A 60,948-nucleotide genomic window follows, 5' to 3' on the forward strand; every position below is an offset into this window, starting at 1 on the left:
TCTTCTCCAAATATTATGAACAGTACAATCAAAACCAAGTCTTTAATGTTTATATTAAGTAAAACCACGTCTGTCAACGCCTTACGGGTGCAAACGGCCTAAACGCATATCCTGCTAAACAGCACTGCATAATCCCTACGCGACTTGGGTGACGTCCCAGAGTTACCAATATAAACGCAAAGAAACAATAATGACATATTGCTTATGCACATAGTCTTATGTCAACAAGAATGAAATTAAGTGATCCTAACTTCATCTCTAATAAGATACTATTCATAATACTGGAAAGGAAGAGTCAACAGTATTTTAGGATCCAGGCGGACATTCTTGTGGTCGGAAAACCGAACCTTTTAGCAAGTAATCCTTAAGAGTAACCCTCACGCCTTTTTCCTTAATCATACTAATATCTTTTACTTACATCTTTTTAGGAAATAAAACAATTAAATATAATTGTAAGACATTTCCTCACCGTTATGCACTAACCTCAAATTAAGCCGCCATGGCTCTAATACCAAATAAAAAGAAAGAGATCAGGTAAAACACCTGATTAATGCGGAAGAAGATCAGTCAGCAACAAGAACACTTGATTAAACTGAACTTTTATTTATATTGATGGAAGTTTATATTACAGGGGGGAGAAAGATAGCACTCTTATCACACTTAAACAAAGAGAAAATTGAAAGGTAAAATGAAAGATTAAGTGTGATAAGAGTTCTCTCTTTCTCCCTCCTGTAATATAAACTTCCATCAATATAAATAAAAGTTCAGTTTAATCAAGTGTTCTTGTCACCGACCGATCTTCTTCCGCGATTAATCAGTGTTTTACCTAATCTTTCTTTATATTTGCATCGAGCCGTGTTCATGGATATCTGATTATGAAGTTTATATTACAGGGGGGAGAAAGAGAGTACTCTTATCACACTTAAACAAAAAGAAAATTGAAAGGTAAAATGAAAGATGTTCCTCAACAAGGGTGAGGTATCCCTTTTATACTAGTCGGATCTCAAAATATAATTTGGAGTCCGCACAGGAAGTGGCTATGTGTGCTAAAGGAGTCACAGTCGACTGGGCCACTTTGACAAGACATACTTGTCTTTTACTTCTGTCCTTCAAGGATAAGAATCCTTATAATGCTCAACTTTTGACTTTAAGAAAAGCAAAAAGGTAAAACGTCCCATTCAAAGGTCCCATTAAAGCATTGTGATTCCAGCTGTAAGGATAACAAATCAAAAATAATGCTAGTTCTGTTTTTGGTCCTTATCTTGGGCCATAATGTCTTCTCTTTATGGAGAATAATGTCATTTGATGCCTTCTTCAAAATCTTTTAACTCTCTAGAAGACCTGCTGTAGAAACTAAAACTTCTATTTAGAAGAAGTGGGCTTGGGCTCCTGTTTGGCCTTAAGAGCTTCTTTGAACTTGGCCCAAATGTCAATAGGTTCTACTAGAGATTTAGAACTCAGATATATATGAGTTAAAGTTTCTGTAAGATCAAAATTGTCCCCCAATTCCTCCTCTGGCTGACCTTCTCCTGCTAAGCAAGCAAATTGATTTGCTTCTTCTTGACTATTAATTGATGTCATAGAAACATCATCATGCTGAGAAGAGACCATTGCATTTTTTGAAGATGAAATCTCCTTAGTACCAGGGGATGCTATGGCTGGTAACTTGAAAGAATTCAAAAAATGACTTTTAAGCTTCTCCATGCATAAGTCATTGATTTGACTTCCTGAGAAACCAGGATTTTGAAATTTGATAAGATTCTTCATCATATCAAAAGGGTCCCCTGTATCCACCTCTTCGGCAGGATTAATTTTGGGAGTCTGTTCAATGAATGACTTCAAATCATTCTCAATGCTGATAATGGCTTCTTCTGTTGGAAAAGTAATCCACCATCTTGAATAAAACTTTCTTTTGAGGACTGGAATTTTAAGGTGATTATATTCGCATTTAAAATCCCACTTGAAAATCCATGGTATACTATATATGGTAAAAAAAGGTTAAAGATGATAACCTTTTTAGGCATTTTATCATCACCTTTCAATTGAGGATGATAGTCCGTCCATTTTAGAAAAATGTCTAAAATGTTCTCAGGAAGAATTTCCAATTCTGGACCAAAATATTTCCACCACTGGAAAATCCAATATGGATAATCAGTCTTGATAGACTTGGGACATAGTTTAATGAACCATGAATGTTTCCTGTAGGAATTCTGATAGAAAAACACATTAGTAAAAGCTGAGATATAGTCCAAGTAATTATAAGGGATATTTGTCGAACTCAATTTTCGACACTTGTTGGGATCCAAACCCCACTCATTGTAAGAGATAATTCTCTTAAATATTGCCTTGCTGTAAGAGATCGGACTATATTCCGAATCAGGCTTCTATAATGTATGGTTAATATCCATACTGGAAGTAGCCGAAGCTAAAAGTTCTTCATAGATATATCTATGTTTGCCATCAACAACAGAATACTGTTGTGTGTCAAAATATCTTCTTTGAATTTCCCAAGGATCAGGCATCCACTGCTCATCACCTAGTTGAAGATAAATGACTGTCTGATCAGCCCTTTTATTAGGGACATAAGGAGTCAGAGGAGTAAGAATTGCCTCTTTCATTGACTTTCCTTTCTGCTGTGATAATGGAGGAAATTGCTCCGTATTGTCAAGGAAATTATATTTTCCTTTGTCTTTTCCTCGGCCTTTAGTGGTATAATCCTCGGCCTCTGCCTCTTTGAGAGGTGCTCATAATCCCTACAAGAATTCTCTAGTTAGAAAATCAGGCAAAGAATTGGAATCACCTTTGATATACTCAATATCAAAATCAAAGGTAGAAAGATCCGCTTGCCATCCTGCAAAAATCTGTTTAGAAGCAATATTCTTGATATCTTTCTGTAATACCTGTTTAGCAGCACTACAATCAATTCTTACCAAGAACTTCTGATTTAATAAATCATCCTGGAATTTATGAATACATTTTACCAGGGAAAGAATCTCCTGTTTTATAGTAGAATAATTAATCTGTGCTTTCTTCCAAGTTCCAAAGTAAAGCGAATTAATTCTTCTTTACTAGAAATAGGATTCTTCTGTTTTAAGATACCACCATAACCAATATTGGAAGCATCTGTTTCAACAATTTTAAACCATTCAAAATTAGGCAAAGATAAGCAAGGTAATTGCTTTGCTTTAAGTTTAATTTTTTGTACTACAAGAGTATGAGCTGTACTCCAAGCTGTTGGGACCTTAGCTAGTCTGGAGTATAGAATTGAGGTATCCTGTGAAAGATTCTTATAATAGTTTGCCAAATAATTAAGACTACCAAGAAATCTCTGTAATTGAGTTTTATCTAAAATTTCATCAGGAAATTTAGATGCAAACTTAATACTTCTGTCAATAGGAATTATTTTTCCTTCAGTAATATTATGACCAAGAAAATGAATAGTTGTTTGAAACAACTTCATCTTAGGTGTAGACACTACTAAACCATTCCGTTTAATAAGCTCTTTAAAAATATTTAAATGCTTAATATGTTGTTCTAGAGATTTAGAATAAATTAGAATATCATCAATATAAACAATAGAAAAATCCGAATAAGGATTACAAATATCGTTCATAATATTCTGAAACTCAGAAGGAGTATTTTTCAATCCAAAGGGCATTACAGTCCATTCATAATGTCCAAAGTGGTACAAAGAAAAGCGGGTTTATATACTGCTTTCAGGGCAATTTGGACTTGCCAATATCCTGACTTTAGGTCAAACTTCGAGAAGATGATTGTTGTAGATAAGCGATCTAATAAATCCTTTTTATTAGGAATAGGATATCTAATCCATTGTAAGGCATCATTAAGAGGTTTGAAATTAATAACCAGTCTGGGAACACCTCTTTCTTTCTCAGCTGCTTTGTTAACATAAAAAGATGTACAACTCCAAAGAGATTTACTTGGAGTAATCAACTTCTTATCCAGAAGACTCTGGATCTCTTTTTGACACAAAGCCAAATAATCTAATTTCATTTGACTAGGTCTAGCTTTAGTAGGAATAAACTTTTCATTAAAGCTTGATTCATAGGGTAAAGAAACAATATGTTTCTTTCTTTCCCAAAAAGCATTGGGAATATCACTGCAGACTTCAGAGATAAACTGGTTTTTTATCTTATCAATTATATCCTGAAATTCCTTACTGTTAAGCCGTTGCTGTAACTTCAAAGAAGTTATTTCTTCCTTGAGAAAGTTTAATTGACGTTCTTTTGCTACCAAATTATTATTAATCATAGCAATCTGCTTTTGCACAGGAGGAGTTATGAATTCAAAAATAACTCTTCTATTATTAATTGTTGCATGAATACCTATTTCAGTAATACTGGTAATAGGCATGATGGAATTAAGGAAAGGATTCCCTAGAATAGTATGATGGGACATATCTTTAACTAGAAGGAAAGTTGAAGATAAACAATGTCCCTCTTTGCAGATGAATACATCTGTTAATTTATATGCTACCTGCATAGGTGCACCACTGGCAGTAGAAAGGTTTTGAGTAGATTTCTCAAAATATTTAGTAGGAACTAATCCTTCCTGAATGCAATTCAGATTTGCTCCACTATCAATGAGAGCAATATGATTAGTAAGAGTATATTCTCCTTTAATCACCAAAGTGACATAAACATTCCATCTTTGGAATATAGTATTATCCAGCTTATTATAGTTCTGAGAGACAGAACTATCCAAAAGATTCTTATTAATCTTTAAGGTTTTTATTTCTGTTTTAAGGTTATTAACCTCATATTGTAAATCAGGAATATTAGTAATACAAGAATTACCCTTAAAATAAAGATTACTAGGAAGTCTCATATTATTATAAGAACCAAGATTCTGTAAAGTCATAAAGTTCTGAAGATAATTAAGATTATATATCTTATCTTGTGGATTAATCTTAAATTTTCTTATCTTCAAAAGATTACTATAGTCTTGTGGTCTAGTAGAACACTGACTAGACTTATGACCATAATGATCACATTTATGACAAAATCGGAGAGCTTTAGCTTTAGGCCTGAGTCTCTTCCAATGATGTTTCTCTTTAAGACTTTTTGGTTTCTTATAAGTCTTAACTTTATCATTAGTCTTTTTGACTAATACTTTCTACTTTTTAGGTGGTTTCACCTTTTCAATATTATCCTTTATATTTAAAGGTACTATAGGCGTTATTGGAGGATGAACAAAAGAATGCTTTTGATCACATTCTAAAACTCCAATATACTTATCTACAGGTTCATAATTCTTTTTAACCTGAGCTTTTCCTGCAGTATTAGGTAAATCTTGTCTACCCTTAGAATGAGCGGGTAAGGAATTATTATCCTGAGAAATAGATTTTACCCTCTTATTGCTACAGGAGTACATTTCTCAATAGTGATAGTCTGCTTTTCTACAGAAATTACTAGTTGAGGAATCCTTTTTTCCTGTAACTGATTATTGCTTACCTCCTTATTAGGTAAGATATTATTATCACTATTATTAGATAACTCACTATTTACATTGGCCCTAAGCCTAGCCTCTTGTTTGGCTATTAAATAGTCAATCATCTCTTTTCTCAGAGCTGCATGTTCAACTCTGCCATTCAGGATTTTATGATCATGATACTCAAGACAAAACCATTTTGCAAGAGTAGTTCGATTCCTTTGATGATAATCATAATAATCATTATAAGGTCGAATCATAGGTTTCAATTATGTAGGAGTAAAATATTTACTCAACTCTTCATATTTTAATTTATAAAATTGATATGTTTCATAAAATGTATAATCCATAATAAAACAAAATCCATTTATGATGCTGTGGGAGATTCCCTAGCTTTCTATGTATAAATACCATGTGGTATTTGTTGATTAGAGATACGAATCTCTTCTACAGATTGATTATACTGAGATATGGATTCAGTCTCTGAAACTGAATGCCTAGAAGATTGTGGTATGGAGATCTTATAAGAGGATCTCGAAGACAAACTTCTACTAACAAAAGGTTTCTTAAAGTTCAATATAACTTCACCTTCTGTTGATTGAATTATTTGATCTAAATAATTATTAATGATTGGCTGTGGTTGAACAGCGTTTCTACATATCCATGAATCTGGAAATTGGATTTCACTCCAAGGAATCATCCCGGTGTTGCTACACTAGAAGTTAAAAAGATTTGTGTCAATTAACACAGCCTTTACCTCGTGTAGTTTTATACCGCATTTGGTGTTAGAGTTTGTAACACCTTATAGTGAATTCTGTAAGTGATTCCAATCACCTCAGATCCAGGTAAAAAGTTATAATCTTTAGCCTGAATTTGTAATGATAAAGAATCATAAAGATTTCTATTCGATAAAGATAAACTTAAATTATGATAGACATCAAAATAGACTAGTCCATGACAAAGACTAGTCTCTACAGCTCTCATGAGGGACGGTAAATAGTCGAGACATCTAGCATCTATGAGAGTTGCTTGAATACAAGCATTCATACCCAAAAGGGTCAAAGGTCTGAAAGCAACCTGTATTAATCATGTATGAATAAATTTATAATTTTTCACATAAGGATATAAATCCCGAGGACATAAAAGATGCAAATTATTACTCATGGAATGTAAACTAATAGTTTGTTCCATAGTTTTTCTTTGGAATTTTGTTTGGTCAATTTTTCCATCCAAATTTACCATATTTATATATGGTCTTGGGATCCATATTAGGAATTGTCCATTTATTCATTTTGTCCCGTGTGTCGAGATCATACTCGATTAATTACGTGTTCTTAATTGAACTCGGATCATCATTATTTGATGACGTGCCATGGGTGTTGAGGTGTTAGTGCAAAACAGTGAGAGTATAATGAATTATAACTATACCAAACAATTATTAAAACTATTCATGATGCAATTGTTAATACATCGCCTTCTTTCTCCAAATATTATAAACAAGATAATCAAAATTAAGTCTTTAATGTTTATATTAAGTAAAACCATCGTCATCAACTTTACGGTGCAAAAAGCGGCCTAAACACATATCCCCGCTAAACGGCACTTTGATAATCCCTACGCGACTTGGGTGACGTCCCAGAGTTACCAATATAAACGCAAAGAAACAATAATGACCTATTGCTTATGCAAATAGTCTTATATCAACAAAAATGAAATTAAGTGATCCTAACTTCATCTCTAATAAGATATTATTCATAATACTGGAAAGGAAGAGTCAACAGTATTTTAGGATCTAGGCGGACATTCTTGTGGTCGGAAAACCGAACCTTTTAGCAAGTAGTCCTTAAGAGTAACTCTCACGCCTTTTTTCTTAATCATACTAATATCTCTTACTTACATCTTTTTAGGAAATAAAACAATTAAATATAATTGTAAGACATTTCCTCACCGTTATGCACTAACCTCAAATTAAGTTGTCATAGCTCTGATACCAAATAACTACTTAAGTTAACTTTAAAATAAGTACATAATTAAAACTTTACCTACAAAATGAATTTAAACCTATTTTTTGTGTGGATATGATATACTCAATATTAAGATTATCTCTACAAAATTTCAATTTATTTGGAAACCTCTAACATTGGCAAAAAACAATTACAAAAATTCAACATTTATAGACCGTTAGATTTTTTTTTAAAGATGACAACAATTTTTATCTATGTTAGAGGTTTCCAAATGAGCTGAAATTTTGGGAAAATAATCACTATGGTGAGTGATTCATAACCACAAAAAATTTAGGTTTGAATTCATTTTGTATGTCTTTTACGTTCATACTTATTTTAAGTTAACTTAAGTAACTACTTTTTAGAGAATTACTGATATATATATATATATAACGCTATCAATGAAACCAAGGCCAAAAATTTCGGTTGACAAATCGATATCTCGCCGAAATATTTCAGTTTTTAAGCAATCCGAAATCGAAATATTCGATATTTCACAGTCGATTATTTAAGCCTTTTTAGCCCGATATATATTGGCAAAACTAAAATATATCTTTATTTCAACGATATAATCGATATTTTCGACTTATTCGACATATATTTTTTGATTTTTTGGTCAATATTATCTATTAAAATCGCGATATAAACGATAAATTCCGATATATATCGGTGATTTTAACCGATATATATAAGATATTGACAAACTGTGAATAAAAATGAGACGAATGTGAGTGATGTGACGAGGTCAGAGCTTTCAACTTCCTCTCTTTGCTAAAGAAATGATATGATGTGAAGTGACAAGGGCATGGCTAACAAAATTATGTGCACAATGTAATGAGATGCATATGATGAGAACTTACACATTAGTCATTACAATTTACAACCAACTTTTTTTTTTTTTTTTTTTTTTTTTTCCAATAGAACATTACAACCAAGTGAACCAACTTTGTTTTAGTGTTTGAGAATTGAGATTGAAGTCCTTACTCCTTAGCGCACGGTGGAATAAAACTTGGGGAATAGTCCAAAGTCCAAAGTCCGAAGTGAAGTCCAGGCGCAAATCGATACATCTCTTTCTTTGAATCTCACGGCATAGTAATAGTTTTTATTCACCACTTTGTTTTGATATTAATTGACATCTTGTAGGTTAAATTTTATAATTAAATTCTAGTTGATTTTTGTTTCTAAGTTCCTTTTTAATTAATTTTTAACTTTTTTGTTAAAAAGAAATCTAGTACGTTATTTATTGATTCACTTCATACGTATAATAAATTAATGACAACTTAAATATTTGATTTATTTGGAGCAGACTATTATCAACAAAACCGATAGAACATAATTTGTGCGCATCTCGAATAATTAACGATGTATGTAAATTGATTATTATATATGAAATTATGAACTATACTCAACAATAATATCACTTGCATTAAAATATAACACTTATAATAATCTACAAATGAAACATAGACTAATGAAGAAATATGTTGAATGGTAAACACTTACCTGTACATTGACCAATTAGTCACACCATGCCAATTGAATAGAAGGAACACATCTTGAGTAGAATTATTGACCGTTTTGTTCAAGTAGGATTTGACTTAAGTGTCCAAGGGTCATTGGTGGATTAGAGCTTCTTCTTTCCTTTTGTTGTGCTTAGCTAGCTACCTAGTGATTAGTGTTGATTGCTTTTACCGGAATAGATTTGATTAGTGTTTTTTATGGGTATTGTTCGTCTTGGTTATCTTCCTACCTTTTGGACAAGTGTTTTGTAGTGGTTTTGATTGAGATTCGATTGAGGTTACAAGGGTTAATCTGGCAGTGAAGATGACATCAGCAGTGAAATAGTGAAGAGGTCTAGGCAATTGTTTAGATAAATATTTGCCGACTGAGGGCAGGTTGGGTTCAGTAGTGATAAATATAGAATCTTTCTCTACCTTTTCTATTTCCAATCCTTTTTGTTATCAGTTTGATGGCGGTGCCTACCTAAGGTGGTAGTATATGCTCAAAGTTATGGCAGATCAAAACAATTTCTTTCATCGATTGTTGGTATTGGTATTTTGTGCTGAGTTGAGGAGTCTATATTCCAATGTTGCTGGCAATAAACTGTCGTGGTATGGGTACTGACTCGACATTTAAGGTAGTACTAAACCTCATAAGGGATCATTTTGATGGGGCATATGATAGGATCACAAAGAAAATTTAATTAGTTTCCTACAAGACCTTGTAGACTGACCATGTTCTACTTTTATGTCATGCATATTTTTTTAAATGCATGTCTTACATTTTGATTAATTAGTTATATTTGTCTACCTACAGATTTTAGGTTATATATTTGTCTAAGATCAAAATGGTTAGGAAACCATATATTGGTTGGTTACATGGTACGCCATTGGATAGCACCAAGCAAAAGTTTAGATGTAATTATTGTCAACTTGAATTTCAAAGTGGTGGGGTCAATCGACTTAAACAACACTTATCTGGGGTTGGTAACAACATAGCAAGGTGTCTTGAAGTCCCTGGAGATATCAGAATTGCAATGCAAGATCTACTACAAGAAGGCACACACAGAAAAGTTAAAAGACAACAGTTGGAAACTCGAGTCCAGGACAGAATGTGTGCAAATTTCGACGATGATTTCAACGATTCGTTCGCAGAAGAAAAAGAAGCAAGAGCATACTCAAGTAGGGGTTAGGAGTTTCAGGGTATGCAACGTGCACGAAGAAACTATGTAGTTGACCAATGGGAAGAGGGTCAGCTAGGAAGGGAAGGTAGTGAAGCTAGAAATTTTCGGCATTGACCTACTTTTGAGTCAAGAGGTGGTTCTGGAGGTGGTTCTAGGGTTGCAGGTTCTGGATCAAACAAAAAAGGAAAGAGTTTCCTGGGCTTTTGGAGGTCCAAATCCATGAGACAACAAACAATTGATCCATACACTGTTAGACAGTCGGGACACGACCAGCCTAGTGTCAAGAACATTCGTAAAATGAAGACATGGAGGGAGAAGTTGGGTAGACGCCTAAGTCATGGTTCAACTTTGCTGGAGTACCTCCACATGCATTAACGACAAACAATCCGTATTACCAACCAACGATTGATTTCATCACGACGTGTCCTACTGGAGTGAAAGGAGCAACTGCTCAAGAGATAATGGGAAAATATTTAAAGATGGAAAGTGATGATATCGACCAATTCGCAAGTGAGGTGGCAGAGAAGTATCCAACTTATGGATGCACCATCATGTGTGATGGTTGGTCTGGGACAAGAAAGATGTCTCTCGTTAACTTTATGGTTTATTGTAATGGAGAAACAATTTTTCGGAAGTCTTTTGATGTCACCATTGATCCGAAAGATCACAAAACCATATTTAATTTAATGAAGGAGGTTGTAGATGAGATAGGTGCACCAAATGTGGTGCATATAAACTAATCAAGGTTCTGCTTACAAAAAGGCTGGAAAATTGTTAATGAGGACACCAGGATACAATTTATTTTGGGCACCGTGTGTTTGTCATTATATAGACTTGATGTTAAAAGATATTTCCAAACAAGAAAGGGTGGCTGGGTGTATCAGTAAGGCTCATGCGGTTACAAAGTTCATTTATCATTAATGAGGTTGTCATATGGTGGCGATATAGTTAGACCTGCAATAACTAGATTTGCCACAAACTACTTGGCTCTCAAAAGTCTCCAACAGAAAAAAAAAATATTACTCAGGCAAATGTTCGTGTGTCAAAGATATCTCGACACCCCATCGGCTAATACTGTAAAAGCTATGATGATTGTGGAGCAAGTCACTCAAGAACACTTTTGGAATGATGTTAACTATGTTTTAGAAATTCTTAAGCCCCTATACAAATGCCTAAGTTGTTAGATGGTGACAAAAAAGGCAATAATGCCATATGTTCATAAAGCTTTTGATGTAGTGAGGGAGAAGATCTCTGAAATCCCTGGATGTGGTTGGGCCCTTGATATTGTAAACAAAAGATAGACAAAACAATTATTGCATGTGCTACACACAATCGGTGAGTATAATTGATTCAATTTAAATTAATTAAATTATTACTATTTCAAATATTCCTAAAAGAGAGTTTTTTTTTTTTTTTTTTATTTTTTATAGCAATGTATCTGAACCTAGAGTACCAGTACAAATTAAAGCTCGGATTCTCTGATCCCCACATTGATCTTTCGAAAGCAAAGAGCAAAAGTATTGTTTAAATGATGATGGTCAAAAGCAGGCCAAAGCATTGCATCAGGTAAAAATAAGAATATTGATATTCTTAAGTTATAATTTAAATTTTACATTCACTAACACTTTGGTCTATTAGATGATTTCGTTCCGGGATTACACTGGAGAATTTGGCACACCTATAGCAGAGGCTGGAATAATAATTTCAGAACCTGGTAATTAATTAAGATTTGCTTGGCATACTCTCAAATCTCAATCACACTAATGTTTGGACCATAAGTAATTAAAATTTGCTTTTTCGATTTAAATAATATAGCTGAATGGTGGGAGTTGTATGGTGGTGACATAGAAGAGCTAAAGGAGTTGGCGATAAAAGTCTTTTCTCAAACCGCTTCATCATCTAAGTGTGAGCACAACTGGAGCACATTCGACCTAATTCACACGAAGCTTAGGAATCATATTGGCATGCCAAAATTGATGATGTTGGTGAAAGTTCACTATAATTTACGTTTGAAGCAAAGGTATGCACAAAATGCAGAGAATGAGCAAATTATTGACCTCACTCAAATATTTATGGATAGTGAACAAGTTGATCCCTTGGCTGACTGGGTTATTGATAAAAATCTTTTAGCGCCAGTGTTGGATATGGAATCAGGTAGGCCTGACCTATATGTTGAAGATCTCATCAACACAGTAATTGAAGAAGGTGGTGATGAACCTACTTTTAGTTTGGGTCCCGAATTCGACACACCTCTCCAAATATAAAATAATTTACCCGAGAATATCTCCGATGATGAGACACAAGAACCTGATTTGTTGATGATGACGACGACGATGATGATAGTGGTGGTGATGGTGACAATAGTGGTGGTGGTGGTGGTGGAGGTGGTGGAGGTAGAGTTAATTTAAACGTTGAATTGCATGACTCAACTGATTCCGAAACTCCACTTGAGCCACATGTATATGAGGTTGCATCTAGAAACAACCGTGATAGAGAAATTCTTAATGACAATTCCCAAAGAAGGTACGAGCCAGGGCGTGGAAGTGTTGGTCAAAGAAGACAAGGAGGACACATTAGACGAGCTGATGTTGATATTGATTCAATTTCATCTAATTTTGAAGCAATGAGTATGAGCTCAGGGACACATGACCATGACAATGAGAGGGTGTATGGTGGTGGTTGGGGATACAACCAATCAAGAAAGAATGATTCTTCTAGTGGCATGTTTAGTCACCCTGTGAGTAGTGGGTCATATAGTCCGATTTCGGACAAGCGCCAGAACTTCAAACTATTAGTGGTCCTCCTTCATATGGACAACCTTATGGCCCATGATAAGCACCCAAAACTGTATTATAAAACCCCGTAGAGACGTAACATTTCGGTTAATTTTGTGCTTAATAATCATGAAATAATTGCATTTTCATGCTTTTGCAGGTTGGAGCAACTAACGTAAAAATGATGATAAAGCCAGCATTTAAGCACGGAATAGGGAGTATAGATAAGCTTTCCGATCAAGCCCATGTGAAGTCCAACAAATCCGGACTAAAGCCTAAAGACTCAAACAGTACAGAATCCAGTAAAAAACGGAATTACGTGCACAGAAGCATCAAACTACCGAAGCTCGTATCTCTTGAACTAGGACTCCGAATGCGACAAATGAACTGCTTAGATAATCAGTGCGACGAACTCTACGTATAGGCAAGAAGTTGCAAAAAATGCCAAAAGACCGGACCACCACTAGACACTATACATGGACCCACTATGTGGGCCCGCAAGAGTTGATAAGTCATCATGCAAGTCAAGACAAATGTGCAAATAATTGGTGCAAAAGTGACACCTTGCATGTAATTAATAAGGTTAGATAAGATTATGTGCTAATAGTGAAAACAAAGCAAGGTGTCACTTTGTTTTGATTTTGTGGATAAGATGGAAATAATGGGTGTGTGCGTTTCACGTGGGATGGAGGGAGAATGCTTTAATATGAGAGGAAGAAAACAAAACAAGGCATTCACTCCATTTACTTCCTTGATTACTTTTCCTTTTTCCATTTCTTGTTTAGTAGTTAGTTTTGAGTTTTTTAGTAAAAAGCTTGTAACATTTTAATGGTGAAAACTAACTTCTAGTTCTTGAATAAACTTCTTTCTTCCTTAGATAAAACAGGTTGTTACATCTTGTTTTCTTCTTTCTCTCTCTCATTTACATATCTTTCTTGTAGCCTTAAAACAATCCTAGGATCATGAGCTAAAATCCTCCAAAGTGGAGGATTAATGAAGCTCATGTGAGGATTCGTATAAATTTCTTAGAAGTAGGATTCACTGCCTTAAACTTAAGAACACATGTAACACACTACCACAAAATGGTAGTGTCCGGCCAAACTTGAGGCCTGAAAGTGAAGAAAGACTTGCATGCGCCTCCCTTTTTATGCCTGGGATAGCCGCACGCGCGGGTCTTATTTTACTCCTTGTTTCCATACTTGATAGGAATATGTTGTGTGAGTCCAGGAGTTGAGATAGAGTTTCAGAGATGAAATTCCAGTTCAACTTCTTATGCTAGGGAAATGGACTTTAGAGATGAGTTCATTTTGCTAAGGATCGACGCTCAAGCTGGTGCGGGTTTGATAATGAACCCAAAATAGCTTAGAGATGGTAGTAATCCGATACTAAGACAAGATAATAAGACCTTTCATGAGTAGCATGATCTTCCACCCTTTTTTTTTTGAATATCTTAGGAAAAATCTTAGATTTTTACCATTTTTTTTGTATTTCGCATGTTAAACGTCTATTAGGATTAAACAAAGCAAACTAAGCTAGCAAACCAATATGAAACTTACTCACTAGTTTCCCTACTTAGAGTAAAAGAAAGTTGTATGCTCTCCTAGAAATTAGGTTGATTCGACTCCCTACTCGAGCTAAACGCACGAAGACGTGAGTAAGGGTTTGAGTCTACACCGAACGGAGTACAGAATCTAAATCTTTATACCACAAAGTATGGATATCAGCCCACCACAACCTGAAGCAACATTTGGACAAGTCTATCCAAGTTATGTACCTGTTGGAACTGCACCTGAATATGTTGCGTGGCGCCCAACGTATATTTGCACCAATACTCCTCGAATTGGAATCATGTTACAATTTCCAACAAAAAATATGAGGGGCACGTTCGACAATTTCTTGACGGTGGGTTTAACTTTGTATATACTTGGGTACAATATTGTGAAGCAGTTAGGATTCAAAAAGAGGGCATGCGAGCTGAGCAGCCATGTCACTCATTTATGTATTGATGCAATCTATTTCTCATATGTTTTGTAATTTAGGGCTTTGAGTATATTGTATTATGGTTAATTCTTTGCCAATAATTTGATAGTTTTCATGAAAAATTAATGTAGCTATTATGTTAAAATAAAAGAAATCTCATAAATTCTTAAAAACTAAATTGATCTACATTGAGAAAATGAATGAACCTACGTCGAGAAAATGAATGATATTTTTACCCTCCGAAATTTCGGCAGACATGGAAATATTGGGCCTTGAATGAAACTAAGGGTGTGTTTGTTAAATTTTAACTCATGGAAAGGAAAGGAAATAAAATGGGTGGTCCACTATGGAATGGAATGGAAAGGAAATAATTTTAAATGGTATGTGTTTGGTAAACTGGGGAAAGGAAAGTAAAAACTGGAGAAAGAAATAATCATGTTTGTTTGCAAAAGCTATGGAAAGGAATAATTGTATTGTTGGGTCATGGGTGTATTAGTAGTAAGTCCCTATCTATCTATTTCCTTTCCTTTCCTTTCCACAAAAATTTCAGGGGTTAGCTAAGGACACAAAACCTTTTCCATTTGTTTCCATATGGAAAAGCCCATTTCCTTTCCATGGGTAAACAAACGCCTTAAAAACTATGGAAAAGGTGGACCACTCTTATTTTCCTTTCCTTTCCATAGTGTTTCCATCATAACAAACACCCTAACTATTGGGTTTGTTGAGAAAAAAAATTGGAGGTGTAAATGACAATCAAGGACAAGTTCTTATCCATAATCCACATATTAACTGTAAAAAGTAATATATATTATTGGGGTGGGATAGAGGCACGCCATCAGAGCCACATTATGGGCACAAAGAATCCAAACCATTGATCAGAAGCAAATCCTATGGACATAGTCTACTCTATATTACCAAATCGAAATAAACGAAATTTCAAAAACAAAAATTTTTGCTTGAACAAAAAATCGTGTTTTTTCTTTCTCCAAAATTAGATCGAAAATTTTTCTACCCTCTTCTCTCCAGAATTCCAAGATTGAGGAGGTTGATTAAGTCTTTTCAATTTAGCCGTTACATCCGATTTCTGATTTCTTGTTGGTTGTGGTATATATTCCTCGGGTTGTAAACAATTAATCTTATTTAAAGAACCGATAGATCAAAGGAAATTGCTTGTGGGCTTTTCAATATAGGTTTTAAAGTACCCTTTTTCCTTTTGCTGATTGAGATGATGGTTAAATTATAATCGCACTTTAGTTGCCAAAGATGTTTGCATTGGATGTGTTTTAGACAACCTACTCTGCAAACCCCAATATATCTCTTTTCTTGCTTAGTTTCCTTTTGGCGGGGAGGTTTCTTAGCTTTTGTTTTGTTTTGTTTTGTTTTTTTTTGCCTTAATTCTAAGTTGCGTTGAATATATTGGAAGTGTTGAATTGTATTGTATGCTCATAAGAATGCTTAGTTTTTTCTCCTTTATTTAAATGATATTTGCTATCCGACATTGTTAGAAATTAAGTGGTGTTTCCCTCTTTCAATTGAGTGTGGATTTTGTATGATAAAGTTGACTTGCAATACAAGATATAATTTTTAGATTCCATATATAAGTGCTTTCAGGAGTTATAGTTTGATCCTAAATTAGTTTATTTTCCAATGTATTGCCAAGAAAAACGGTAATGGATGGTGTTCATCTTGTGCTAGGCCTATCAATGTTGTCTGGCGGAAGCGCGTGCTATTTGCTTGGAATTCATAGACAAGGTGTGTTGATAAATGAAGCTTACTAGATTCAGTTTGATTTGTAATAGAGCAAGGAGGCGACCACCTAGCAACCATAAGTGAAGCTAAAGGTCATTTCTCGAAGTTTTTTTTGCTTTGCTTGGTAATGGTTCTTGAGGTGGTCAAAGTCCAAGGTGACAATCTACTTCACTACACAATTGAGACAAATCTTGATCGAGTATTCACAATCCAGCTTGTTGTCATCTCACTCTCAAAACAACCGTTACCACCATTTTACTTTTACATGCTTAGGGACCCAACACAAAACCAAGGCTTTCCAACTTGAACTCCACTTCATCTCCTCCAATCACTATGCTTCTTTTCTTACTGTTGCAATGTTTTGACAAATGACAAACTCAAGTTTGAAATTTTCTGCCGATTTTCCTTCTTCATTTGTAATATATGGGGATTCAAGCAAGCTTGGTTTGTGTGTCGGGTGACGGGCTTTTAAAAGCCGAAAGGGCATGGATGGAGTAGGCTGGAGTGTATATATATGTGTTTTAAAACAAATGTATGAAAAATTCTATTAATAAAATTCGTTCGAGGCCATTTTAGCATGGGCGGCACTCTTCTCATGGTTCTAATTGTATACAATATACAGTCATGAAAAGCATCAATTACTTCATTCTTTTTGGGAACTTCATTGAAATTTCCACAAGTTCTCTTATAAAGAGTTGCTAACGACCTGCGCCACATAAGAATGAAGTTTGTGTCGGTTGTTCTTCTTTCTCTCTGGCGACCACGATCTTTGTCCTAGGCGAACAATTTATCAACCGCCGGTTTAAATAATGCCTTGATTTCCAAGATTCCTTCCAAGATCCGACCGGACCTTAATCTTCTCCAAGACCAATATTTAGCATTGGTTTGTTTGTCGATACACTACTCACTTCTGAAAGCCGACCTAAAAATGCAATCTTGTGATACGGATGCTTTTGGTCTAAAGATCTCAACAATTCATCACTTTTACTTCTACTTGTCTTTTGGTTTCACTCTTTTATTTTCACTTTTTGATTGGGTTCATGATCATATTACCTGCCAGTGATGTTTTAGAATATTACGATCGGTGAGTCCAGTGGTTCCTTCAATATTCCAAATTGTCTTGAGGGTATGTAAACTCACCCAAATGGTTCCTCCTACATTGTATGAAAAGTGCTCATGGGTTATAGGTCAATCTTATTTTGTTCTTCTATATTACTATATGTGTTATTACTTCCCGGCATCTATTTTATATTTTCTTAGTTATATGTTTACGGTGTTGCTTACCTTATTCCAATCAATTCAGTTTAACTTTGGAGTTCAATCTCTCCTACTTTCGGTACCAAATCTGCTACTGGGTTGTCAAGAGAAGAAGACTAAGACAACACCTCGGTCGAAAGAATATATTTTTCCCGGATGCTTTCATTTGTCGATAAATAAACCAATTAAGCATGTTAAATCTCTTGATAATTTAGTGAAATAATTGAATTGTAGATGGTGTAGGGTTTGATTGCAATCACTAGTGATAAAGGTTTCAAAATTTCATTTGATTGTGCTCTCTCTCACTATGATTACTTCTAAGTAAATCTGGATTGTCAATTTTAGGTTTAAAATTTAAACCGTAATCAGCCCGTTTTTTATTTTTTTTTTCATTTTTCTTTTGATATTGTTCCTCACGCGAGAGCCTGACCTTATGACCATGTTACTCGCCAATTTCACGTGGTGGAGAATGGGAATGGGAAAATCTGGTAAAACCTCATATGTTGCATTTTGAGTAAACTCTTTTGATGGTAGATTTCTAAATGAAAGTTCTTTGCCCCCCGTGGGTTTTCATGGCTTAGTTTCTGGCTGTTTCAACCTAAGTAAAACATCGGTAACTTTCCTACAGTTGAAACACTACTTTAATCTTCATTTGTGACTATGATTTCTAAATCACACAAGATGTATGTTGTAATGATGTAAACAAAGCAAGCATGTCAAGTAGATTTCTGTTTCATTACTTGTTCAAGAGTATGTGGGAGGAAGCATGCAAGTGCTTTTTAATGTCCACGCCAAGAGGGATTCTTCACACTCTTACTTTGTTTACATTTTTTTTTTACGTTCTTAACATTTTCCAAGAACCTTTCTTTCTATACATTTGTGTGTCCTTGTAGATCACAGCATGTGCAAAATGCAATTCAAGAAAAGGTCGAAAACTTTGGAGGAAGCAAATATGAAGCTAATTCAGGTTCAAGGTAGTTTCCATCTTGATCTTTGTTTACCCATATTGTCTAATGGGAATGGATTACGTTGTTGGTCCCGATAAGAACTAGGCTAATAGTTGTTAATCTTGCAGGCCCCAAAGGACTCGGAACATAGTTGCCGCATTACCGGCAAGCACTTTAAAGACCCGAGAAAAAGAAAAGGTTTGCCTAACGAGTGGGCCAATACCTAGGGATACCGCCCTCAAAAAAAGTCATAACATCAATGGCTATGTGATGATGCGTACATATCAATAGTATGCTGAAATTGTCTTGTCAACCCTTTCTCACTAAGGTCATGACCAAAAGAATACCTTGTAACCTAGTGTCACGATAAATCATTTATGTTTACAACAAGATTTCAATTTAATTGAAAAATCACCGCCTTTGTCAAAAGTTGTAATTGGATTTCTTGCACTTTCTTGATAATGAAATGTCTTGTATTTCTCGCAGAAGGTTATTATAGAGGTTAACAATTCAAAATACAACTTGAAAAATACTGAACACAATGATTCAAATATAGATGGGATTAAAGAATTCATTAGAATTACCAAAGTAGGGAGGTTTCCTGATCCTCTTAAAACGACACTCGATTCTAACATCACCGCGACAATCCCAGTTAGACCATGTAACAACAAAAAATTTGTGTGCTTAATTCCCTTGTCTTCCAACCACTTATCATGCATCGGAAAGCTTCACTAAGAGGAACGCTCTTTCTACTTGGCACCACACGCAAATTACATCTGATTATTATTAGCATTACTGGTGATGCATCAATAGTATGGTTCAATTATCGAATGAGCACGATAAGAACTACTGTATGGAATGGGTATTAATAGATCACTTTCGGACTCATTGTAATCAAAGAGGATTCAATAGGCCGATTAAGGGGACAAAACATCGATATATTGATGACTTGGTAGTCCATCATTTGTGGCCCAACTAAACAAAATAAGTCGAATATGTGTAAATTTCGCTTACATGTATTCAATGATTCTGCAACAATGTGAAATTGAAGTAAGATGGCAATTTGTAGAAACTCTATCCTACTCTTAAAAATCATATCATGTTTTATGTTCCACACTTCGCTTGAGACTCCACAATAAACAAGAGCTTCGAGTTCGAACACGAGTATCCTTCTATGAAGCGATTGAATACTCCATTGGCAAACCGGAAGTATGGCAATCAATGTAAAGTCCAAGGGGAACAAAATCAACAGGACCTAATAAATAGATATCTTGGTTTTAGAAAATCAGAAATGAAGGTCAAGGAACGTAACACTAAAAGCTGTAAGCAAAAACTCAACTATCGACAACATTAACAATGAGATCGGTCCTTAGCGCTTCCATAGATAAATGTAATGACGTTGATGATGGGAAAATGGCGAACATGAAGAACATTATCTTAGATTTCCAAGCAATAAACATCCTAATAAAACATTACCACTTTGCTTTTCCATAAACTATCAATTATTGCAAACACACTTGCTCACCCAGAAGAATGTTATCATATGTTAGAGAGCTTGGAACTTCTTGCAAAGGCAACAACACAACCTAACTCAAACCTCAAATCGGGCCATCTATTACGCCAAAGTAGCAACAAAGAACATCAAACATATATTACGCAACAGAGAACCCATTAAAAAAAATTACGGAGAGAAGAGGGTAGAAAAATTCTCGATCTAATTTTGGAGAGGAAGGTAAACACGCATTTTTGTTTATTTAAAATTTTTTGTTTATAAAAATTTTGTTTTTCTGAAATTTCGTTTATTTCGATTTGGTAATATAGAGTAGACTATGTCCATAGGATTTGCTACAGATCAATGGTTTGGATTCGCTGTGCCCATAACGTGGCTACAGTAACTGTGCCTCTATCCCAACCCTATATTATTATTAGTCAACTTAAGATAAACGTTAACGGTCTAATTTGGTAAGTATGGTGGGCCCGGGTCTCTGGGGAAGAGATAAATAAAAATAAAAATGAACCAACCAATCACAAATCATCATCGTCACAGTCTCTCTCTGGTTTCCAATTCATCTCTAAACATTTTACAATTATTATTATTACAATAAAGATCCAATCTTTTTACCCTTTGATTTATATGCAGGAGCAGTTGTAAATGTCGGCTTTCAAATCATTCTTGAACAGTCCTGTAGGTCCCAAAACAACTCATTTTTGGGGACCTATTGCCAATTGGGGATTTGTTGCTGCTGTATGTGTTTTTTTTAAAAAAAAAAAAAAAAAAAATCTAATTGTACATTTCTTGATCCTACTATAAAATATATATATTTATTAACTGTTGGTTTTTATAGGGGTTGATGGACATGCAAAAGCCTCCTGAAATGATCTCTGGCAATATGACTGCAGGTAAGAATTTTTAAATTTGACTTTGATATTGATATTGTGTATTTTGACTTTGATATTTGTGCTGCAGTCATGTGTGTTTACTCGGCGTTGTTTATGAGATTTTCATGGATGGTCCAGCCACGTAACTATCTGCTTCTTGTTTGTCATGCCTCAAATGAGACAGTGCAGCTTTATCAGCTCTCTCGTTGGGCAAGGGCTAAGGGGTAAGGAATGAATTATGTACTTGATACATTACCATTATTTCATTTTACTTATATATATTACCTGCAGATTGATATGAATTTTCTTGAGCCCATCTTGCTAATAATGTTAATGAAATATACTGCCAGTTGCTGTCTTTGAGAATTGGGATGGTGGAGTTGGGTCAGGTCTTGTGGTATCAAGTGTTTTCTCTCCTTGGTTTAATTATTATATTTTTATCCAGATCAGTTAATAAAAAAACCAAGTTTGGCCTTTAGTTTACGGAAATTTGTGCCGTGTATGAAATTGAATTTGATTCAATAGTACGGTGTTAAATTGGCAGGAAAAATAGGCCCGTCATTGTGATAATTTGGTCTTGCAAGTTATAATGAAGATCTGAGTAGTATACTTATCCAAGCAATCTCTGCTGCAGTCAATTACTTTTTTGCACAACAACTAACTAGGTTAGATGCAAAAAACAAGTTGTAGTTGATCTTCTGTCAATGGGGCATCCAGCCCAATCAGCATCTGAGAATGTTGTGATTTGACTTGAACTCTTTTTTGTATATATAAGACCTTCACCAACTGATCCTTTCAAATATATCAATACTCTTGTTGTAGTTCTAACTAAGGGACAGTTGGAACATTGCCCCTATGATGGAAACTCTACTATTTTCATATATAATGATGTGTGAGAGAAGACCGGAACTAATTAAAGATTGTACTCTCTTTTCTCTTCCGACTTTCTTTTTCATTTGCGATAATATGATCTTATAAACCTTTTGACTGCAGTTAGATGTTGAACTCTAGAAGCATGCTTGATCTACAGAAGAACAAATATCTGGCCCTATGTTAGGTATTGTAATAAAATATCCTACTTGCATGCAAAAAAAAAAGGGTATTGTAGAGCTCCCACAGTAGACCTATATTATACTGGGATTAGATAGAAGAGGGATAGATAAAGGATCAACACGGAGAATTGCATGGCTTAGCATCAAGCATGTTAACAAGTTTACAAGTCATTTGTGTACTTAGTTTGAGAGAGAAACATTGTGTTGTTATTTCTGTGAATCTCTAGTCCTAAGAAGCAACTGAGATTACCAAGATCTTTCATGGCAAAGGACTCTTTGAGTTGCTGTATGACAACATTACAAACAATAGATAGAATTCCCTGTAATGAGAATCTCTTCATCTAAGATGAGTGAACAGTTGTAGTGCAATGAGTGTGCCTAATGAAGGGTGAAAAATCAGCATTCGAGAAGGTGAATCCAAGAGAGAATAAGGCATGAGTGAGTTTGTCTGCTTAAGTCCATACACAGACTTGTGGAGTTCACAGACATGATGAGTTTTAGTTTGATCAACAAATCCTAGGGGTTGGACCATGAAGACTTCTTTTTTAAGGTGGTACACTGTTTGATAGGCCAATCAAAATGAAGAGCTATGGAGATAAGCTTGTTGCAGGCTTTGCAACACGACTGGAGGTATCAGAATAACCCTTGCTTTTGATGATAACGGTTAGCGACTAGTCTGGCTTTATATCTCTCAATTGTTCCATCTGGCTCGTGTTTAAATTTGAACTCCCACTTGCAACCAGCAATATTCTGTTTTGCATTGTGTGGTATTAGTGACTAGGTTCCTGTATGAATGAGAGCATTGTATTCTAAAGCCATGGCTTTCCTCCATTTTGTATCTTTTGAGGCTTGAGTATGGCATGTTGGTGTGGAAGGACTGTCCTTTAGGTGAGAGACTAGAGGTAGAGCTGTAGGTAATGGATGATTGGTGGTAGCTGAGAATGATTTTGGCTTGTAAATATCATTTTGTGATCTGGTGGTCATAGAATGAGTAGTTGTAACTGGTGCAGATCGCGTTGTTTGGTTTTGAGTACTCTGAGTTCTTGTTATCATAGTGTGAGTTGATGAGACAATGGTTGTTAAAAAGTTTGTGTGTTTGGAATGTTGTTAGAAGAATTTGTTGAAGGAATGCTCTCAGAGTTGTTGTGAGACAATGGTTGTTAAAGGGTTTGTGTGTTCAGAATGTTGTTAGAAGAATTTGTTGAAGAAATGCTCTCATAGTTGTTGTGACTGGTGTCAGAATGACTAGATGAGTGCCAATTGTGTATTCTTTGATTTAGGAGGTTGTTTAGTTGTTGGATGAGTTGGAGAATGAGTTTTTGTTTGAAAATGAGTTGGTGATGATTTTTGTATATAAGTTGGATTATAGAGCAGGTGAAGTAGGGTTTGTGAAATGAGTTAGGACAGTGTGTTGGATTAATACAGTTAGGGAAGGTAGTATTTATTGGAAATGGAACATTAGTAGAAGAAAGACAGACAATTTTCTATTTGAAGTACATGATTGGAGTTTTGAAAGAGAAATTTCTTCATTAAATATGACATGTCTGGATATATAAATTCTTCCAGTAGATACATCTAAACATTTATATCCTTTGAAAAGGTGTGTTGGTAACCTATACCACCTCCTCTTCTAAGTTCTAATGGGGCCCAAAAAGAAAATATCCGGAGAAGAGTAGGCAAGGTTCCTAGGCCCAGTCCAAAAAAAAACAGATCAGGCTAAAGAAACATCTAGACCAAGCCCAACAGATAATAACAGCTTGTTGGTATTGGGCCAGGAAGAGAATCCTGATGGAGCTTCAATGATAAAAGATTGGAGGCCCTTCTTCAAGAAGTTGAACCAGTGAAAATTGCGAAGGAGAAGGCCAAGTACCCAAGTTTTGATCCAACGATCAGGACTTATCAATGGAGGGGAAGAAAATGAAGGAGAATTGGCTGAAGGGTTGTCTGATTGAAGTGGTGGGGGCTCTTGCATGCAAGGAAACGAGTGAGGAGGAAGATAATACAGGATAGTATAACAAGGATGAGGAGAATCAGCTCGTGGAGTTTGGAAAGAGATGGGGTGTGAGGGTTGAAGGATGTAGAGGAAAGATTCAAGGCTTGCTGGACAGTAGGAGGGAGGAGGTAGCAAAGGAGAGTGCGGAAACTAATTTAGTGGGGGATTTTGGAAGGTTCGGAAGACTTTGATGACATCTATGATATGGAGGACGAGAAATTGGATCTTGAATTCTCTGATGAATGTTAAATGGATAGAGATTTGGAGGAAGAATCCTTTGAGGAGGAGGTGGAGAGCGACTCGGTGGTTCAGCAAGGGTTGAGGACAGTGGGATGGATTGTGGATGCAACTGTGGGGTTTTGCTATTTTGGGCGTCTAATCATTAGGACTTGGTGCATCTCTAGGTGGTGGTAGCAAATTGTCAAAATTTGACATACTTTGGTTGCAAAACAGTGCCAACTCTAGGTGGTCGCAAATTTTTGTTACAAATAAGGACCCACATATGTACAAAACTAGTAAAAATGAGTCCTATAATAATTATTAAATTATTAAAAAATTTCTTTTTTAAAAAAGTGGCATGTGTTTTGGTTAAAGTGGGTTCCATTTTAGTTTTTAAATATTTTTAAAACAAAATCCTTAAAAAGTGGTGATGAGTTTTGGTTGAAAAGTACAAAAAAAAATCAAGCGCCAGTTGAAGTAGCGCGTGTCAATTGAAGTGGTGCGCCGTATCCGTAAACAATTGTTTTGGTAAATTTGACAAAAAACACCAAAAAAACATCTCTAGGTGGTGGCGAACTTGGTAGCAAACAGTTGATTGTAAGTTTGGCCAATAATTTGCGTCCAAGTTCGCGGATATAGCGCACCACTTCAATTGGTGCGCGCGCCACTTTTGTTGTACTTTTCAACCAAAACTCATCGCCAATTTTTAAGGAAAAAGAAAATTCTAAATATTAGAAAACTACGCGCGCCACTTTTGTTGTACTTTTCAACCAAAACTCATCGCCAATTTTTAAGGAAAAAGGAAATTCTAAATATTAGAAACTAAAATGGGATCCACTTTAACCAAAACACATGCCACTTTTCTAGGAAAGAGAATTTTTAAATAGTTAACAATATTAATGGGACCTACTTTAACTAGATTTGTAGATAATTGGGTCTCTATTTGTAACAAAATTTTGCTACCACCTAGAGTTGGCATTGTTTTGCAACCAAATTTTGTCAAATTTGTTCACAAAATTTTGTCAATTTGCTATCTCCACGCAGAGATGCTCTTAGTTTCCATTGTTTTTAGTTTGTCTGTATCCCGTCTTCTTTTTGTTTTCATTGTTTTGCTGGCCTGCTGGGGTTGCAGGCTGTTTGAGGGTGATTAGGGTTTCTTTTGGTCTCGAGATATTAGTTTCTGGCTAATTATTCAAGTGTTGATGTGTTCATGGTTATTTTAATACATGAACTTTTATCGATAATATAAAAGGAGTACTATATCCAATGAATTACAAGGTTTAGTTCTAATCTCGAGTTTATGTTTTGAATAATGCTTAAGCCTTGGATAACTACTAAAGGATAGTTAGGTGGCTTTTTGAAAATTTTCTAATAGGGAGAGATGTCATGAAAGTTGAATATATCTTTATATGGTTGTTTATTTATAAAATCTACTGAGGTTTGGAAAGTTTCAACCCAGTATTTCATTAGGATACCTGAATGAGTCATGTAAGTTGTCTGAGTTTCAATTATGTGTCTAAGTTCTCTCCATTTTGTTGTGGAGTTTAAGGTTATGACAATTAACGAGTGATGCCACATCGTCTCAAGAGATTTTCAAACTTTGTTCTAATAAACTACCCACCAACATGAGTTCTTATAGACTTTATTTTTTTGTTGAGTAGATTTTCTACATTATTTTTGAAAACAGAGAAGACATTGAAGAATTCTGCCTTTTTACAGTGGATAAAACCAACAAAACCTTGAAAAGTCATCAACTAGACTAGTATCTAGAACCTGAACAAGAGATGATTGGTGCTGGACCCCATAAGTCTTGAACTAGCTGAAGAGGACTTGAAGACCTTATTTGCGGTGTAATAAATTGCAGTTTATGACTCTTGCCAGGCTGACAAGAAGAACATACATTTGAAAATTGAGAAGAGCCTTCAAGTGGGAGCTTGTTTTGAGCAAGTACTTCACTTAAGACTAACTGAGCTTGTCCAAGTCTCATATGCCAAGTTGAAGAAGTTTTATTGACAAGAAATGCTGTAGGAGATTGGTTAATTAGACTTGTGACAAGTTTTGAAGGAGATAGGATAAGAGTCCACCCTGTATGTCCTTGGGAAAGTACCAGTTGTCTGAAACAAATTTGTGCACAGATAATAAGTTGTGTGATATATGAGGGGCATGTAAGACATCTTTCAAATGAAATTTTAGGTAAAGTGTTTAATGTCAAGGCCTTGTCATTTCCTACCATCACTTTATCACCACCATTGTATTGAGAAACAGATAAGTTGGCCGAGTCTGAGGTAATGTGATTAGTAGGCACCTGAATCTGCTATCCAAGTGTCTTGTGGTGTTGAATGTGAGGTACTGGCCATGGCTGCAAGCTTTGGTTGTGGTATATTACCTGAGAATGCATAGTTCATTCTTTTGTAACAGTCAACTATCAAAATGTCCCTATTTGTTGCAAATCTGACAAGTAGACTTCAACTTCCATTGTTATTGTAGCTTGAATTCCCATTGCTGTTGTAGTTGGCATTATTGTTGCCTTTGTAGTTACTTCCAGTGTTCTAAAAAAACGCCCTAGGCGGCCGCCTAGGTGAGACAGCTAGGCACGGTTCAAAAAATGGCGGGCCAATTAGTAACGGCGGACTAATTGGCCTAGTAGGGTCCAATTTTTTTACTTTTATCATTGTTTTTTGAAAAATGATGACTTGTCCAAAACTAAGGGCCCAAGAAGGCTTAAGAATTGAATATGGGTTTAAAAGACTAACGCCCAGTAGGAATTAAAAGAAAAATGTTCCCTATGAGGGGTTAAAAGATCAAAACATAGTCTGTTCAGTCCTCTCTTTCGGTCTCTGTGTTCAACTCAAGCAGCTCACTTGCCATCATCTTCAACTCTTTTACTTTATTCTGTTTAGAAGTATTTTTGTTCATGTTTAACATTTAAATTTTGGTAAATGTGTGGTTTGATCCATCTGTAAGCATTTTTTTACAAGTATGTGAAGTTTGATTTCTTCATTTCTTGTAGTGTAGGTGTGTGTGAGTAACTGACTATATATGATATATGCATTAGCATAAAAAAAAACTGTCGCCCACCACCCCACCGCCTGACTACTGCCTAGTGTTTATTAGGCTGAGCCCACCCTTAAAAGTAGAGCTAAAGTCAACAGATTTTACTCTCTATCATTAATTTCCTCTGTATATATATGCAAAGGATTTTACTCTCTATCCTTATTTTACTCTCTATATTTTACTCTCTATATATATAGAGAGTAAAATAAGGATAGAGAGTAAAATCCTTTGCATATATATACAGAGGAAATTAATGATAGAGAGTAAAATCTGTTGACTTTAGCTCTACTTTTAATGGGATAGAGAGCCATTGGACTCAGCCTTAGAACATTGGTTACTTCTATTGCTTCCTCTATAGTTGCTTGTACTCCTTCCATTGTCGTTGAAAGGTGCTCTTGTAGCATTTGAAGCATTTAATTTACAGGAGTAGAAATTTTGTAATGAGGGGGATGCTTTAACTGTAGAGAAGGCTTGTGTAGTAGGTTCCATACCAGTTGTTTTAGCCTTTCCCTCAATATTGATTTCCACACTCAGTAGCGTATCATGTAAATTATCTGCAGATACTTGTTCTGATCCCATGAACAAAGTGTTAATGAGACAATGTAAAATTGTGATTCTATTTCATTGAGTTAATTTACAATTTTACATAACATGTGTTCTCCACTATTTATAGACCTTCTTACAAAAGTTACTACAGAAATAACACCAGAAGATTCTAACTGACTAGGCTTAGGTGGCTTAACTGGATATGAACCATTTTTCAAATGACAGGTTTTTCATGTGAATTTACAACATTAAGTTGGAATAACAGATAATTTGTATTATTGACAGGTATTTGGAGCAGAAGAAAGGCGAAGCTAACCCTCAGTAACTTTGGATGATGCTTATTTCGTTGGCACCATCATCTGTAGACTGATTATTACACCCCCACTCAATCGAATTCCATTTGTAAAAGTTCACAAATTTGCAGGGGAAACCAGCCCAGCCTATGACATAAAGGCTGAAACAGATATGAACGATTCTGAAATTTGTTTTCTATAGATTTTGTTGATTGGGGATTGCCTAAAATTATGCTCTAAAGAAACAGCAACTCAATTAAATACTACATATCAAAAGATTACCAAAAGTAAGAATAATGTAAAAGAGAAAATAAGAATTGATCCCTGGTCCGATTTCTGAGTGCATAATAGTGCCTTTTCACAACGAAAGGTTTATTGTTCCTTTTGAACTGAGCAATATAAGAAAAGCACGCCACCAGTCCACGGCGATGATTTGCCTTTGCCTCACTAATTATAAACACCACCATTTTTCACTCTTTCCACGATTCCAGCTATGAGCCTTTGTCTCACTAATTACAAACACCACCATTTTTCACTTTTTCCACGATTCCAGCTATGATCACACAGCTAAGAGTAAGGTAAAGCTTCTTGTAATTGCTATTTGGAGCTTTCAAAGACCCCCAAAGTCTAGTTGTTTTTCCTTCATCATTCCCTTAATTGTGACAAAATTGCACTTCTCCGATTCGGATTGGTCTTCCCTTATCTCATGTAAACCATACGCAGTTGGGAATCGAATCACTTGGTAGAACGTATTTGGCACTGCACGCATATCGTGAATCCACTTTCTACCAAGGATTGTATTATGATTAGAATGATACTTGATAACATCGGATTTTGTCATCACCGTTTGTGGTCCAGCTCGGACTGGTAACTTGATCTCCCCAGCTATCTTTGTGGATGTTCCATTAAACCCATACAAATTGAACTGTGGTGCTTTTAGATGAGTTTCATCTAACCCGATACCGGTAAACACCTTCCAAAACAAAATATTCACAGAACTTCCACAATCCACTAAGATCTTTTACACATCATACCTTGATATGCGCAAAGTGATTAATAAGGCATTATCATGAGGCAACATGACCTTTGATAAGTCCTCTGGTACAAACATTATCGCCCATGGAATGCTGGTCGACACCAGATTAGGATTCACCAGGATAGGCTCAATGCAAGGACCTCCTTTACTGTCGAAATTTTCCTTATTTTATCTCAGATGATCTTATTCTAAGGTATCACTCCTTTGTAAATCATGTTAATGACTCCCAAAGACTTATTATGTATTGTAGTCGTTACCTCTGGTCAAGCATCAGCTCTAAACTCTCGAAGCTTTCCATCCTTCATCAACTTGTCAATCTCCCTTAGTAATTGCAAACACTTGTTTGTTTCATGATTCTTGACCTTGTGAAACTGGCAATAAGGTTTGTCTTCCAATTCTTTGGGAGTAAACTGTGGATGTCGCACATAAGCTTTCTTACCCACTGTAATGGATGCTTTTGGTAATCCTTACAAATACAGGTTTAGTTAAGGGATTGGGATGATTAGATAAGGTTGATTGAGTTCGTATGGACGAACTGTCTACATATCAAGTTCTCTCTACTACCGAACTGCCTACGTATCAAGTTCTCTCTGCTAGGGGGAGACTTGAATCAGGTCAGATGTAGTTCCTCATCCTCTTTATATAGGCAAGGGGTTCGCGCCTCTGGCTCTATCACATCCGGTCAGATCTAGGTCTTTAGGCCATGATGACGAGTTAAGAACATTTATGGTGAAGCGTGCCTGAAGCTCCGGTCTTGATGATGGTATTTAAAACTTACATTATTGTCCATTGGTGTGAGCGAGAATCTGGGAGATCGCTGTTGGGGTAACGAGTCACTATGAAGCGAGCTCGTGTGACAAAGACTTTAGGTCGGTTGACTACTAATTAGTCAGATCAATTACCATAGTTGAGTCGCTATGAAGCGAGCTGAGAGGGGGAGGATCGAAGGTTAATCTACCTTCATGTCTGTGCTGGACACGTGCTTGATATTCATTGGATGTGAATATTACTCCCTCACACCCACTAGTCTCAATATATCTTATGGTATTGTATTGATGGTGACATAATTCTTTGGATCTAATTCTTCTTTTAATGATCTCTCATATCTCCTTTCCGTTAGAGGTTGAAACTCCATTCTTGTAAATGCCTCACTAGGCCTTTTCTTATATGGTCGTGCATATTCTTGACTATCACCTCGGTCTTGACACTCCGTTTCTTTTCGAGTCGATTTCGATACTTGTATTACATGTTGTATTGTGGCAGCCAAAATTCCTTCTTCCACGCGGATGTCTTTCTCTGCTTTATCATATAATTCTTGCAGACTTTTTACCTCTTTCCACAACAAGTATATATGCATATCCGATGCTGGTATCAAACCCGTTTGAAATGCCATGACAGTCGTCATCTCGGATTCGTCCAGATGTTCGACCTATACTGTGTTTCGGTTTTAAATCGAGCTAAGAAATCTTTTAATGATTTCATTTTCCCTTGTCTCAATTGAAACAAAACCGATACATGCTTTGGCTTAACCCTCTGATGCCCATAGTTTGTCAAAAAATTCTCCACTAGCTCTCTAAAGCAAGAAATTGTTCCTTCATGCAAAGAACATAATCACTTCAAAGCTTTACCCTTGAGACTAGAAGAAAAGTATTTACATAGCAAAGAATCGAGATACTCAGTGCCTTGGTAAATTGATTACTGATGTCGATATCCAAATAAATGATCCATTGGATCCGATGTGCCATCGTACTGATTGCATTTATGAGTTTTAAACTTTGGAGGAAGAGGCATCCTTTCTATCTCTTATTACTTAATGGATTCCTATCGACATCGTCAGCCAGTTTTCTTACCGATGTCGATGCCATGTAGCGCGCTGATCACCAAATTGTTTCAGCATCATTTCTTCAATCATTTCTTTTGTTATTTGGGGTGGTATTGTCACTCCCTGTGTTTCCTTTATAGACGTAGCTTCTTGTATACTCTTCTATACATGTGGGGACAAAGAGCTAGATTCTTCCTCAACTTTGTTGTTTTGTTCTTGCTGCATCTTTCTCATCTCTTTGTTTTCTCTTGCTAATAACTTGTTTTGTTTCTCTACTTCTTGTAATCGTCTAATCAATCATTGCAAAGAGATCTCTTCTTCTTCTTGAATATCTTCTACTCTTTCGTCATGTTTTTCCTCTATTCTGTTTCCAGATCCCCTTGTTACTCGTGTTTGTGAGTTGTTCTCTTCATTGATTATCTTCGTACTGCTGGTAATCTTCTTTGGAGGCATGTTGATGCTTTGAACTATATGCAAATCCTCAAAATGAATCACTCCAACTTGATCAATGAATCGTACAACACAAGGGAGAAAGATCAAACTCTTGAACTCTCAAGCTTCTGATGCACGGACGGCGCCAATGTGGTGATCGAAGATGATTCACTAAAGATTTGTGAAGAATTGAAGTATGAGATGAAAGCTTGAAGGAAAGTAACTTTATTTCATTAATGGTGGTTACAACTCTCTCTCTCTCTATGATTTCTCTCTCGTTTACAAACTTTTTGGTGGGAAGAAAATAATGATCTTCTCTCTCCTAAATCAATCCTTTTATATTCTTCCTTTTCCACTAATGTCTAATCATTTATTGCCACGTGTCCATCTTTCTCCTTTTTCTCCTTTCCGCTTTCTTCTGCAACATTTGAACTTAAGAGAGATATCTCGATTTAGTACTGAAAACACGGGTTGAAATGTTGGTTTGACGATATTTGCCCACAACAAATTGCTTTTTGAAGGCCTTGGCTTCGTTGTTTTTCCATTCAAATTTTTTACAAAGGCACATTGATCTCCCCATATATTGTACTTTTATACATGAAATTGTACTATTAATCATAGAGTTATTTTATGGGCCATTTTTAAGATCGTAATTACCATTCCGCTTAAATAGATTAGATGCAGTGGAATTGCTAATCTGCCATTTGTGTCGTGGAGTGTAATGCTGCACAATTTGAAGGCTCTTGAGTCTTTATTTTGAGAGATCCAACATGGTATTTGGTTGAGTAAGATTGTATTTGAATCGGAGAAGGTGGTGGTGGGGTTTCTAATGTGGATTTGCTGCCGGTGTTGGGTGTTCGGTTCAGGTGGAATTCGATTCAAGATTATCTGAATGTTTAGTATTGTTTTCATCTATTTTTTCTTGTTTATTTCCAGGTTGTTGTATGTAATCCATCTTTTGATTAATACAATCAGTTTGTTTATCGGGAAAAAAAAAACAAAAAAAATAGTGGAGATTAGTTTATATATAATATTATAATTAGACTTATAAATCTAAATCTATTATTGCACAGTGGGCGAAAATGTTCAATTCCTAAGTGATATTAGGAGGCCACATCAACACAATTTTTAAGTAAGGACAAAAAATTAATTGAATGGTAGAACAGTGTTTTGATTATTTGCGAGTCAGTGCCTACTTACTGCGAAATACATCAGATGTTGGATTTGCTCAAGATTGGTTAGATGTTTTCGAGATACATAAAATTATGAGAAAACAATTATGCACCACTTTTTTAAAGGATTCATGATATATCTACGAATCAAACAAACAAAACAATTTATTCTGAGGAAGAAAAAAAAAATCTTTCGACCCTTTCAAACTACGAAATCTAAAAACACAAAAAACCTTTGACAAGTTCCATATATTGAAACTCTTCTACCTATCTTATAATTGCTCACAAAAAAAAAAAAAAAAAAAAAAAAAAAAAAAAAAAAAAAAATCTTCATAATTAAACTCCTTGAAAACCTCGAACAAGTCTTCATCAACCATCTTCTAATACCCCTTCGAGTGCCTTGAATGCATCTTCTTACTTCATCACAACTTGAAGCCTCAACAAGTCTTCATCATCAACCATCTTTTAATCAAGGACCAAAATATCACCGATATTTATGAAATATCACTGATATATATAGGTTTTTGAGGTGCCCAATATGGATATATTGTGATATATCGATGGATATATTGACATATTTTGTATCCGATATATATATATGATATAGAACGTTGACTTTGACCAATTATTGACCGATTTTTATTAATATATCAATGATATTTCCGATAGAATCGATGATATTTCCGATATATCGTCATACAAAACAAAATTTTGACCAGTTAACAAAAGTGTATATATCCACCGATATATCAATATATCTAATATCGATATATCGGATATATATTGGTTTTGGGGGGTCCGATATATCGCCCGACATTGAAATATTTGGCCTTGCTTGTAATTACAAATCCCTTCAAAAAGCCTGGAACACCATCAATCATCTTCTTACTTCATGTCAACTTGAAGCCCATAAACAAGTATAAGGTTATGATCTTCTTTAACTTTATCTTCAAGTTTTTTTTTTAAAAACATATTCCTAAAACACATCAAGACATACTCACATTCTAGACTTGCTACTACAAGCAAACAGGTCTCACATCCTCCACAAACTTGCAACAAATCATTGTGGTTATGATCTAATGGGGAAAAAAAAAAAAAAATCACTATAATAAGTCATACTCACAGTTAAGGACTAGACTAAATAGATTATTTTACTAGCTCAAATCAACAATTCAGTTCCCAATAGACCAAATAGTAAGTTGTCGACACATCATTATGGAAGTATTCATACAACACGTAAAACTACAATAGAACAAGAAACTCTAGCCATTTAGATGTTGAAAGTACAAATTAAAGCATTATATACATGTTCCACTTCTGTTTTGATTAGTGTTGCATGCGCACATATATAGAAGTAGTTCTAACATCAACATCTAATTAAGTGCGCATGTCACATATACATAAAATCAATTTTTTTCAAACTTTTTATAAGAATATGGAATTATATATTAATAATCATCAAATTTTCAGGCAATGGATTGTGAAAAAAACCATCTAAAATATGTTGACTTTCCAATGAACTTTGTTTGGAACAAATACGAACATGTGAGTTACAAAATACGTCAAGAGATGATTATTATTCATAGATTCTAAACAATGTATATTTTTTATTTTTATTAGGATTAATGGACAAAGATAGAAAAATAAAAGTTCATTCCAAATATATATGCAACAAAGTATATATACATTCTACAATATAAACAAGGATAATCATAAACCGGTGCTAACAATCGGAGAAAATACAGAAAATTCGATAATAGATAGTGAGACGGAGCTCACTAAAGGAATTGAATGATACCTACGGTGACTTTATAATTAAATAATATGTTTTTTTTATATGTTTACTTTTTCTATTTGACGAACAAAAAATTTGTCACAGAATATGCAAGAATGAAAACTATCAGGGAGAAAAAGACAACAAGGAGAATAGATCGAAGAGAATAATTTTTTTATTTTTTTATTTTTCAAAATAATTTGCGTCCATTAGAATGTCTATTGTTCTTTGACTTAGAAAATTGAATATTCATTATCTCAATTACTTTTCATCATATATATGACTACTTATTGTCTTCATTTTGAATGAGATAACTGATAAAGTATAGCTTCTTTAGATAAGTTTAGTCATTATTTTTACGTAAATGCACTAGCTATCTAGGTTTCCTTTGTCACCTTAAAAGTCAAGGGAGGGATTTCTCTATTTGTATGTCTCCTAATAGTTGAGTCCATCTATCTTATCAATAAGATAGTGATACCTCAATTCGAGATAGGGGGAGAACAGTTACATGAAGACTAGCATATGCGCTCATGCGACTGCCAATTGATTTTTTTAGGAATGACTAACAATTTCGTAAATGCACATCCAAAAGTTCACAAAGAAATAAACAAATGACAATTTATGTGCACCCGTGTAATTAGTAAACTAAAATATTAAGTACAAAGATCATTTCAAATACACCACATACACACACAAATAATCAACAGATAGACAAAGTAAAAAAAACAATGATGCAACACTTAAAAGTCTTGGTTTCCTAGAGAAATAAACACTCTTATATTATGAAGAAGAGAGCTAACTCCACAAAATCGGTATTCAAATACAAAATTATATACCTCTCAAACTATCTTCTTCTCACCCATTCCAACTGACCGATCAATCATTGTTTAAGAATGGAAATATAACTTGTAGAGTAAAAAGACATGGAAGGAGCACTTTAGATACAAAATAGGCTATTAGGATTTCAGAACTTCATTATTACCTTATTTCCATTAATAAACCTAGGTCAAAAATAAAGTGAGCCATAGAAGAACGGAAAACGAATAAGAGAGTATAGAGTGAAAAACAAACCTTTACCCAAGTTTGAAGATCACACATTGTATTCACCAACTTAAACAATTAACACATGTAGTTCATAAGTAATATGTCATTTGCAAATTAAACATTCTCTTCATCCATAACAATGTCTATTAATTAACCTTTAAAGCATCAATAACTTACGAATAAGCAAATTAGTTACCTGCCATACAGATGTAGTCATGCTACTCTAGATTGTAATTGTGTCGATTATGCTCATTTGAAGTGGATATGTAGAAAATAAGTTCACCCAATGCAAACCATTGAAAACCTCCTAAACATCCCAACTGGGAAAACCATCTCCAATGATCAAACACACAGATTTTGAACAAATAAACATTAATAACATACCAAAGTACACCAAAAAAAACAATCTAAACAAAGTTTTCACCTTTTCAGCTAAAAAAACATTACATTCATTTCCAAATTCTCATCACTACTTTCAATGTTTGATAAACGATCGAATCATTTATACTGACAACCAGATCATCATCACGTACTGCTAATCAATAAATCAGAACCATACATCATTTAATTAATCATAGATAAAAAAGAGAAAATGAGAGTAGAGTAATAGTAGTTTATATTATACCATATTAGCTGTTTGCCTTCTATGGTTAAAGGGGATGGTTATATGAACTCCACCTTATAGTGGCTCCAAAGTTACTCCACCACTAAATACAATGAATTAGAAGTTGGTTTTTGGTGAAGATGTTCTCCACACAATAGAGATCATTCTCACAAAAAGTTAGTTCATTTGAAAGATGTACGTACAACCTCATCAAAATTCGTTTTCAATGTTATGAAAGTATTCAACGGCCTAGATTTTTTTAATTTCGTAACAACTTTTGACAAGGTTAAACATATTCAATTGAGCTGATTTTTTGTGGGGGTGTTATCTTTCATGTTTCATGTGATATATAACTCCACAAAAAATTATCCCTCAAAAAAGTGGAATAACATACTATAAAGTGGAGTTCATATAACCATCCCCATGGTTAAAATGTTAACACTTGAAAACATATTAAATAATTATGGGCTTATGTCCTAAGCCCAACTTTCTATGTAAGATCCAAAAAGATTTATCATAGAACAAGCCCAGAGAACATAACTGGGGATTAATTTAGCTTCTAGCACTACAACAGGGTTTTTGCAGCGCATCCTTTTGCAACGCCATAAAATTGTTGCTACAGGTCACCTTTTGCAACGCCTTTTGGGGCTGCTAAAGTTTGTCATGCTATTAGGTTTAAAGTACATGGATTTATCTGTTGCGATGCCTCTTACATGGCAAATGGTTGTAAATATATTTTTGAGAAAAATAAAAATAAATTATTTTGGAGGGGATTTATCATTTACAACAGTGTTGACGCGGCTAAAATTAAATTGATCATTGGCAACGCCGCTTTCGTTGCAGCAAGTTTTTTTTTTTTGAATGTCAATTTTTTTTAGGTCTAGTTTTGTTGCGAGGATGGTGGTGTTGCTAATGTGTTTTTATGGGTCGGCAGCGAAAGTTTCTATGGGCGGGCCAATTTTTTATTCTTGGTGCTCGAACACATAACTAAAAATCAAAAACCGTATACACCCTAACCCTAAATGAGTAAATGACTACAGTTACCTAAAAAGAAAAAAAAAGAGAGTAAATGACAACCCATTTTTCTCTCTTGCTTCTGTCTCTCTTTCTCAACTTTTTCATCAACTACCACCGCTACCTCCAATACCCAACGACTACGAATCTAACAACTCCCCACAACTATAACGATTTCTAGCTCTCCCTCTCTCACTTGATAACCCATTTCTACTTTGATTTTGGATTGGAAAAGTTAGTTTTACTTTTGGGTTAATCTTCCACTGTCGGCAAAATTTCGATTTTTCAAGTTGGTTTTCCTTGGCTTAATTGATTTTAGAATTCTAGTCATTTCCTGGTTGATTTCCTTACGGGTAGAGTTTCAGCCACTGTCTCTAAAACCGCTGCTGCTCCCATTGAATGAGTAAAGGTCTTAATCTAGAATCAGGATTAGATGCTCAAGGCTAGAAGGCTCTCAGAATCCTATAAGGGAATTGAAGATTACTTTGGTTGAACAATCAAGGATGAAGGATTTGTCGCAATGTGGAGAGGGAACATAACAAACGTAATTCGTTACTTCCCCACACAGGTCAGTCTCTATTCGTTTCTATCACTTCAAATTCATAAGTTAGACTAGGATGTCGATTGATGTACCAAACTGAAATGTTACATGTATCCTGTAACAGGCTATGAATTTTGCTTTTAAGGATTAATTTAAGCATATGTTTAAGTTCAAAAAGGAAAAAGATGGCTACTGGAAACAATTTGTTAGAAACTTGGGATCTGGAGGTGCAGCTGGTGCTTCTTCTCTTTAGTTTGTTTAATCTATAGACTATGCTCAGACTCGTCTAGTCAATGATGCGCAGGCAACAAAGAAAGGAGGAAAGAGACAATTTAATGGTTTGGTAGAAGTATACAAAAAAACTATGAAGATAGATGGTATTGCAGGATTGTACTGTGGATTCAATATCTAATGTGTTGGTATTATAGTCTATTAAGGTCTTTACTTTGTAATGTATGATTCTCTCAAGCCTGTACTTCTTATTGGAAAAATGCAGGTTAGTATACTGGTTTAATTCTTTCTAGAATTCTAGTCATGTCGTACTAATGATTTGAGTATTAGCAAGAATTGTGGTTCTCGAGTAGTTTCATGGTTGGTGAATGGGCATAATGTGTTTATGTATGCAAAAGAATAGAATGTGAAATCTTTACAAAAAAACACTAAACTCTTGTTCATGTCTGTACCTTTCTATAATTCCAGGATAGTTTCACTCTAGGTTGGGTGATCACAAATGGAGTTGGCCTTGCTTCTTATCCAATTGACACTATTTGTAGAAGAATGATGATGACCTTTGGTGAACCTATTAAGTACAAGAGCTCTATGAATGCATTTTCCCAGATCCTAAAGAACGAGAGAGCTAAATCTTTGTTTAAGAGTGCTGGTGCAAATATTCTTCGTGCTGTTGCAGGTGATGGTGTCCTTGTAGGGTACGACAAGTTACAGGTGATCATGTTTGGGAAGAAATATGGATATTAAATTGGGGTTTTCTTTTTTTCTTAGACACATTTCTCTGTTTTCATTGTGATCATTGAAGATTTTCCATATCTTGGATGATTTGAAGTAACCTTCCTATTCGAAACAAGTTATCAAAGTGAGATTCAAGCTAGTTTTCCTCACATTTTCCTTTTGTGTAGCCCCTTTAATAAAAAGGAATTTAAGTAATAATTTGCGGTCTGCCATATTGTATTCTTGTATAGGGAATTATTTGCCTCTACTTGCTATGCTTCATTTTCTTGCTTACACGTTGGAAATTAAATAAATATTCAAGGACAAGTAAGTAGTTACTGTAACTAATTTATTGTCATGATTGCTGCTCATTGTAGATTTGTTAGTAGTTTGAGAGTATTTGTTATAGTTAGGCACATTTGTAGTTCTTAAGTTTGTATAAGTTGTTCTAGTGGCTAACCTTTTCATTGAAGATTCCATGTTCCAAATGTTTTCTGGTTGTAGGGATTTACTTGGAATAGGGAGGGACTTGTTTTGAGAGGTGGATAGATTTTTCATATTGTCCGGTTTGATCTTTTTTTGTCATGGGTTTTCTCTTCCTCTGACATATACCTTGGATTCACATGGTACGGTGCACTTTTGTTTTGACTTCTCGTGATGTACTTCTAAATTTCTAAGTTGGTATTTGCTTGGTATTTTTGTGGCATCAATGCAGTTGAGAACAAGGGTAGGTCAATTGTCATGAGTTGTTGTAGTTGCGTTGCCGCTTCCTAAGTCCATAGGTTTGACTTAGCTTGTTGAAAATATTTTTGCATTGCATACTTTAGTGCTTTTTAGCTTTACTGTCTTTAATTAATTTCTAATGTCTCTCTTTAATTATTTTCTTTTTTTTTAGGTGCTAGATTGTCGATCGGATGCGCACCATATAATTAATGAAGAACACTAGCTTGGATAAAATTCGAAGAATATACATTTGTTGATTTTGCTAAGTTCTAGTTTTGAAGAAATTTGCCCAAATAAATTGATAGTTGTGGAAATTTTGTAAGACGGTGTATTGGTAAAGACCTGTGTGGTTGTGTGAAATACTTTTGCAATGGATAATCTTAGTTAATGAAATTAATATATTTTGTTATGATTATTGTGAATTGATATAGGGTTGTTGTATTTATCTACGTAAGTTGCATTTGGCATAATTTGCAAATAAAAAAGAATCAAAATTGTGCAAAAAACGAGAGATGTCTAATGCGCTAAAAACACTCTTTTGTAGCTATAAACATTTTTTTTGCAACGCTCTAGATGTAACTAATGACTTAAACCTTTTGCAACGCCTCAAAGTGTAGCTAAAGGTACACCTTTTGCCACGCTCTAGATGTGTTGTTACAAGTTATCTTTTGCAACGCCATTCGTTGCTAAAAAGTTGAAATATTTTCAAAATCAATTAAATTTGAAAAAAAAATAGCGAGGATAAAGTAGTAGCAACGACTAATGGCGTTGTAAAAAATTGAAAGCTTTTGCAACGCCCTATTTTGCGTCGCAATTTAGCTTTTGTGACCCACTTTTTAGCAGCACCTTTGCGACGCCTTGTTTGGCATTGCAATTGGTCTATTGCAATGCTTTTCATGACTTTCTGCAACGGTATATGGCGTTGCAAATGAGCCTTTCTGTTGTAGTGTATAGTTTGGGTCGGCAGATAATTATGGTTTAAGGACAAGCCGGATTGACTACTGCTAAAAGACGATATTGCCCTCATTTAAGTTTTTATCAGTTAAATCAAAATCTTACATGACTTTTCAATTTTGTTTTTGACCACCTCAGCACACTCACATTTTATGTTAGGACTAACATGAGAATTTTCATTTATTTCATATTGTACACATGCATAGTAGTGTTTGCATGTTTGTTGGACACATGCATACTGGTATGTGCATGTGTGGTAGTAGTGTTTGTATGTTTGTTGTGCACATGCATACTAGTGTTTGTATGTGTGTTATATATACACATGTATAGTAGTGTTTGCATGTGTATGTTATAATGGTGTGTGATATGATCGATATACACATGCAGTGTATATCATACATGCATAGTGGTGTTTGCATATTTGTTGTACACATGCATACTGGTGTGTGTATGTGTGGTAGTAGTATTTGCATATTTGTTGCACACATGCATAATGATGTGTGCATGTGTAGTATACACAAGCATAATAGTGTTTGCATGCATGTGTGTTATACACATGCATAATGGTGTGTGCATGTTGGTATACACATGCAGTGCATATCATACATGCATAGTGGTGTTTGCTTGTATATCAGAGAAGGTCATAATTGGTATTAATAAAAAATAATTTGCTGACGTCTGCCCGAAAATGTCTTTATTGTAAAATTATTAATGATGGATGATGATGTCAGCTCGTTTTTGTCATAAAATCGTAATTATTGGTCAACCAAGCCTAAAACCGAAATTATTGGTCAATTTATGTGTTTGGGCCTAAATCTATGAAAGATTTATATTAATAAGCCTGACAATATATGGGCCTGAAAATAAACCAAGGAAAAATCCCATCTAAATTACTAAGCCCAACCATAAGCCCAAAACACAATTATTAAAAACGTGATATAAAACTTCAGGCTAAAACACAAGCAAAGCCAAAACAAAAAATATACAATGGCAGCAATGCTAGTGTACAACACGTAATTGAGCTGACTGTGCTATGACACTTGTATTAAAACGTGAGGTCACCAACAGCTGAGCAAATCATTGAATCTCTCTCACACACACACACTCAATCTCCCTGCTTAGCTTCACTGGTTTCCAGCATCCAACCTCAGGTAAATTCACCATCTCGATCTCTTTCTTTACTTACGTTGTATCTTTCCATCTATGCTTTGCTAGCTAGTCAACGAAATTACCATACTGATGTAGAATAGCAGTTGAGATTTTGCTAGTTGATTATTTAGAAGCTTTTCTTCAAGAGATTCTGCAAGCTTGAAAAGTATTTTATATGAGGTCATGCATGTACCGGGGAAACAGCTTCATCAACTTTGCAGTAGTTAAAGATTGCAGAAAAGCTATATATATTATTGTTGAAGTGGTTGGTGAGTGTTTTTTCTAAGTGATCAAACTTTGGATTCATGTTTCAGAGACTAGCTTGTATCTAAGTTGGTTGTATCTTGGAGGAGTTCTATGGTGAATTTCGCAGTGAGGCTCTAAGACGAGCCTCAAGCCGAAAGCAATACGTATTCTGTTTAACATTAGGAAGATCTCCCAAAACACTATTAACCAAAGTACATTAACAAGCAAATGACCCCCATCTTCTTCCTTATTGCTGCATAAGACCACCCACTATGTAATTCCATGCCTCTCTTGTTTAAATTATCTAGTTAGTTTGGACCCTCTTAAGTTACACACACAAAGTTAACTTCTGGTAAGATCTATGATCACTACATTTTTCTTTATCCCTGAGTACTGATTTGTCTATGCAATATAGAGAATGAGTAAAGAATCTAACATTAAACACTTTTGTTCAATTTCTTTAAGTTTATTCTGTTTAGAATTGAATGTGTATCAGCCTGTCAGGATGTTAACTTTTGTGCTTAATCTGTCTGGTTTTTTTTCGCTAAACCTTAATCTGTCTGTTAATATAACTATATCAATAGTTGACAGAATTGTTGTTTCCTTTGTCTAACTAGTTAGATCATGCTGGAATCTGTCTGAGACTCTCAGCAACCTTCATTTTATTTTGTGTGGTAAACTTCATATACTACTTAATTTTCATGGTTTATCTTCTGCAATAATGGCCTTGGAACTAAACCGTAGGTCAGAAGCAGAAGCAGTTCTAAATGTCGCCAGTCTTCAAAGCATTCTTGAACAGCCCTGTAGGTCCGAAAACAACTCATTTTTGGGGCCCTCTGGCGAATTGGGCATTCGTTGCTGCTGTATGTTTCACTCCTATTCCTTGATTATTAGTTAGGGCATCTCTAATGGGAAGTGTAAACCGTATAGAGTGGAAATTTTACACCCCAAATGTCAAAACACTCTTTCCAATGGGAGTGTTATACTGTAGGTAATAGAGTATTAGTTGATAGAGAAGGTGGGGAATTCCCCCTTTCGCATTCAGCTAATAAAAAGCCCGGACGACACTCGAACAAACGTCAAAACAAATTTCAGGACGTCACTTTAAGTAACGTCCCTTTCTGATTCTAAAGTAATTTTTTAACTCGGACGTCACTTTGAGGGACGTAAGTGACGTCCGAGTTTAAAATCTAATTTTTTTTACATTTCTCCATTTGGGAGTATAAAGAGTGGATATTTATAGGCTATACAATAGTATACAATTAGAGGTGTAAAATCCTAATGGCACCTACGTGGAACCTAGGTGGAGGTGTAATTTTACACCCCCCATTAGAGATGCCCTTAGTGCATGCCACATTTTCTTTGATATTGCAAATAAAGCTATATATGGTACTTGTAAGTACCCTCCGTTCTCAAACTAATCACTACACCACACATGTCCACACCAGGTCATATATATCCGCACAGCTCGTATATCACTAGGTCGTACTACGCCACCAGGACATAATTACGACCCAAATTCAGGTCGTCCCAAATATCAAATACAACAATACATACAAACAAATGATCTATTGCAATCTTGAAGCTCAGTCAACGCACCAATGAAGGAGGTATTTACTTTGTAATAGCAGAAGTAATGACAAATCATCAAGAGAGCACAAAATATGGATCTACACTGGATAACGGCTAGCAAATAAGAAAAGTCAGATCAAACACCTATAAGTAGAGAGAGATGAACTACGTAAGGTTTGAATCAAGTTCATCCAAGAAACTTGATACGTAGGCAACTCTTATCCCAAGAAAGAGTGCAGCCATTACCAATCAACCTCAACATCAGGTTATAGGTAGAAACCTATGCATCTACATTGGCACCATCTACCAATTCGTTTCCTTGAAAAAAAAAACATTCATACCATTTTTCTCAAGTCCACAAAACTTGGTAAAAACCACCATGGAGAGACAACTCAAAGCTTTATTTAGCCAATCAAATGAAGACTCTCCAAGATTCTTTTACATCCTTTCAGCAAGAGAATCAAACTCTTTGCGAACAAACAACGTCCAACACTAACAACATGGATCTCGACGCCATTGATAACAACGGCGTCGCAACACTCACAACCACCACAAATTAGTGACTTTACGACTTCCCCGCACTTGGAGAAATCAAGTGAAAAGGCAGCCGCAGCCCAGATCGTCCAAAAGATGCTCCAATCTTACAAAGCGTCACCATTCACCGCTGAAATCCTGGACAAGCAGCCTCCTAATGATTTCATCCAACCAAAGTTTCCAATGTACGATGGCAGCTCGTGTCCAAGTCAGCACGTAGCTCGTTTCAGCCAAATCCTGGAGCTCTACAATGCTCCAAACTTCGACTACCTAAGATGCAGACTTTTCCCAGCCAGCCTAAAGGACGGAGCATTAGACTGGTTTTATATGCTAGTGCCTGATTCAATCCACAACTTCGACAAGCTGGTCAAGACATTTGTAGCAGACTTTGTCCACAACATGAAGAAGCAAGCCGACCTAGACTTGTTGTTCCAACTGAAGCAAGCACACGGCGAGACTATTCGTGCTTTCTTAAGACGTTTCAAAAAGGAATTGCTATCAATGGAGCTAGGCTTCAAGGACAATTTTGCAACTTCGGCATTCACCAACGCCATCCTAGACGATTCTGAACTAGCAAGGTCTTCCATGCGCAATAAGCCAGAACGCCTAGACGACCTGTATTACAGAGTCGACAAGTGCATGAAGTACGAAGAATGGATGGCCCACCGCAAAAGCAAAGAAGTCCTCGCAATAAGCGACAAACGGGGACCCAAAGAAAGCAAGCAGTACTCAGGCAACAATAAGGGCACCAACTCCCAAAAGCTATCTTACACCAAGAGAGAATCCTCCAACTTCTCCAGGACGCCAGGCCACATCCTGAAGAAGATAAAGACAACCCCTTACTTCAAGCCACACATCAGCAAGGTCATAGAAATCCCAAGACTCCCGTAGTGCCACTTCCACAAACTCCACCATCATGACACAAACGAATGTTGGTGCCCCAAACACTACCTACAAGACTTAGTCGAAGAGGGAAAACTCAAAAAAATTCTACCAGAAAACGACCTCAGGCATAAACTGAATGCCAACCATAACAGAAGCAAGAGTTGTAGTCATGAACGACCTGCACACAGAAAGAGCAGAAGTAGAACAACCCGACGATCTAAAACCCCAGGTCGGTCGAGGCACAACAGACGACAGCACTCTCCATCAGGAAAAGGAAAAGGTAATCCACATGATTACAGACACCTCCAGCAATGAGACCTCCAGTCGCGAAAAGCGCAGGCGCGTATGAGCACTACAAGAGATCTACCACCTCTCCTACAAAGCTGAAATGATCACTCCTATCAGTTCTCGATCTACAACCGAGATATCATTCATTGAGGAAGATCTCGACAACGTGTGCCTACCCCATAATGATGCTCTAGTAGTGCACGTCAATATCAACGGATGGACAGTCAAGCGGGTCCTAATCGATCCATGTAGCTCTTACGACATCCTCTTCTACCAAACATACAAGGACATGCACCTACCAGACTCAGTGATGAGAGATTTAAACGCACCACTCTACGGGTTCAATGGAGATCGCACAGATGCTATTGGAGACGTCATCCTACCAGTCTCCATTGGAGAAAAAGAGGACATGGTTAAGACCTCAACACGCTTCAGTGTGATAGATGTTAAGTCATCATACACTACCATCTTAGGACGCAGGTGGATTCACAAGATCCAAGTCGTTCCATCAACCTTACACCAAGTCCTATGGTTCTTCGGACCTCGAGGCATCATGGAGCAAAGAAGCAACCAACTAGAAGCTCACCGATGTAATCAAGTAAGCATAACAACCAAGGCCAAAACTCAGGTAGCCAAGTCAAATGACATCCCGAAGCCACAAGATCCTCAAGCTTCCCGCCTTCCAGCATCAGCAACAGACAAGCTCAAGGAAAAACAAGCATAAGTAGAACCAATAGAGAAAGTCAATTTGGGCACAGATGATAACCCAAAATTTGTTTATGTAGGGGCTGATTTAGACCCCAAACTCAAAGAACAACTTGTCAATTTTTTTCTCTCAATAAAGATGTGTTTGCTTGGTTGTATATCAATATGCCAGGAATCAACCCTCAGGTTGCTTGCCACAAATTAAATGTAGATCCAATTGTAAAGCATATCAAACAACTTAATGACCTCGAAAACTAACAATCAAATTTCAAAAAGCCATCAATGAAGAGATAGAAAAACTCAAAATGGTTGGATTCATCAGAGAGGTCGAATACCCGATCTGTTAGCTAACATTGTAGCCGTTCTTATGAAAAATGGCCATGTACGACTCTGCATCGATTTCAATAAGCGTCAACAAATATTGTCCAAAAGGCAACTTCTCCCTACCCAGGATTGACATACTCGTAGATCAAACTTGCGAACATGAACTTTTATCATTTATGGACGCATATAGCGGATACAATCAGATACCACTTGCAGAAGATGACTAGGAAAAGACGTCCTTCATAACCGAACAATGGACGTTCTGCTACAACGTCCTACCATTCGGCTTGAAGAACGTCGGCGCGACCTACCAGAGACTTGTCACGAAAATGTTCAAAGACATGCTGGGCGACACTATGGAAGTCTACATAGACGACATGGTAGTCAAAAGCGTTGAGGCTGGCACATTTCCTACCTACAAGAAGCCTTTGGAAGATTTAGCCAAAACAAGATGAAGCTCAACCTAACAAAGTGTGTATTTGAAGTAGCCTCAGGGAAATTCTTAGGATACCTCGTCTCATGGCGATACATTGAAGCAAATCCAAAATAAATACGAGCTCTCCTTGAAATTCCAGAACCAACTTCCAAACAACAAATACACAAGCTGTCACACCCCAAATTTTGACAAAATCGGAAAAACAATATTTGTTCTCGACTCTTCGATTTTCAAGGTGTGATGCCCTCTCAACTTCCAAAAACCCATTATCTGTTTAATTATTCCAATAATTTGAAACCGATAAAGATTTTTAAATAAACAAAAGTCCTCTACATTACAAAAAATTCACAATTATGATTAAGTTACAAATTTCTTTTCAACAATGCTTTAATTGTAATTACAACTTAAAATACAAAATATTGTCTCAACTAAAAATTTATTGTACCTTAAGGGAAAACAAAACATATTATGCACTGAGACGCTAACGCAAACCACAAGCCGTAATCAACCTTCTTCAACACTAATTCTGTCAGGACTTATCGACTATGTTCATTTTATGAACACACCCGATAAGCAAATATGCAAATCGGGTCAGCATTATAAACAATGCTGGTATGAGTAGCCATAAAATACAAATCATACTTATACATATATATACATAATCAATAAGGCAGTTAGTTTCTCTACCGAGGTGCCTTAACTTCCAACCAATAATACAACATTCTTAAATACAATAATTAAGGCAGGTAGTTCCTACACTGAGGCGCCTTAGCTTCTAATTCAATAATAATAAGGCATTTAGTTCCTCCACCGAGGCGCCTTAGCTTCAAACCATACTAGATCAACTGCATCTAATAATAAAATAACAAAACTAAAACTTATTCTATACTTAAACTGGTGTAGGCCTGATCACAGAGTGGGTCACACCTACATAAATAATCAATTCAACCCACCCTTCTGCAAAACCATTTTGAATGAAAAATAAATTACAATAAAACAAACATATCATATACATAATTCCAATCATCTCATTGAACCAACAAGAACAATCTTAATGACCAATTTCACAACCACAATAAATTATTTATTATAGATTTAAGATACACTTCGATATATCATCACAATTGTTGTTTAAAGTTTCTTCAAGTGTCTCTAGAATCACGTCGTCTCTATGTTTTACCTAGTTTCCTATCTACCACAATCGCTCCCCTCAATCAAGCCGAACATGTACATCCGCATGCCTCTCTCACATAATGGAACCACTCCGTATATAGTTACCCTAAGCGGGATGTCGCATACTAGGTAACCCCCAGACAGATGCCAAAACTATGTGAGTAAACCTTTACTAGGCATAATATATCGCGCATCTCATTCTGAATTGGCGACAAGATAATCAAAGCCATCATTTGGCTATAAGGGCTCCAAGTTTTCTTAAATTCACGTTATCTTAAAAAGACAACTTTCATATTTATCACAAGAGTTATGGTAGCTAGGGACTAGGATTTTGCATTATGTAACTTATTCAAATATCATTCATTTGTATCTCATAACCATTTCACTCTATCACATGCATGCCAAATAAATTATTGCACTAAGTCACAATCTTTAGAAATATCTCAATACATCTCATAACAATTTTCATTCTTTCACGTGCCAAATAAATCATTGCACTAAACGACAATATTTAGAAACATTGTTATATTATTGCATCTCATAACAATTTTCATTATTTCACGCGCGTGCTAAATAAATAATTACACTAAACCACAAGTCATTCAGAAATATTGCAAATCTCCATAATCGCTACATAACTTTTAGTAGCATCTCAAAAATATAACTGATCATTTATTTAATTATATCATTATCAAACAACAATATAACAGAGAATAATATTTAGTACATAAATTCCAACTTACAACGAAATGTCATATCACTCCATAAAATATTGCACAATAATTTTATAGCATTTCAACAATTAAGGTCTTAATATTACACCAAAAATATACGTACATTTTGATTCATGGCTAAATAATTTCTAATCCATTCTAATTAAACACTTTTTTAAACACCAAATACATGTCTTAACACTTAATACATTTCTACACATATCACATGCTAACAAAATAAATATCATTTCCCATACGAAAACAACACCTAATGCATATATTGTAATAAATCTGAAAATCTGTCATTTATTCATTTCATCGTTAAAACAAATCGATTACCTACTACGTACACATTTTTCTTCTCTTATCCTCTATTTTATATTATATAACGGTAGTAAGGACTATGGACTATTAATTAACTTCATGTAATTAAATGTAAAATGGGATCGATCTCCACCATTTCATGACAACTACAACTACACACAAACTAATATTTAGCATTCCACGTACCAATATAAAATTAAATCGTGCATCTTTGTTTCTCAATTTAATTAAATTGATAATCAACAACCAAATAAATAAATAAATAACTAATTAGTGAGGTCTACTCACTAATACAATTTAATCATTTTCTTTTATCTATTTACGTTATTCAATGTTAATAAGTACTTTGTAATATTAAATTTGATTCATGCAAATAAAATATGAACCCTTATAATTACAACAACTGTTTCAAGACTATTAATTATACACTAATATTTAACATTTTAAGATACGCAACATATATTTATTTGTTTTCTAATTAATTGAATGTAATATATAGGAATCAACAACCAAATAATTGAAATGACTAATTAGTGAGGTTTACTCACTTTTTTGTTGTTTCTATCGAAAGAACAATCATATAAAAGAATCCACGCCACGTAAAATCTATATCACCAAGTAATATAAATACTCCCTTTATTCATTATCTTTTTTTTTTCCTTCTCTCTTATTCTTTGTAATCTTCTTTTGATTTCTTTTTCTCTTTTATATATATTTTTTCTTTTTGTTTTGTTCTAAGTGAAACCATATTCTTTAGATACAAAGAAATAAACTAAGACAATTCCATAATTTTAAATTATCTACACATTAGTTTCCTTAACAACTAAAAACTTTCCAATACTTTCCTTTGAATAAAAGTTAACTTTCCATAGCAATAGAATTCTTACCATATTATCTCACCTTAATAAAGAAATTTTTCTTTTTACTAAATATCTCTATTCATAAATATAGAATATTATTCTCTATTAAAAGTACTCTATTTATTATATACCTTATATTAACATCTCTTATGAAAATTTTCCAAATATTAAAAATCTCTACAAAAACTTAAAATTCAAAACACTAAATTCCTTTAATACAAATTTCAAAAATATTCTCTTGTTTTCTCTCCTTTCTCTTTATATAATAAAAGTCAAACCAAATTTTCTAGCATAGTGACCATGCATTAAATATCTAATCCAAAAATATTAAATATTGTAAAATAATAATGTACAAAAAAAATAGGGGTTTTACACAAGCTATCTGGCATGGTTTCAACCCTTAACAGATTCATCTCACATGCATCTAACAAATGCAGACCGTTCCTTCAAATACTGAAGAAATGCACAACATTCACATGGATAGACGAATGCCACAAAGCTTTCATCGACCTGAAGGCTTACCTGTCAACTCTCCCCGTCCTGTCTAAACCAAATGAAGGCTTTACCTTGCAACTACCGATTTTGCCATCAGCTCGGTCCTCTTTCGCGAAAGTGAGGGAATCGAAAAACCAATCTATTTCACCAACAAGACATTGGCAGATTCAGAAAAGCATTACTCTCCAATCGAGAAACAATGTTAGCTTTGTTATACTCTGCTCGCAAGTTCGACCATACTTCCAAGCTCACAACATCAAGGTCTTAACAGATGTACCTATCAAGCAAGTCTTAAGTTCCACCAAAAAACAGCCCGCATGGCCAAATGGGCTGAAGAACTCAGAGAGCATCATATCGAATTCTTCCCCAGAACGTCGCGCAAAGGTCAGATCATTGTCGATTTCCTTCCTGACTTCCTAGTAGAAGATATCAACTAGGAACTTGAGCCCATTATCTCACTCCATCAACCAACCACCCCAGACACATGACACATCTACCTAGATGGAGCTTGCAACAATAGTGGTAGTGGATTAGGGGTTGTGTTAATTTCACCAGAAGGAACCCAGCTACAAAAGTCTATAAAAATCGATTTCGCAACATCTAACAACAAAATGGAATATGAAGCATTAATCACATGCCTCCGCATGGCACAACACTTATAAGTACGGAAGCTCAAAGCTTATAGTGCCTTGCAATTAATCGTCAAATAGATCACCAAAAGTATGTGACAAATGGAGCAAACTTATCCAAGTATGTTCAGGTCGTCAGCGATATAATCCGCTCGTTCACAATATTCTCCTTGGATCATATTCCCCGAGAAGATAACAAACATGCAGACAGTCTGACCTTCTTAACCTCAAAGACCCAAGATGCATGCCCCAGAACAGTTTACATTGATATCCTAGAGAGGCCCGTCTACCAACATAAAAGTATCAATAGCCTCACGGATTTCCAGCTGTCATCCGAGAAAGAGATCACCCAATCTTGGATCGGTATATTTATGAAATTTACCTTACATGGCGAGCTCCCAGTGGAGGTAAGGAACACTCGTGCCATAAAATTTTGTGCTCCCAGATACACCATCATCAACGGACGATTGTTCTGTAAATTTGTAGGAGGACCTCACCTAAGGTGCATCACTCCACGCGATGGCCAACTTATCTTCAACGAAATTCACAAAGGTGAATGTGGCAACCATGCAGGAGCAAAATCTCTTGCTCACAAAGCAATCACCAAAGGGTATTATTGGTCAGGCATGCACATTGAAGCAAATAAGTATGTTCTCAAATGCCACCAATGTCAAACATTTGGTCACAACCACTTAAGTCCAGCACGGGAGTTGATCAACATAGCCAGCCCATGGCATTTTCATATGTGGGGGCTAGACATCATGGGACCATTTATCCCACAAAAAAAGATATGACTCAAATACGTCCTGGCCGCAATAGATTACTTCACCAAATGGGTTGAGGCGATCCCACTTGTTCAAGTCAAAGAAATCCATGTCATCAACTTCATATGGACCAACATCATCACAAGATTTGGTCTACCCCACACCCTCATCATGGACAATGGAACCCAATTTGCTGGCACACAAGTCAAGGCATTCCTACAAAAGTGGCGCATCACTCAAGCATTTTCCACACCTAGATATGCACAAAGCAATGGCCAAGCAGAGGCCACAAACAAATCTATCAAAGAGAATCTCCAAAGAAAGTTAGAGAGTAAGAAAAACCAATGGCCATAATAACTCGAGAACATTTTATGGGCATACAGAACAACACCCCAATCCAGTACCAATGAGTCCTCTTTCACACTTTGTTTCGGAACAGAAGCAGTAATACCATCAGAACTTACAATCACAACCACATGTTCTGACATCGTCGAATCAGAAAAAAACGACAACATCTTATCCAAATAAGTCGACCTTCTAGAAGAGCGCAAGGAGACTGCTGCAATATCCCTAGTTCGGTACCATCAAACCATCCAACGATCTTACAACAAGAAGGTCGTCCCAAGATCTTTCCAAGATGGCGACCTAGTCCTCAAAAGGACCCTAGCACCAGCCAAGCTTGACCCAACTTGGGAAGGCCCATACATAGTTTATAGAGTCATTGGAAATGGAGCTTACTAGATCAAAACTCAACTCGGTGATGTGCTTCCCCGACCTTGGAATATAGCTCTACTCAAGTGCTTTTAACAATGATTTTTCTCCAGATCTATCAATCAATATGAATAAAATTTCATCAACATTTCACGCGTTTAAGTGTTCTCCTTGCATTACATGAATAACACGCCTCTTGCACTCGTTGCTCGATCTAGTACAACAAAGTAATCGACCAAACACCAATGCCAGGGTTAAGCACAGTTCAACTATAATTGCCACTCAAAGGCGAATTATCAATCGAATCCAATCCACGGTTCCCCCAAAAGGACCACAAATTAACTTAACACTAATGCCAGGGTTAAGCACGATTCAACTATAATTGCCACCCAAAGGCTAATTATCAGTCAAATCCAATCCAAGATACCTCCAAAAGGACCACAAGTCAACTTAAGGCCTTCTGAAATGGTTAAGTTTGACTCAACTATAATTACCACTCAAAGGTTAATTATCAGTCAAAAATCAATCACAGATTCCTTTTGGGGGAACCACTCAATCAACCCACACACATATAAGGGCACGAAGTAACCTAGGCATCAACTATATGTATATATCAGGTCGTGCACAAGTACATATGACTTATAAGCATCAGACGATCTACCAATATACGACAGTTCATCGAAATTATTATTATGCAAGATAGTCTTCGAATAGTAAAACAAGAAGCAAGGGAAGCAATCACAGTCATACCAAACTCACAGAGATTCTCAATTCAAAACAAGTAAGTAAATTAACTACTTTACTTACTACAAAGTCGGTTAGACACTAGAAGCCCCCAGGTTATCCTGGGTAAACGACCTCAGCATCCCCATCGAAGATTTAAGTTATCAGTATCAACAACAAAAACAGTTCAAAAACTTCACCCACCATCAAACAAATGACAAGAAAAACATATTAGTTCACACGAGACAGATTCTCCACATTCAAGGGGTCCAGATTGCAGCCCTCTTCACCAACAGAGCCACCAACCAGATCACCATTTGCAATAAGCACATCAGCTAGCAGCAACATCCTCAGTTGGTTCAGCAGCTTGGAGCATCACTCAAGTCTGTGGGTAGATCATATCGTTTACTAGCATTTGCCGCAGTACTTTCTACAGTTACTGCTGCAGCCTCACTTTCAACAGGCCTTTTAAGGTTTTGTACTTACGTTTTAGCTCCATATAATCATCCACTAGAACGTAGACATCACCACTCTCTACCAGATCGACCAGGTTGTTGTACTCATTTTGAGCTCGTTCAGCAATGGCCGATTGTTTACTCTCAGCAATCCAATGCGCTACCTCCACCCTTGAAGAGTCAAGAGATGGTTGCATTAAAGCCAACTTCCTAGCCAAGTCACCGACCTAAGCCCTCAGCCTCACCACCTCAGCTCGTTCAACTTCTTGCACAACCACCAGTTTGTCATAAGCCTCCTTAGCAGCCTCCAACTCCTTCTTATACATATAAAAAATAACTGCCATCTCTCTCAACTTCCTATACATAGCCAAAACCTGACAAACCAACAAATAAGTCAAAAATCAATAATACAAAGCACAAAATAAAGCTCAGATCGGAAGGATACTTACAAAACAGATCGAGCGATCCATGTCTTTCATATTTGCATCCAGATCCTTCCCAGTCTCCAGAGCATTCCTATTCCCATCAAGAACAATACTTTCTAACAGTCTATTCGCAACCAGAGAAGACTTGAAACTACATTCTTTATTTTTCACCAGCCGCATCAGCCCACTCACAAGGTAGTAATAGATGATCGTCCTATCCAGAACATCAGACTTACCAGTCTCTTCACCTTGGAACTAACGTACTTCTAAACCTTTTAAATTTTTAGGAAGTTGGCTCAGCACTAGCCTTCTTCTTGCCTCTAGCATCATCCACACCAACCTCAACCACCAGCTCCTTCAGATTCATCCTTTTCAAAGGAGCCTGACCTGATGAAGTTCAACCTTCCCCTATAATAGGTCGTTCCTCACTTCTAGACTCAGGTCGCGTCCTCTTAGCCCCTTCAGGCTCACTACCTTCAATTCTCCTCTTCAACTAAGGCCTACAAACTAAAGGGGGAACATCACCACCTCCCCCAGCACTCCCACCTCCACGTCCACCCCTATCATTCTCACCCCCTCCACAAGTCGTCTACCCAAAGAACGACTACCAGAGCCCCCTCCAATATTCCTTGTCCTAGAAACAGGCCCCCTCCTTTGATCCTCTCTTTCCATCTCAATATCCAAACTAGAGTCCGAGATTTCAAAGATTAACTTTCAGGCTCTCTTCTTTTGCTTAACTTTTTCTCCGATTGATCTTCTCACATCCGCGCTTCTTGAAGTAATGCACAACCTCTCCCAAAATAGATTGTTTCTCCTCCCAACTCAAACTAGCATACTCTTCTATAGCCCCGGTGTTCGTACACCCACAAATAACAACCTCTGCAAAACTAAAATAAAATAATCAAAACATTGTCATATCAACTTCCTACATACACTACAACCTATAACATAACGACCTACCATCCCATTTTATAGTATAATTCGCCAACTCCCAGTGAGAAGCACAATAATTACCCACAACCAGTAAAGGCCTACACGCCCCAATCCTCCTTACTCATACCCACAATAACAGGAGATTTACCCTTCATCACCTGGAAACTAAAATTCATAGCAGACGACCTCTTAACCGAAAAGTGCTAAAGCACATCCGATAAACAGATGTTATAACCCTTATTGTTTAACAAATCCAACACATGTAAAACTCTCCAGCTATTCTCCACGAACTGACAAGGGGCTTTCCCATAAAAGTTCAGAACCTCCACAGTAAGACGTGAGAACGATAATCTCAGCCCAGCCTTTAATTGACCATAACAAACCACAACACCCCCATCTTGAGGAACGTAATCCAAGCCAAATACATTCCTCTCTCCACTTAAATCATATATTTTCAGGTCGGAGATCTCCAAACCAAACTCCCCTCTCAGATCAACAGTATTACCTACCGACCTAGGTACCACCTCCTCAGCCATCGTCTCCAATGAGGAAGACGATGACGCCTCATCTCCACTACACGCCCTAACACCACCATCTCCACCACTCACAGTTGTCTCCCTCAACTGGTTCAATGACACTTCTCCACTCACACTACCACTAGTAATCGACATGACAAATACAAAAGTGAAAAGGGAAACAAAAAGATCTAATTTTTTATCAAAGATAACACACCTGGAGACAAAAGGTTAGAAATTTTTTCTCTTTCTTCTTCTTCCTTTGTTTTGATGAAATGAGAAGGCGAATTGAATGACCTTCAGACACAAAAACCCTTTAGCTGCACAAATCTCGAAGCAACCAAAACGTTTGTCTTTCCCACAAAACACAATCATAACCAACTTACTTCGCCCACAAACCCGCTGCGATTTGGGCCATGGATCAAATCCAACCATTTCCCGCACAATTTCCAAAAGCGTTCACTTCTTTCAAATAAACCAGCTGTAGGACACGTGTTAGAAGGAGCTTTATTTTATCTTTTCTTTTCACACCTACGCCTATCTAAAAAAATAAATAAAATAAAATGGGCTGTGTAAGTACCCTCTGTTTTCAAACCAATCACTACAGCACACGTGTCCACATACCAGGTCGTATCTGCATAGCTCGTATATCACTAGGTCGTACTACGCCACTAGGATGTAGCCACGACCCAAACTCAGATCGTCCCAAATATCAAATACAGCCATACATGAAAACAAATGATCTATCGTGATCCTGAAGCTCAGTCAATGCATCAATGAATGAGGCATTTACTTTGTAATAGCAGAAGTAATGGCAAATCATCAAGAGATCGAGCACAAAATATGGATCTACACTGGACAACGGCCTAAAACAAATAAGAAAAGTCAGATCAAACACCTATAAGTATAGAGAGATGAACTACGTAAGGCTTGATTCAAGTTCACCCAAAAAACTTGATACGTAGGCAGCTCTTATCCCAAGAAAGAGTGCAATCATTCCCAATCAATCTCAACATCGGGTTATAGGTAGAAACATATACATCTACAGTACTACAGAGTCTTACTACTTGCTCTGTCATTACTCATTTAATCTTACTATTAGATGTTAACTGATGGATTTGATAGGCATTGGCAGACATGCAAAAACCTCCCGAAATGATATCCGGAAAAATGACTGCAGGTTAGAACTTAATTGATTTTTCAAATTGTTTAGTATTGGGTTAGAGAATGTGTTATTTCACCTATTTTGGATTTCAACTTTGACGTTCTGCATTTTTTCTACAGTAATGTGTGTTTACTCGGGTCTGTGCATGCGATTTGCATGGATGGTACGACCACGTAACTATCTGCTTCTAGCATGTCATGCCACAAATGAGCCAGCACAGCTTTATCTGCTCTCTCGTTGGGCAAAAGCTCAAGGGTAAGAAATGAATGGTGTTCTCAACACGTAACTGACAATTGTTTCCCTGTACTAGTATATATAGAATAACGTATACTCCAGTGCGCAGTTTTATCTGATGCATATTGAGATTGTCTTGATCATAATATCTATAAATCCTTCTGAGAGCAATTTTTAGAAATTATTCTGCGCTTGAGAAGTTTAGTTATAGTCTAATAGATGTTGATTTATATATGTTTATCGAAAAAAAAATAGATGTTGATTTATATATAACTAGTTTGTATGCTATGCATGCATACGCACCGACTCTTTTGAAAATATTTTGATTTTTTTAAAAAAATTGGGACTACCGTTTTAGTTGCTAACCCGTTTTAATTTTCTAACAAATTGTTTTAATTAAGTTTTAAAACCCCATTTTTTTTAATTGGGAGAGAGACCATGTTTTAATAGGAGAATAATACCCGTTTTAATTAGATATGCTAGATTTTTCCCTTTTCAATAGGGGAGGAATTCCCATTTTAATAGGAGAATGATTTCTACTTTAATTAGAAGTGCTAGAATTTGTTTTAATAGGAGAGGAATTCCCGTTATAATAGCAGAAGAATTCCCGTTATAATAGAAGAGAAATTCCCATTTTAATAGGAGATGACGTGGAATTATAATAGAGCTCGAAAAATACTCCCTGTGAGAGCTTTAATATTAAGACAAGATTTTAGACCCGGCCATATGGCCGGAATCATTTCTAAAATTCACATCTCCTAAATTTTTGTGAGGAATTCAATGATCGATAATTATTAGTATAAGTTTTTGGAGTTGATTTAACAATGTTTTTTTATTGGAGTTGTATATAATTTCCTTGTCAGATGTTGATTAACTAATTAGAGTTATGTTGTATTAGGAAACTTCAATTCTTAAGATTAAGAGTTCATGTTATATTATGAAACTTCTTATAATTAATTAAGAGTGTCCACGTGACATACTTATGTCTCTAGAATACGCCACCTAGGAAAGAGATTGTCCACGTAAGATATACTCTACTTTAATATAGAAAGAGGTGATATAGATTTTGATGGTCGTGGGTTTGGTTGTTCCTTTATTTCCAAAATTTGATGTCTACGGAAATGTGTCAAATAAGCTACTCCTTAAGCTGGGCCTTCCCTTGATTTACTATGCTAGTTTTAACTTTTAACTAGAGATATGTCAATGGGCTGCGGGCCTGCGGCACTTCATAAAAGACAAAACAATCTAGTCTTAGTAGATTATAACTAGCTAGAAGCTTTCAGTGGTTAAACGATTTTATTTGAACCTTTTCTTTAATATAGTTACCATGCATTTTGTTGAATGCTGATTACTCGATCTAAGCAGTTTTTCAAGTACAGTTTTTCCATGCATTTGCACAACATTTCATTGTAATAACAGATGCTTTGTACTTTATTATTGACAGGTATTTCGAGCAGAAGAAACCGAAGCTACCCCTCAGTAACAAGTTAACCAAGTTTGATTGTTATCTTTTTGGTCAATACATATAAAAAAACTTCATTGTCCTTTGCTTGTACAATGACATATATACCTCATGACTTCCTCAAAGACCCTCTTAGAAGTCAAACTCAGCTAAAACACGTGTCATCATCTCCTCAAGTCTATCTAACGGTTAGAATTGCATAAAAGATCAACTGTAAAACACAAGTTTTAATTAGACTTACCCCCTGTATTTAGTATAATTAGACTTAACCCCCCAAATATTAAACGATAACTTATTGGTTCATACAAGATAGGAGAAAACCATTAGCTTTTCAGATATTGTATTTGACAAACTTCAAACACTTCCACCTTCCAATTTGGTTTCCAAATGACGAATTTGGTGAAGGAGAATACATCTTAGTTGGTATTTAAACTAAATTGGGTTAAAAAATTGGGGTTTAGCTAAATTGAGATTTAATTGTGTCTTTTAAGTTGGTGGTGGTGGAGTTGTGGTGGTGGTAGTGGTAGTGGTGTATGGCTTGGAGAAGATGATATTACAATAAAGGTAATTATGTAATTTCATAATGTTAAGGGTGCGGATGTTATTTGATAAGAATTGGCGGTAGCCGTCGGATAAAGTTCACAAGATCATGACATGTGTCTTAGATGATTAGATGATTAGAGTCTTTTCATTTGTCTTGACAAAAAACATCACAGTCAAACTCAGTTGATTTAACAGTCAAACTTGGTTGTCTTAGATGTGTTGTGGTCTGGGAGGGTAAACTTCTAGATGAAAGAATTGGAGGGGGGGGTAAAGCTAGAAAACTCTTATTTATTATATTCTGTACAATTTCTACCTAGAGATCGTCTATGAAAGTCCCTACTTCTGGATACAGATGGAGGTAAAAAAAAAAGGAAAAAGGAAAAAGGAAAAGCATTAATGTTGAACATTTATCAAAATGCTTGACAAAGTTCTGCTATTGTTTGGTTTTGTGCTCTTCTGGTGTCTTGATCATGCACCGGATCACAACTATGAAGTTTTCACATACAGGGCACGCTTAAAGACTAAAACAGATATGATTTTCTGCTGATTTTCTGCTTTGACAGTTGATGTTGCCCAGAGTTATGCTCTTAAAGAAACAACAATTGGATCCTACTTATTGAAATTTGAATGAAAGTAGAAAATAGTAATTAGTCCCAATAGAGTTCAAAACGGTGTTTGGACTTGTGATGACTGAGTGCCTAATTCATGAGGGATGGGATAACTGGTAAGAAAGTTTAGAGACTCATTTTACCCTTTTAATTTGGAGCCCGAGTGATAAAAGTATACGACCATAGTGATGGTCCGTTTCCTCCTACCTAGTACTCCAGTAGTACCATTTATTGTGATGACCAAAGTTATAGAGAGTTGGATGAAAGCCCTGATATTGAATGTGCCCCTTGTTTGCAAGTCATGGTACAAAGAAAAAAATTTCGTTTTCAAGTCGTAGCTAACTGCTTTGAATTGATTCGCGACTCAAAACAACTTCTCATTTGCATTGCATAACAAGTGCACACCATTATGCAATGCTAAAGTATACCACTACTGTGCTATGGAGAGGTGCAAAGTAGTCGAGTATATAGAACAAAATATCAGGATATGGCAAAATATCAACCCCTGATTTATGGATATGTATTGATGATATATCCCTCTCTGTGGGGATATATTCCATTAGGATATCTGCAAATATCGTGGATATATCGAGATATATCGATAAATATCTACAAATATTGACCGACTATGTGTGGGTATTTCTAACTGCAAATATTGTAGATATATCGTGATATATCGACAAATATCCACATATATCGTGCAAATATCCACAAATCATCTATATTTTCTTTGAATGTGGTAATTACTTTTAATATGAACTACTCTCTAATGCTCAAAAATACTAACTAGCTTATTTGCACATATTTAGAATGGTTATATATAACACCCCGTTTTTTTCTATTTTCCTAGTACAATAAATACTACTAATAATAATAATAGATAGATAAAAATAAAAATGATAAAGATTAGTGGAGATAGGAAAGGTAAAGAGATAAACCTTCATATCTGTTTTCGGGTGTTTTGAAAAAAAAAGAAAAAAAAAGTTTACACAGGAGTTTACATGGAGATTTTTCACAGAGAGAAAGGGACAGATTATGGGGATTGCTTTTTGATGATTGTTACGGGGCATTATTCATTCTCAAGTTTTTATTCCTTCACGCTGCTCATAAACATAACAGAGGTGAGTAGATATTTTGTATACGTGTAAATTTCTACGTGACTAGCAATGAAATATGATATTTATAGCCTGTCGTGAATATATATGTTATGTTGGATGATTATATATTGTCGTGTTTGCCGATTATAATTAGTATACTTATGATTTATTATCATCACAAATAAATACAGACAACTTCAGAGAAACAATTTTAGATCTCATTAAATTCATGGAGTTAATGTATCATTTGTTTTTCTTAAAATTCTCTTTAAGGGATTTGAATGTAATTCCTTTGTTCTTCGATTTAACTGTCGTCAATCTATGTAGATGTATATTTATTATTTAGGTTACAATACTATGTGATGAACTGCCGGGTATCTTACTGTTGGGTTATTTGTTTGGGTTGATTTGGGTTGTTGGTTTATGTTGGTTGGTTGTTGTTTGAATTGGATATTGTGTTTCATAATGGGTTATTAGGGTTTCATTTCATCCTGAGTTTTCAGATGATTGAATAGGGTGACGATTGAGATATTTATATC

The 60,948-nt window shown here is 35.8% G+C and overlaps 2 protein-coding genes and 1 pseudogene across 11 annotated transcripts; all 3 read left to right on the forward strand.

Moving 5' to 3' along the window:
• Positions 1-20,791: 20,791 nt before the first annotated feature.
• LOC147496522 (mitochondrial pyruvate carrier 1) lies at positions 20,792-28,609 on the forward strand. 6 transcript variants are annotated; one of them, XM_086559513.1, is made up of 5 exons: positions 20,792-20,901; positions 20,985-21,089; positions 21,190-21,244; positions 21,312-21,447; positions 28,373-28,609. In XM_086559513.1, exons 2-5 carry the CDS (start codon positions 20,997-20,999, stop codon positions 28,410-28,412), a joined length of 324 nt encoding a protein of 107 aa, XP_086415639.1. In that variant the 5' UTR covers positions 20,792-20,901; positions 20,985-20,996; the 3' UTR covers positions 28,413-28,609. The 6 variants fall into 6 exon arrangements, with proteins under 6 accessions (XP_086415639.1, XP_086415642.1, XP_086415641.1 ...); XM_086559516.1 differs by lacking the exon at positions 28,373-28,609 and adding an exon at positions 21,574-22,320; XM_086559515.1 differs by lacking the exons at positions 20,792-20,901; positions 28,373-28,609 and adding exons at positions 21,574-21,612; positions 22,217-22,320 and having other exon boundaries at positions 20,908-21,089.
• Positions 28,610-36,948: 8,339 nt separating this feature from the next.
• LOC147496523 (ADP/ATP translocase, mitochondrial-like) lies at positions 36,949-38,800 on the forward strand (annotated as a pseudogene).
• A 2,599-nt stretch (positions 38,801-41,399) lies between these two features.
• Positions 41,400-58,286, forward strand: LOC147496524 (mitochondrial pyruvate carrier 1-like). Of its 5 annotated transcripts, none has more exons than XM_086559520.1 (6): positions 41,415-41,592; positions 41,687-41,859; positions 42,581-42,699; positions 56,426-56,480; positions 56,585-56,720; positions 58,144-58,286. In XM_086559520.1, the coding sequence occupies exons 3-6, from the start codon at positions 42,604-42,606 to the stop codon at positions 58,226-58,228; spliced, it is 372 nt and encodes a 123-aa protein (XP_086415646.1). In that variant the 5' UTR covers positions 41,415-41,592; positions 41,687-41,859; positions 42,581-42,603; the 3' UTR covers positions 58,229-58,286. The 5 variants fall into 5 exon arrangements, with proteins under 5 accessions (XP_086415644.1, XP_086415646.1, XP_086415645.1 ...); XM_086559519.1 differs by having other exon boundaries at positions 41,695-41,859; XM_086559521.1 differs by lacking the exon at positions 41,687-41,859 and adding an exon at positions 42,454-42,510.
• Positions 58,287-60,948: the final 2,662 nt, after the last annotated feature.

The sequence above is a fragment of the Coptis chinensis genome, chromosome 5 (genome assembly GCF_015680905.1).
Source record: "Coptis chinensis isolate HL-2020 chromosome 5, ASM1568090v1, whole genome shotgun sequence".
NCBI lineage: Eukaryota > Viridiplantae > Streptophyta > Magnoliopsida > Ranunculales > Ranunculaceae > Coptis > Coptis chinensis.

Bases quoted from the DNA above. Each gene is read 5' to 3' on its own strand.
- LOC147496522 (XM_086559513.1), top strand. From the start codon at position 20,997: ATGTCGGCTTTCAAATCATTCTTGAACAGTCCTGTAGGTCCCAAAACA. The intron at 21,245-21,311 runs GTAAGAATTTTT...TTTGTGCTGCAG, and splicing joins CTCTGGCAATATGACTGCAG to TCATGTGTGTTTACTCGGCG. The intron at 21,448-28,372 runs GTAAGGAATGAA...TATTATTGACAG, and splicing joins CGTTGGGCAAGGGCTAAGGG to GTATTTGGAGCAGAAGAAAG.
- LOC147496524 (XM_086559518.1), top strand. From the start codon at position 42,604: ATGTCGCCAGTCTTCAAAGCATTCTTGAACAGCCCTGTAGGTCCGAAA. The intron at 42,700-56,425 runs GTATGTTTCACT...TGGATTTGATAG, and splicing joins ATTGGGCATTCGTTGCTGCT to GCATTGGCAGACATGCAAAA. The intron at 56,721-58,143 runs GTAAGAAATGAA...TATTATTGACAG, and splicing joins CGTTGGGCAAAAGCTCAAGG to GTATTTCGAGCAGAAGAAAC.